Source organism: Mesoplodon densirostris, chromosome 17, assembly GCF_025265405.1.
Source record: "Mesoplodon densirostris isolate mMesDen1 chromosome 17, mMesDen1 primary haplotype, whole genome shotgun sequence".
NCBI lineage: Eukaryota > Metazoa > Chordata > Mammalia > Artiodactyla > Ziphiidae > Mesoplodon > Mesoplodon densirostris.
The window spans coordinates 46,468,668-46,540,756 of record NC_082677.1 but is presented as its reverse complement, the minus strand read 5'-3'; the positions used below and the strand labels follow the sequence as shown (position 1 = coordinate 46,540,756).

Below are 72,089 nucleotides of genomic sequence, written 5' to 3'. Positions count from 1 at the left end.
TTTTAAGATTATTGTTAACACCCCAGGGCACCTCCAGATAAAATAGCCAAAATGAAGAATAATTTAGAAACCACTTTAATACAGAAATAACTGAAGAATTGGGGCTGTATTTGGATTAGTCAAGAGAGCTATGATAGCTTTCATCAAATATTTGAGAGGCACTGGTATCAAGGAAGGATGATATTTCTTTTTGTATTGCTCCCAAGGACAGACCACAAACAAGTAAGGTACAGGGAGGCAGAACTTATCCCAGAGAGAGAGAAAGAAATTCCCATTAATAATAGTGGCCTAAAAATGCAATGAGCTGCCGTGTGTGTTTCCCGTCTTGGACATGTTCAAGCAAAGGTCAAAGGGTGTGTTACAGGGTGAAAAGTGGGACTCAGCATCCTCCAAGTCGCCTTCAAACTCGAAGATTTTGTGACTCCAGCTCAAAGATGGTCACTTCCTTCCAGGGTGGCAGAAAAGTCTTCCTGGAGTAATTGGGATGTCCAATCTAGCCTTGGGAGATGGTTAGGATTGTGATGGGTGAGCAAGAGGGGGAAAAGCATTTCACATAGAAAGACAATAGACCCAACTTGCTGGAGCTGACTGTTCCCATGAGGCTCCAAAGTCATCAGAACCAAGCTGACAAAAGCTTTCAACACCCGGGTAAGGGATTTGAGCAAAATCTTTTAGGCAGCAAGGAGCTATGGAATACGTTTGTGCAAGAAAATACAATTCAATTAAGAAAAGTGTCAAGGAAGGTTGTTGTGGCATTTACTTAGGACAGATTAGAAATGCGTGAGATTGAAAAAAGCAGAGGATTATTAGGAGGTATAAGAAAATAGGAACCTAAACTCAGGGAATGGGAATAAAATAAAAGGTTATCAAACTTTTAAAAAACATATAAACAGCAGAAGTCTTTTCTAGTAACATGTGAAACCTCAAAAAATAAAGTAGATAAAAAAGCACTGTATTATATAAATGTATTTTATAAGCTCAAATTTAAACATTTCCTTCAGTCACACAATGAGTATAATTATGCTCTCCTGAAAACATAAATGTGAAATGGAGAGTGTGGAGGAATAGCTCTGGAAAACCTTAAAATCCACGGAGATGGCAAAAGAAGGTTTAAGCCAAGATCTGCCCCAAAGAAAATGAACATAGATTACAAGTGAGTGCACCAGTGACCTCCAGCATGTCAAAGTTGGTATATGACATGTTCAAGTGTATTTTTCTTTTAATCTACTTTAATTGCTTTGAAAGCTGGACTAAAAAGTGAAATTTGAACGTAATGTTTGTGTAATCTGGGAAACAGTAAAGAACACAGTTTGAAAACCACTGGCCTAAAAAGACTACATATCATGAAAACCCATGAAATTTACTGAGAAGCTAGATTTTGTGATGGCATGGCTCTGACTAAGCCTCATTTTCAGACAAGCAGGTGTTCTCCTACAGCTTTTCTTATCTCCATCTCCTTCCTCCCATAGTTTCTGCCCTAGACTTCTGTACCCCAAAAAACAACAGCTCTCAATCCCAGTCACAAGGCTACCTCTCCTGCTCTGAGGACCACCACCCTTTGCACTTGGCCCCAAAGCCCTTTTGCAGCCATTAGGATGACATGATACTGATGAACACAAGTCCATCATCAGATCAGCCCTCTGTTGGTCTGCACAACTAGATATGTTGGGCCTGTGTTGACTGACACCTTAATTTTTGCTATCATTCTTAAAAACAATAAAAATATTGTTGGAATGGGAAAAATAGTTATAAAGGATTTAATTGGGAAAACTGATGAAATTTTAGAATATGGACTATGGACTAGATAATGGCATGTTTCAATATTAAATTTACTGATTTTGATAACTGTATTGTAATTATGTAAGTGAAAATACATGCTGAAGTATCCAGGGCAAAGAGGCATAATGTCTCCACTTTATTCTCAAATGATTCAGAAAAAACACATTATACATACATTCAGAATGTTACAGCAAACAACTGGCGAATCCGTGTAAAGGGGACACAGGATTTATATGTATTATTTTCCTTAAGTTTGAACTTATATGAAAATAAAACATTAAAAAATTATAAATAAATAAATAATAAATAAAAATAAAATAAAAGGTTAGTGTAAGGGAACCTTTGGGGACGGAAGAATCCACAGGACTCGGTGACTGGTTATGTTGGGAAAGAAGCCGAAGGAAAAATCAGATGAATGAATGAAAAGGTTTAAGTTCGTGGGGGAGGGATGATGAGAGAAGCAGTGCCTTTAAAACAACAGGGTCAGGGAGTGTAATAACGATCCCAACATGGGAAGCCAGTCTACGGAGAACTCTGGCCAAGCCGACACCTCCAAGTCGGGTATGTCTCACTTGCATCCAGTGGAATATTACCAGCTGGTATCTTGGAGGAAACTGGATTTCTTGATTTTCCAAATGAGCCAAGCTGTTGTGCTGGCAACCAACACACATGACAGGCAGTTAGCCAAGCATAAAGCAACAGGTTTAAAACATGGGAGGGTGTACATAAACTATCTCTAGCCTTTAGCTAAGGGGACATCACAGAAACAAATGAAAAAGAAATCTTCCCAAACCCCAGAGCCATCTATTTTTTATACTGCCGTCTTATATAAAAACATGTATAAAACTATTGTGAGATCTACTTTCTTTCTTATTGGGAAATAGGGCAAAGAGGGATACTCTGAAGCAAAAGCATTTTTGGAGGTAGTACTTGAGATAATATTGGGGGAAAAAACTCTTCAACATAACTTAGACTCAGTCTGTGTAGAAAAAGTAAATACAGATGCAGAGCTGGTGAATTTGAACAATGTAGAGAAACAGACTGGATCGTTCAGGCTGCTAAAGCTGCCTTTTTTTTTTCTCTCTCAACAGTGGTGGGTTTTATTTTGTTTCGTTTTGGTTTTGCTTGGGTTATCTGGACAATTACCTCAACTCTCTATTTCACTCTGGTTCTAAAGACATAGTCCTCTAAGTGTTCTATTTTTATCGTGTTCAAGTAAGGACTGAACACAATGAGCTCATTGAAATGAGCCTCACTAAAAGGATTAAGCCAGTTTAAAGGATATGTTTCCAGCACATCCTCTATTTTCCATGATGTAGAAAAATGAGCAATTCTGTGCCCTTGGTCTACCCTCTCCATTAATAATAGTTTCCTCCTCAGAGGCAAAGGCGAAGCAGAAAGCCACCTTTGGGCAAATACGCATGTTGATAAAGGCAAAAGGAAGCACAGCCATCTGGAAAGCACATCTAATTGCCCAAGTCGTGCGGCCCCGTCCAGAGCTCTGGCAGTTCCCTGGAAGGCTGAACAGGGTTTCCCTTGCATCGTGACTTCTCTAAGCAAATTTGAAATTCAGTGATTCCCTTCAGTTCTTGGGGCCAATTGGAAGACTGCAGCCAGGGGGTCTGGGTTGGAGTCACTTGCACCATAAGCTCTAGATACTAATAGGATCCAGTGGCTGGGGATAGCTGGAAGCTTTGGAAGGCAGTTTTTCTTTCTCAGCTCTCTTTTGGTCTGGTGATCTTGGCCTTGGTAACTCCATATAAAGACCACTCTCCTTTTAAGTGAGCTTAAGACAAACAGCATAGGCGCTTCTTGGAATATTATTTTGCAGACGTATCAGCACTTTTCTATTTACGTGAAGAGAAAAGGTGGTGAAAAGGGACTGAACAGCTTCTGGCTGCTGGTGAAGAAGAGAAGTAAGGTGCAGAATGGGGAGGTCCCTTCTCCAGGCCCTATTCCCTGGGCCTGAACTCCTCCAGCCAGCTCCACGGAGCTGACAAATTCACCTCAAAGAGCACATCCCATACATGTCTTACTACCAGAGTGTGACCTGGGACAGAGACTAAACACACGCAAATTATTTTAAGATCTTAGAATCACTGTTACCCAGAGGGGTGGGGACATTGAGGCACCCTAGACTTACTAGCCTCCCAGCTAAAGGACTTTGCCTCACAGATTCCATATCCAGTGGCCCCTGCAGAATGGCTTCAGGCTGGCAATGTGGTTGGCAAGGCCAACACAGAACTTGCTTTACAGCTGAGTTTTCATAGCAATCGCCCTGTTTTTATTTAGGTTGAATTTTAGAATCAATAAAACTAGCAAAAGTCTTTCTAAAGATGCTTTTAGTTCAAACGCATGTAGGGACTTCCCTGGTGGTCCAGTGGGTAAGACTCCATGCTCCCAATGCAGGGGGCTTGGGTTCGATCCCTGGTGGGGGAACTAGATCCTGCATGCATGCCGCAACTAAGAAACCTGCATGCTGCAACTATGAGCCTGCATGCCGCAACTGAAGGATCCCGTGAGCCACAAATAAGACCCAGTGCAGCCAAAATAAATAAATAAATAATTTAAATAATTTATTAATAAAATAAAATAAAATCCATGTGAGAACAGAAACAGACTCACAGACATAGAAAACAAACTTATGGTTACCAAAGGGAAGGGGGTAGGGAGGGATAAATTGGGAATTGGCTATTAACAGATACACGCTACTGTATATAAAATAGATAAACAAAAAGGATCTACTGTAGAACAAAGGAAACTATATTCAATATCTTGTAATAAGCTATAATGGAAAAAAAATCTGAAAAAGAATCTATGTATATATGTATAACTGAATCACTTTGCTGTACACCTGAATCGTTGTAAATCAACTATACTTCAATTTAAAATAATATTAAAAATAAAATAAGGGGCTTCCCTGGTGGCGCAGTGGTTGAGAGTCCGCCTGCTGATGCAGGGGACACGGGTTCGTGCCCCGGTCCGGGAGGATCCCGCATGCTGTGGAGCGGCTGGGCCCGTGAGCCATGGCCGCTGAGCCTGTGCGTTCGGAGCCTGTGCTCCGCAACGGGAGAGGCCACGACAGTGAGAGGCCCACGTACCGCAAAAAAATAAATAAATAAAATAAAATAAAATAAAATCTATGTACGATCAAGGATACATCGGTAGTCCGTATTAGTAATTACTATGACTGTTGTTATTGTTCTGATTACTATAGAGGGGGTGATTACGGAGCTGACTGAGGTACAGGTTAAGGCTTCCCAAGCCACAGGTTTAATCCCAAAAAGAGAACTTCAAGAAAAAACCCTTATGAGATGGTGCCCAGAATCCATTTAAAGGTTTATAAACCTCAGAGAAACAACTGGTCTGGGAAGGAACCAGCCTGTTTATGATGGCGACATACTTTACAAAAGCTCTCAGAGAGGGCTGACAGGGCAAGCAAAGAAAGAACTTTCTTAAGTAAATATCAAATCAATTAAAGGAACAGATCCATGGAAATCAATCATTTACAGAAACAGGTCTTACCTGTGGTTTCTAACACAAAATGCACTACATGCTACACCTCAAGTAACTCAAGAAAAATGGATTCCAAAGTGATTCAATCTCCATACACTGTGAGTAAGAGGCAACAGGCTAAAGCAAACCCTGCAAAACAAAGCTTTTAAAGATATAAAAATGCATAAACTTTTCTTATCAGAAAAGAGGTGAATGAATATTACGGTATTCTTCTAGCATGTTTGCTTTAGCATTTGTCATGTAGTTATTCTGTGCAAAGGTAAGGTCTGGTATGCAGTGTAATTATTTTCCCACCTCCTTCTGTCACAAGGTCGACTTAAAGGGCAATTTCTTTCCTTAGTTCTTTAAATGCTTCCAAAAAGATATCTTAAGGTCAAGAAATGCCAACAATGTGCAAATATATTTCAGGGGTAGTCGATTTCCCCCTAGTACCATTAGGGGAAATTTTATTGTAGTCAGTCTAAGGCAAGTTAATGGAAGATCATATTTCTATTTGCTCTGGAACACTTATTAGTAATCGGAACCAGAAGGAAGCAAAGCCTCACAGCTCTGGAGCCCTGCCCTCCGGGTCAGGCTGCCTTCATTCTCTAGTCTGGATTCCAGAGGGTGTCCAAATGACGTTTCATGTAATTTATCACACGTACCTATGTGTATTTCATGTAATTTATGGGAAACGTGTAGCTATATGTACATATTGTTATATGGTTTCTATTGAGGCCTCCTCTCAAGACTTGTAAGCTTTCCAGGTTGGCGAAGCCTTTTTTTTTTTTTTTTTTTCCTTTCAGCCGCGCCACACAGCATGCGAGATCTTACTTCCCCGACTAGGGATCTAACCCATGCCCCCTGCAGTGGAAGTGCAAGAGTCCTAACCACTGGACCGCCAGGGAATTCCTGGCGAAGGCTTGATTATAAGATTCAGATTAGTGATGCAACACTTCTGTGAGATTTGGTAGCTGAGGATCTTTGTGTTCTTTGCAAATCAGTCATAGTGAGATGGAGTTTGATGAAGTAACTGAAGTCTGGTAAACAGATTAATACTTCTTTATCCAAACAAATTGGGCAAATTCCCCCTGTACTATTTAGTCATGTACTGGTATATTTAACAAATATTTTATTGGTGTCTGTCATGAACCTAACATTATGCAGGGCACTGGCAGGACAAAAGTGAATAAAATAGGCTAGCTGGGCTTCCCTGGTGGCGCAGTGGTTGAGAGTCCGCCTGCCGATGCAGGGGACACGGGTTCATGCCCCGGTCCGGGAAGATCCCACAAGCCGCGGAGCGGCTGGGCCCGTGAGCCATGGCCGCTGAGCCTGCGCGTCCGGAGCCTGTGCTCCGCAACGAGAGAGGCCACAACAGTGAGAGGCCCACATACCGCAAAAAAAAAAAAAAAAAAAAAAAATTAATGTTAATATTTGCTAGACTTTTAATTAGAACAATATTTACAAGTTAAACTTAAATGTTTATGGAAGAACCAAGCATTTATCATTTAAATGTAGAGTACATAAATTTAATTTTAATATACTGAATATTAATTTTTATATACCTAAAGTAAACTCTGAATAATCTCTTCTCTGCATAAAACTGCCCTTAAAAAATGCTCTCATATTTATAGCTTGAATGCCAAGCTACTGAAAAAATTTCCACCAGGAGACAGTCCCTATGAGTCCTGGAAAAAAATTGTGACATATAGATTCAGTGGAACAAACCAACTTTTGCCTATGTATTAAATGAAGTGGTTTGTCCTGAGGACATCTATGGAGTTAAATGCCAATCTGAGATGTTATCTTAAAAAGGAAGGAAGGAAGGAAGGGAGGGAGGGGGGAGGGAGAAAGAGAAGGAGGGAGGGAGGGAGCGAGGGAGGGAGAGAAAGAAAGAAACCTTTCTTAACAAGGATCCCCTCAAGGTCATCCCAATTTCTCCTAAGCACAGGCATTAGCTCCTTCCTTAATGTTGTAAACATGTTTCGCTACATCACTTCTTGCATTGAAGTGTAAGTTTCTGTTGCACATCTATTTTCCCACCTCACCACGAGTTCCTACTAGATTAGGGATCATTTTCTATTCATCTTTGTATTCCAGGGATGCTGACACTCAGAGCATCTTAAACTTCAAGAAAAGCTGCCATAGCTGTCTCTCACGGACCTGGGATTAATTCTTAAGATTTTCTTCCCACCGGCCTCTTCAAAACCCAGACACCAACCCAATTGGCTTCATGCCTTAGCTTCCTAGATTCATCCAGCCCTATTTGGATCTCTGACCTGGTTTCAAATTGTTTATACTGGCCATGACCTGGCACTCACAGCCTTAGGGCACAGCTTCTGGCATTTTCCCACTGACTCCACCCACTCCAGGGCAGGACCAAGTCTGTGAAGGAAGAACATCAAACATTCAGAGCTTGGGAGAATGTCTGGAAATCACAGTGGCCCAATAAGTGTTTAAAGACTAAAGTCATTCAGTAATCATCTAACATTTCCTGAACACCTACATTGTTCAAGTTGCTTTGCTGAGGACAGGGATATTAAAAACTAGTAAGATATGGTACCTGCAGTCAAGAGGATGGTGAACAACAGAAGTGCTCTTATACAGTTTTATACAAAGTGCCATAGGATCACACAAGACAAGAGCACAACACAGACTGGAGAGAAAGGGTAATAAAGAAAAGATTTCTCATAGTGTGTGACCCTGTTAAATTTTGGTAGCTAGATCAGGGCTTTGTGATTACTTCAATGTGAGGAAGTGAAAGGGGTCTACAAGGATTTAGGGAATAGTGCTTGATGAATCCACTCATTGAGATCGGGAATACAGAAGGATGTGCTGACCTTTGTGCTGTCGATTAATGTCAGTTTGGGACATGTTGAGTTTGAGATGCATATGGATCTAAGTGGATATGTCCAATACGCAACTATATACCAGTGTCTACAGTTTAGAAGAACTCCAAGAACTGGAGCGGTAGATTTGGGAGTTATCAGCATGTATAGTTATAGCTATAACTAAAAGTGAATGGATTGTTTCAGGGATAATAGAACACTGAGAAGAAAGCAAGAGTGAGAGTCTGGGGCTGTCCACATGGAAGGGTTAGGCAGAGGAAGAGGAAATCATTAGAGAATCTAGAAGAGCAACCAGAGATTTAAAAAAAAAACAAAGAGAAAAACCAGGGGACCATAGTTGTGGTGGACATTGTTGGTTTCCTAACAAGTATCAACTGCCTGCTCTCCTTTACATAATTCCTCCCCCATGAAGTCTCTGGGCCTCTGGAGGCTGAATGTCTCTAGTTCCAAGGGTTGATCCAACCAGTCTAAAAATATCCCACCTGCTTTGCTGGGGACTGTAAGGGACAAGGAGCCCAGTGAGATTCAGGAAAAGTTTGATCAAGCGGGTGAAGGTGATCAAAAGATACAAATTTCCAACTATAAGATAAATAAGTCCTGGGGATGTAATGTACAGGATGGTGACTATAGTTAACAATACTGTACTGTATATTTGAAAGTTGCTAAGAGACTAGATGTGAAGTTTCTCATCACAAGAAAAAAACAATTATAACTAAGTGAGGTGATGGGTGTTAAGTAAACTTATTGTGGTAATCATTTTGCAATATATTCAAATATCAAATGACTGTGTTATACACATTAAACTTACACAATGTTATATGTCAATTCTATTTTAATAAAACTAGAAAAAATATATTAGAAACAGAGTTTAATGGGATTCCAGATGAATTCTTCATTATTCTCTTAGAAGAACTTTCTAAAGTAATGCCTTCTCTTCCTCCATATGGGTTTTGAAGCTCACACTTGCTGCAGCCCCTCTCCCTACCAATCTGAGAAGGAAATCAACTGAAGGAAGCCAACCAAGCCAGGAGATCATGGAGATATGGAGCTGGAGCCAACCCTTGCTCTCCCTCTAGACTTCCGTTCATGGGATTTATGAAGTTCCTTATTGCTTAAACCAATTTGGGTTGAGTTTTCTGTTCCTTTCTTCTGAAACAGAACTAATGGGTATGAAACCAAAGGAGGTGAGAACTTCAGCCCAGAAGTGATCAAGAGTATCGAGTGGTACCGAGAGACTGGTGATGAAGGGCCTAAAATGCATCCAAAGAATTTGGCAACCAGAATGTGTTGAAGGGAGCAGTTTCGGTGGTGGTAGCTGTGGTGGGGCAGAGCCCAGACTGCACTGGGGGGGAGACCAGAATGGAAGTGAGCACTCAGAGAGACCAAGCAGAGATTCTTCTGTAGTGAAGTTTGCCTGCAATGAGAAGTCATAATTATAGAGGAACGTAGTGTTGAGGCAAGTTTTGTTTGTTTAATTTGAGGATTGAGAGCTACTTAGTCAACGAGTCAACAGGTGGCTCTCCAAGTTTCTTGCCATACCATGTTCTCCCCCCCCCCCCCCAAGTTCAGCTGTAAAACTTCAGAAAAGTCAAAAGTAGCACCTCAGGGAATTATACTCAATATTTTGTAATAACCTATAAGGGAAAAGAATCTGGAAAAAAAAAAGAGTGTGTATATATATATATATATTTACACCAAAAGTAGCACCTCAGCATTTCACATTCCAAATTTTACATTAGAAATACAGGACCCAAAAATGCAGAATGAAGCTACTAAACAATTCATCAGAAGAAGAAAAAGGAGAGGGAAAGGGAGAGGGAGAGGGAGAAGGAGAAAGAGGAGGAGGAGGGGGAGGAAGAAGAAGACGAAGAAGGAGAAGGAGAAGGAGAAGAAGAAGAGGATGATGAAGAAGAAGAAGGAGAAGGAGAAGGAGAAGAAGAAGAAGAAGAAAGCATTTGAAGAAAAAAAAGACATGTACAAGAAAGTTCATGGCAACATTTTTTGTGACAGAAATATTGGGGAAAAACATAAATGATCTATTAATAGAGAAACGGTAAAACCAAAAAGAGATGCATTGAGTAGTATTCTATTAACTACTTACTTTGCAGCATTTGAAAAGAATGAGCTGGATTTCTATGTACTGATATGAAAAAATCAAAGTGAAAAATTATGGAACAATATGTGTGATAGGATCTCACATATGAAATTCAAAACAGATAGGATTGTTTATATTCATGCAGAGAAGAAAGGTCAAGAAGAATATACAACAAAGTCTCAACCGTGGTTACTTCTGGGAGGGAAGTGGGATATGGTATTGAGGGCAGGGAAGGGCATTTTAGGAAAGTGCAATTCATACATATTGTATACTTTTATGTAAGTTAAATTTTTACAAGGATAATTTTCTTTTGCATGTTCAATGAAAAAATAAGTACTTGCAGAAAAGTAAGGCAGTTGCAAAGCAGGAACTCAATTTTTACCCACCGGCATATTATTCTCCCTTAAACAGGAGAAAGGAAAGGCCACAAAACTGATCATTTTTAATGTCTTTATCTCACATTATTAATGCCGAACGGATACAGTTTTGTATGCTATTTTTTGGGGAGCATTTTAAAATTAATTAGTTGTTGGATGTGTGTAAAATCATTGGCATCAAGTTAAATTTATCTATAAGTAACTCCATACTCACCATCTGGTTAAATTTGGCATCATTTATTTTCAAATTGTAAGGCTACTCAAATAAAGCTGGCTGCTGTTTCATGAAGATCCCCATATGAGCACATTTGCATTTATGAAATATACATTCTGAGGCTGACTGGGGAGACCAAGAGGCTCATAGAGAAATGAAACACTGAGAATCCAATGCTTAGATAAAGAATTTGCATACCTTCTATGTAAACATACAACCATTTTATAAATATATTGTCAAAAAACCTTTCGATTTCTCTGAAACTATAGTTATGATTTCAAATCTAACAGATCTAAAAACACATATAATTTAGTCCAATAATGCCCTTTAGCCATAGGCTATCAATAGTTTACCAAATAATCGACCCTTGTACATTGATTAGTTATCTGTTCCTAGTTCCAAAGGGCAATGTTATATGTTTTTCACACAGTTAATTTAACAAGCTATCAGATGTCACCTTCTCACAGAGAGAAAACTCCCCTGGTACCTGAGGTGGACAATTCAAGATGTGCCCAAATGTGAATATAGGTCTAAATCATTTGGAGTCTGGAACAGAGTAACAGGTGCATCTAATCTGACCCTAAATATGGAGATATTCTTTTTGAGACATCAATGGTTTATTGGATAGGGGATCTTACATGTCTGAAGCAAGGTCCTGTAGTGACACCCCACCATGTATGGCAGACTGCAGGCAGGCAGTCTTCACTCAATTTGGTGATATTTTTTAATCACTGAGAAAAGCAAGAAAAATGGCAGGAGAGTGAAAACCTACATAAGAATAGTTTACCTGTGGTCAGGTCAGGCTTGTGAATAATATCTTAGTCAAAATAAGGCATAAAGCCCAGAAGATGTGAATCAAATAATTTTGGTACATAATGATCTACAATCTTTGTACAAAAGAACATAAAGAAAGACTTTCAGTGGAAAAATGTGTACCTAGTCAACAGTTAAACATGTATAAAGCATATGCCACATACAAAACTGGTCACACAGCAGTAAACAGAACAAATAAGACCTTTATCCTTTAGGAGTTTCCAAACTTTGAAAATTGACAAATAGTATCCAAGAAAATCAAGTCTCCTATCTTAATACTGGATAGCTTTCATTTTCAATTTTTAGTTACTTCTACAAAGAAATAAGTCAAATATTTGTTTTATTTTTATTAGAAACTAAATAGAAGAGTATATTTTTTTCATTTTAAACATCTTCCCCAATAAGTTTTTCATACACCCACAAAAATGTTTAGTAAGATATAAGCAAACAGCTTTCTGATCATAATACAGCATCATATTTAAAGGAAAATACAGAATATGCTTGTTCCATAAGATCAGACAGAACCAAGCTCAATTTTTTAAATACAAAATTCAGATGATAAGCCCATTCAGTCTATAAGAGTTCTTTATAAAGTGGTTCTAAGTTTTGCACTGTTGCTATTACAAACTGGATGGCATTTATATAATCTTTATTACTCTTGAAGTATATTTCTTATATTTATTCACTTATCATGCAAGTTTAAATTCTCAGTTTTTAATACCAGGGAATTCTCCTTCTCATAGCAATTACTGCAATACAAAATGGCATCCCTGATTATGAACCCTTTAAATTTTAGCTCCATAAAAACAGATTTTGTTGAAGAACTATAGGAAGAAAGGCAACGTCATATATTCTTTCTATAAGCTCTATATTTTGTGGATTTTGCTTTAAAATATTCTAATAATGCTGAATATTAACTATAGGTTGTAATTTGATATTCACAACTGTGTAACAATTGGCATAACAGTCAGAAACTGTCTCCAAAGAAACCAAGCAATGGTCCAAGAACAGGAACAAAAAAACATGGGCCAAAATTAATGCTAAGATACTTTCCTTGTAATACTTCCAAAGATTAGCATGAATAGGTGACCCAAGAAGAGCCAGATATGCAGGAAATTTGCCCCTTGTTTAAGGGATGAAAAATCTGAAGCCTACAAGGGCAAAGTAGTCTCCTGACCAGAGATACATAACTTGTTGGGAACATGAACAGGACCAGAGCTCAATTCTCCATATTTCCAGTGGCTGCCATACCAAGATGTAGGGAAGGGGTTAAAAAATAGAGAAGGGTTCAGTCACCACCACCACACACACACACACACTCACACCCTCCAAATCTCCCACAGTTCTTCTCCTTCATTGTCCAAAATGCAGTGCCTTTCCCACTACTTATATATCTGAAGGGACTATCGTTCATGTCTTCTCTTTCTAACATCTGCCTATGAGTATAGGCAGAATTTATCTAAATTTCTATTTGATGGTTTTTTTTTAATTATGAATCTAAGACCCGTTTTTTTGATGTAGAAGTAAAATGTAATATTAATTCTTTTTTTAAAATTTATTTTATTCAAGTATAGTGGATTTACAATGTTGTGTTAATTTCTGATGTACGGCAAAGTGATTCAGTTACACGTTCTTTTTCATATTCTTTTCCATTATGGTTTATCACAGGATATTGAATATAGTTCACTGTGTTAGACAGTAAGACCTTGTTGTTTATCCATTCTATACGTAAGAGTTTGCAACCGCTAACCCCAAACTCCCAATCCATCCCTTCCCCCTCTCCCCTTCCCCTTAGCAACCACAAGTCTGTTCTCTAAAAAAGTAACATTAATTCTTAAATGGAGCCCAGTGATTTAGGATTGATTGATTATCTGTATTCCATTTAAGTTCTACGTTAAAAAAAAAAAAGTAAAAGTAAGCAACGCTATAAAAACAATACAGTGACGTTAAAGAAAGCAGGGACCATAATCATAACAATCTTTCGGTCTTTTCTGAGTATTTTCCAATACAATTTTTAACTAATTTCTTCTCAGCATTTTTTTCCATGTGTTATAATTCCATAATGGGTTGGGTTCTAAGAAAAAAATAGAAAAGAAAACATGGTCCTTATAAAGTAGAATCACAATTTAAATTTTAAACACTGAAATGGAATGTCCTTTGAGTGTGATTTTTGCCCCCTCAAAGCAGGGCTCCTTTTGATGTCCTGGGAGAGTTCACCGCATGGAGATACAGGAGTGAGGAAGAAAAGAAGAAAAGATGGACAGTGACTGGAAGTTGGCATCAAATTTCAAATCTGGGTTGCTGAATTTTCCTTACAGCCCTAAAATCATATTCTGAAATGTAGGAGCCTGCTGATTCCGAGCCCACTTGAAAGAGAAAAGGCTAGGTCCCCAGGCTCCTGAGGGCTTTCATTGATAATCAGGAGAAAGATTTTAAGGCAATCAGACCAAGAAATTTTGAAATGTTAAATCATGTGATTTTTTTAAATCTGAGAAACTACTTTCTACATAAACAACACTCCAGGAAAACATTACAATTAGGAAGATAGAATACTGTGATGATCCAGTTTTGGGAACAATGAAAAGTGGCTTTTTGAAAATAAATTGTTTTGCTCTTCAAAAGCAGGGTTTTTTTTTTTTTTTAGCTGTGAATATACCTAATACTAAATACTAGTGTATTCTCCTCTGTCAATCAAAGACAAAAAGTAGAAACATATTTTTGGCCTTTTTCTTCTAATTTTTAAGCTTTTAGTAAATCATACCGTTTGCCCCAGGTTAATCTAAAAACTAATGTCATGGGAGAAGTTTGACATAGCAGGCCCAAGATCAAAGTCAGGTCCCATCTCAGGCTGGCCAGTCTTTCCTTCCTATGGTTCCTCTTTAGTGCCAGGAGAGAGCCTTGTAGGGAGGAGGGGAATTTTACTCCCAGATTGTGCCTCCCACGTAGAGCCCTGGGCCGTTGTAAGGTTGGCCTCATCTTCATTGCAGCTCTTTCCCTGCTCAGATGAGTGCATCTGCTGGAGCTAAAGGCTCATACAACCAAAGACTGAAGGTGGAAACATCACTTGCAAGTTGGAGTTAGGCTAGACCACTGAGACAGTGCTACCTGAAGGAAATGTGTAAAAAGAACACAGGCTGGGCATTCAGGCCACTACTGGATGCAATGCCAAGAGTTTCCAAAAACACTGAGAATTCAAAGGCATTCATTGGTGTCCCATATTGATAAGAAGCCATGATAGGGACTCTACACTAAGCTGTTGGGAAAGAAAGAGGAGAGAGTGTGTGATTAAATCACACTAAACCATTTGGGGCTGTCTTAAATGACAGGTTAGTAACAGGACAGGTATTTCTAGGTCCTAGCTGCACTGGGTAGTCATAGAGGGAAGTTATAGCAAACTAGGCCAGCAGAGTATTTCCATCCTGTCTAATTTAGCCCTTACAACCTTCCATCTTGTCTCCACCTTAGAAAAAGAAAAAAGAAAAAAAGAGGGACTTCCCTGGTGGTCCAGCGGTTAAGACTCCACACTCCCAATGCAGGGGACCAGGGTTCGATCCCTGGTCAAGGAACTAGATCCCACATGCCACACCTAAGAGCCTGTATGCTGCAACTAAAAAAACAAACAAAAAAAGATCCAGCGTGCTGCAACTAAGACCTGGCGCAGCCAAATAAATAAATATTAAAAAAAAAAAGAAAGAAAATAGAGAAAAAGAGACTGAAAGGAGAAACAAAGTAATGGAATCATACCAATCATTTTTCTGTCTTGAAGAAGGCAAAGTCAGCTTGTTTCTTTACATCCATTCTGGCACTTGTTCAATGTTTTAACATGTCATATTTCATAAAAATAAATATATAAATAATTTGAATACTAAAAGTCACCTGAGGAGTTACAGCATAACTGTACACCCTTCAGAATTGGTCTGGCACTCTGCACTAAGATTTTTTTATTCAAAAACCCCCTAATTCTATGCTTTTATCTTAATGGGTTTCATAGAGCCAAAGTAGCTAGAATTTTTTAACTATTTGATTTTCTTAAGGATCAGGAGATTCTGAAAAAAAATTTTTTTTTCTTTTGGGAGATTTTTTTAAGTCTCTGTCATAAATAACTTCTAAAGGGCTGCCAAATATATCATTAGGGGTGTGACTCAAAGGTCTTCTGTTATCTAACACAAACAGATGGAGAAGACTTGAACTTTTGGAATTGCAGAAGATGCTAGATTCTCTATATTGGAAGAGGGAAAGAGAGACATCAGTAACACCCCCGTAACAACCATGAACAGTAAGTGCGTCCTAAGGGTCAGTCACTGTCTTAAATGTTTTACGTACATTATCACATTTAATCTTTCCAATAACCTGTAGAACAGGTATTAATTTTCCTCCTCTGCAGGTGAGGAAACAGGAGCTTATAAAGGTTAAGCATTTTGTGCAAGTCAATCCTATTAGTAAGTGGAGTGAATTCAAGTCTGTGCGACTCCAAAGGCTATGTGTATGTGCTTGGCCACTATACTTCCTCATACCATCAGGTTCAGCAAAAGAAAAACACTCACTCAGGGATGCACCGTCAACGTGCAAGTTGCCACAGAGTCACGGAATCTCAGAGTGGTCACCCTTATTCCAAATTTCAATTCCCTCAACATGCCAAATATTATTTCTAGTAAATATCTAGTTTCAGCTCCCTGTTGGGAAGTTGAGCAGGGGAGAAAAAGAAAAAGGAGAAAAGAAATCTAGATAATCACAGAACATCTCTTTGTGATATCCCCTTTATTGGTACACTTATCTGGAAAGAGAGGGAAAAAAAAAAAAGTAGGGGCTTCCCTGGTGGTGCAGTGGTTGAGAGTCAGCCTGCCGATGCAGGGGACACGGGTTCGTGCCCCGGTCTGGGAGGATCCCACATGCCACGGAGCGGCTGGGCCCGTGAGTCATGGCCGCTGAGCTTGTGCGTCCGGAGTCTGTGCTCCGCAACGGGAGAGGCCACAACAGTGAGAGGCCCGCGTACCGGAAAAAAAAAAAAAAAAAAAGTAGAACTAAGCTGGAGTTCCATATGGTAATAAAACATCAGCTTTCTCTTCAGCTATAAACAAATCAGTTCTAAGACAAGTAGGAGCCTTGTATGAATGAAATGATGCCCTTATAGTTGCTCCCAGACGTGCAGAAAAAATAATGGTCCTTATGAGCCCCAGATCAGAGATAATATTGGAAATTCATAAATAAAATAATGATATTTATCTCATTTGCGTAGAGAGGCTTTAAGGTGATATGTCGAAATTTATGAGCCCAGGTTATTCAAACTTGGAAAGGCAAGCAAGTCAATCTCAGCTGGGAAAAAAGTCCCATAAATTGTGTACTGTGAACTGTATTTTTCAGGTGGGGACAACAGTCAGAAGCATAAAGTAAAAGATCAGTTAGGGAGGGTTTGTAGTTAAAGATAGTGGATTAAACACATAACGTTTATTCTCTCTCCTGAAACTCCCCAGAACTACAGTAGAGTTTTGTTAAGCACACCACTCCCAAGGGCAAAGAGAATGGGAGACATAATAGCAAAAAATAATAATAATAATAACTTTCAAAGTAGGAGTTGGAAAGAGGAAGAAAAAATAAGAGTAAAATAAAGTAAGGAGTCCAAGGAAGCAGAATCCTAAAATCAGCAGCTGAGGGAGCCTAGCATCCTCCCTTTGACCAAGCAACTGCCCCTCCCCTCCTTCCCCCTTCCCCAGCTGAGCGGGGAGCCCTTCCTGCTCTGGAGCGGGTGAAGCATGGGGCACGTGGGCCGGGCCACCACCGTGCTGAAAACCAGGGGATTAAGTGCAACGGAGGCAAGCATCACATACCAGGTGTTGTGACCTCCCAGGCCTTTTCTCCAAAATGACTCCCAGAATTAGCAGCCAGGATCATAAGCCTTCTTTCCACGTTAATCAAGATGCGTCCATGGAACACATTAACATTTAGAGACTAGACGCAGCATCTCAGCCCCACCCCAGACCTACTGAATCAGAATCTGCATTTCAACAACTCCTTGGGTGACCCGTATATGTTGAAGTCTGAGCGGAACTGCTCTGACAGGGGATTGGACTCTTTGCTTTGGAAAACTTGGAGAAAAAATCTAACGATACAGACATCAGGGATATTAAACAAACAACCCCAAAAAATATGCAAGCAGACCCTCTATGATGAAGCCCACAATCAAAAAGCTCACCCATATGTGCAGTGTTTCCAGTCAGCTTTTTAGTTTCCAATGTTAAACAGGATTGCCAAGGATGTGAGAAATATCTCTACTGTGAGAAAGAACATACAAATAATCAGAAGAAACAAAGACTGTACAGGAAAAAAAACAAAAACAAAAACAACCTATTATCAATATCCTCAAAGAAATAGGATAATATACTATATCGATGAAAGAAGAATAGAATAACATTTTTCAAAAAATAAACAGAACAAAGAGAGTCTATAGAAATCAAATATAACAGCAAAAAAAGAGAAAAACTCAAGAAGAGTTAGAAAATAAAGTTGAAAAAAGATCCCTCCAAAAAAAGTAAGTCAAAAGGCTAAAAGATGAAAAATAGAAATTTTTTCAATTGTGAAAGTAGGACATCAATACAGATTGTTCTACATCCAAATAATAGGCATTCCAGAAAGACAGAAAAAAAAAAACAAATAGAAAAAATATCAAACAGTAATTCAATAAAATTCCCGAATAAATGAGTTTCCAAATGGGAAAGACCAACTGAGTGCCTAACACACTATATAAAAACAGAGCTATAGCAAGAACATTAGGGGTGTTCCTCATGAAATTTCAGAAAACTGGTGTAAAGAAAAGATTCTAGAAGCTGTGAGAGAAAAAAATATATACAGTGAGGCAAGCGTCAAAATAGTTCCAGATTTGTCAACCTCCAAGATTAGAATTAGAAAGTAATTGAACAATGCCTTCAAAAGCCTGAGGGAAACTATTTCCAACTTAGAATATTCACTTAGCCAAAATATGAATTAAGTGTGAGGGCACTTAAAGATTTCCAGACATGTTTATCAAGTTTATCTCCTATGCACCCTTACTCACCCTTACTAGAAGAGGTGCTCCACAATAACAAGGGGGGAAACAAAGAAAGAGGAAGACATGGGATCTAAAAAACAGGGGAACCAACTCAAGAGAGAGGCAAAGCGTGTCCCAGAATACTGGTGAAGGAGAAGTTCAGGATGGCAGGTGTACACCGGAGATAAAGGACACAGTTCAGACTCGAGGTCAAAAGGCTTTTAAGAGAGGTGGATACAGGAGGATGAAATTGATAAAACACCTTCTGGGCTTGAATACAATCAGAAGGGAGTTTAGAAATGATTGAGGGGGAAAGAAACAGAAGGAAAGGCAAACTAAAGAATGGGAAAGTTAGGGACTTCCCTGGTGGTCCAGTGGTTGAGACTTTGCCTTCCAATGCAGGGGGTGTGGGTTCAGTCACTGGTGAGGGAACTAAGATCCCACATGCCTCACGGCCAAAAACTCAAAACGTAAAACAGAAGCAATATTGTAACAAATTCAATAAAGACTTTAAAAATGGTCCCCAGGGGCTTCCCTGGTGGTGCAGTGGTTGAGAGTCCGCCTGCTGATGCAGGGGACATAGGTTCGTGCCCCGGTCTGGGAGGATCCCACATGCCGCGGAGCGGCTGGGCCCATGAGCCATGGCCGCTGAGCCTGCACATGCGGAGCCTGTGCTCCCAACAGGAGAGGCCACAGTAGTGAGAGGCCCGCGTACCGCAAAAAAAAATAAAAATAAAAAAATAAAAATGGTCCACATCAAAAAAATCTTTTTAATAAAAATAAATTTTAAAAAAAGAACAGGACAGTTATATACTTCATTGAAATTTTTCAAAATGGTACAAGAAAGGAAAAACAATCATAGAATACCACATAGCTCATGTGTAAATAACAGTCACATAGTCCTAAAGTCATAATCTTACGAATAGTTACAAATCTTATAAATGCTGAAGACTAATTTAAACAAATTATGACATCTATATAGGGTGTATGAGGAGGTGGTATGCATATTTGAGAATAGTGGGTAAGGTTGCTAAATTCTCATCTTCCACAGCAGGAAGTGAATAAACAATACTGAAAAATCAAGATGTAGCACTATTAGCAAGTTGTTTAGTGATATGGATGCAAGCATCAAAAGTAACAGATAGGGCTTCCCTGGTGGCGCAGTGGCTAAGAGTCCGCCTGCCGATGCAGGGGACACGGGTTTGTGCCCCGGTCCGGGAAGATCCCACATGCCGCGGAGCGGCTGGGCCCATGAGCCATGGCCGCTGAGCCTGCGCGTCCGGAGCCTGTGCTCCACAACGGGAGAGGCCACAACAGTGAGAGGCCCGCGTAACGCAAAAAAAAAAAAAAAAAAAAAAAAAATGTAACAGATACAAGTTTGATAGAGGACGCTTCTAGAGAGTTGGAAAATGGAAGACAGAGGGCAGAGGAAAGTAGGTACAGCTAATTTTCATAATGACCCTTACAGGACTATTTCATTCTTTAAATTATACGTATTAATAACTGATAAAATTAAAATTAAAAATTTAAATTAGAGAATATTAGGATGAATCCTCATTTTCAACACAAAGAAGAGTAAATGAAAGTCTAATGGCCTAAGGGGGAGAAACATTATCATAAATTGGAAAGTGTCAGAAAGGGGAAATTTTTTTCTAATTAATTAATTAATTCTTTTGGCCGCATCATGCAGTTTGCAGGATCTTAGTTCCCCGACCAGGGACGGAACCCAGGCCCTGGCAGTAATAGTGCTGAGTCCTAACCACGGAACTGCCAGGGAATTCCCAAAAAATTTTTTTAATTTGAAGAATGCATACTTCAAAGGTGGTGGAGTAGTCTTCTCCTCAGATATCATCCAAAACCAACAAGAAGAGCAAGAGGCAATAAAAAAACTTCTCATCAGTGGTACTAGTTGCCCTGAACGGCGAAACATGAAGACAGAAAGTGGATGGAGAGGCAGTAACTAGTTTACCGAGTGGGGGAAGGTGAAATCTAAGAACATTCAGAGGGGGATATTGACCAGAACCCTGCTACTCTGGCCTTCAGGCTCACGTGCTGGAAGCATCAGGCACTAAAGATGGAGAAAGAGGGAGTTGCTGAAAAGAGAAGACTTGACTGAAAGTCTGCATGAAGAGCATTTGGACCCTAGACCCCTACCCTACCCTCTATAGTCAGGAAACTAGCCCTCCCCACCCTCAAAAGATGCAAAAGCTTTATTCTCTGTCACTGAACCAGGCTTGTGATGTCTGCTCTTTAGGCAGTAGGCATGGTGTAAGGCAGAATTGAGGTGCCGAATGGAAAATGGGCATTAAATAAAACTGCATACAAAGCCATGTGATACCAGTCCAGCTCCCAGAATATCTGCAAACCCCCATGAAGACCCCTACTCTCTTGGAAGTAAGCACTGGAGACCAGCAGGCATTGTGAGTACCCTTCATATGGACTTAGGGAGCTTGAACCATGGATATCGCAGGGGCCACTGTGATGCCCCAAGACTAGAGGCCCATGCCCAAAGTGTTTATACTGTGTACATTACCCACTGGTGTCCCCAACCCAAGAAAACATGACACACTGTACTTCTTGACAAAGAGGGTGTGAGGATCCTGAACCAGATTTCATTTTATTTAGAAAAAATAGATAGATGTATTATTTCTTGCAACCAACTATTGTGGTAGTCACATCTGTCTTTGTTCAAGCTATTCTGCACAGATGCCCTCCTACCTCACCTACCTAGTGAAATCCTCATCTAAGAGCAGCCAGGTTGCCTTCTTTCTCTAGTTTTCCCTTATTCTTTTCCATTTGGCAGAATTAATTACTCTTGCATTTGTATTCCCATAGCTCTTTATACCTACCTCCAAGACAGTACTTTGTTCTATAGTACCCTTGACATTGCCTTAGCGTATATATCTCTTCTAGATTATAAACTCCTTGATGGGAAAATCAATGTCTTATTCATTCTTGAAACACCAATAAGTCCCATTTCTTTGATCTACATCTAGTATAAGAATCCGCTATCGCTATCAAAGGACTACATACCATCATCTTCCAGGAGTTCCACAAAGTCTGAGGAGGTGCCTATGTGTTGGAAAAAACAGCACAGTATACTCTGTGTGTGAACATAACACTAAACATATTTATTATTTCTGTGCAATAAAAACTGTAAAACTTTCTTCAAGCTATTAAATAATAAGACTCTAGAAAGAAAATGCAGAGAAAATTGGGAGGAAGGGTGGCCTATGGAGAAGCTGAAAAACCTTATATGTACAGTAACCAACCACACTTGCTGAATTAAATATTGATTTTACAAGTATGAGAGTGAAACCAGATTCTCTTGGAATATTTGACATATATTGTTTCCTAAGTCTGTGAAATCTTAGTGGGAAATTGGACAGATAGATAGTGTGACCCATGAAGAAGAAAGCTGAGTAACTGTGTTTGGGAAATCTTGAGGAAGTTGAAAAGTAGACTGATGATTTGAGAAATCTAAGAAAACTGGAACTGAAAAGAGGTGTTTAAAATTATGTTTTTATCGAAAGTATCTATTGTAGAAAATTTGGAAAATATAAAAATGTATAAAGAAACTAAACTGTCTGTAATCACCACCCCTAAAAAAAGACTCTAGAAATATATCCACCCATCAGCTTCACTTCTGTACTCAAGGGGGAAAAAAATCACCACTCAATCAATTTAGTAAACACCTTAAGAAAACTTGAATAATAACCAGAATCCTGTCAGGATCATCTGGTTTCCACATCAGAGTGACAGTTCTAGAAAAATAAGAGGAAGATGGTCTTTTACAGGGCTTTTATCAATATCTTAGAAAGTATAGGTATCAATACATGCTGGCTGTCAAAGTTGGGTAGGAAGGCATGGAAGAAGTGATCTGTAGGCCTCTCCCTTGGGCCTACACTCTAGGCCTTGTTAGCAATAGAAACTGCGCTGGGTCTGTTTACCTCCTTTCAGATAAAAGAAATGAATGCGAACCCATGTCACTGGATACTGCCACAATCTACGGCATGGTTGTACCCTTTGGACAGTTCCCACTGAAGACGAGTTCACTGTTAAAAATTATAACACAAGAGAAAACCAGCTGCCATGAAAGAGATGCACCATGAAAGAAAGAATTACAACTACTATATATAAAACAGAGGGAGTTCCCTGGCAGTCCAGTGGTTAGGACTCAGCACTTACACTGCCGTGGCCTGGGTTCAATTCCTGGTCAGGGAAACTAAGATCCCTCAATCCTCATGTGGCCAAAAAATTAATTAATTTAATTTAATCAAATTAAATAAACAACAAGGACCTACTGTATATCACAGGGAACTATATTCAATATCTTATAATAACCTGTAATGGAAAAGAACCTGAAAAAGAATATATATATATTTAAATATATATATATATATTTAACTGAATCACTTTGCTTTACACTTGAAACATTGTAAATCAACTATACTTCAATTTAAAAAAAGAATTTACAGTACAGTGACTAGGAGCAATAGAACAATCTGAAAGGAACTTTAAATGTGTAAAGAGCTAAAGAAAAAATAGATTCCATAAGGTTGAGGACAGGACACGATGGGAAAAAAAATCCGTATTTGAAAATGAGCTGTAAGAAATACTAGAAAAGAAAATATAGTCACTGGGATAAATTCCAGTAATTAAAGGCTACTTAACTCAGGTACCTTTTTTGTGTGTAGGGCCCCATGCTGGGGTCAAAGTTCAGTTGACATAACTTGTGCTCAGCTTTAAAGAATCTTTTATAAAGTCTTCCAACCTGGACACTTCACTAGAATTCCTTCTCATACAGTCATTGAAAAAACTGTTGAATGCTACTACTACTTTATGACAGGCACGGAGCTTGGTGGGGAAGATAATAAAAATGAAGAGCAGGGCTTCCCTGGTGGCACAGTGGTTGAGAGTCCGCCTGCCGATGCAGGGGACGCGGGTTCGTGCCCCGGTCCGGGAAGATCCCACATGCCGTGGAGCGGCTAGGCCCGTGAGCCATGGCAGCTGGGCCTGCGTGTCCGGAGCCTGTGCTCCGCAACGGGAGAGGCCACAACAGTGAGAGGCCCGCGTACTGCAAAAAAAGAAGAGCAGTCTTTGCCCTTGAGGAATTTACCATCTCACCATTTCTGTGAGAGAGACACAAGAATAGCACGCAGTCTAATTATAAAAGCTGTAGTTGTAACAGCTACCACGTACCTAGCTTTACAAAGCGCCTACCGAATTGCATCCTCTAATCTTCACAACAAGCCAGTAAGATTAGTATTATCATATCATCCCCATTTTACAAGGAGAAAATGGGTTCTTAGGAAGTTATAGTAACTTTCCCAAAGTCAAACAGGTAGAAGATTTTAGGGTCAGGATTTCAACCCAAGTCCTCTGACCACAGCACCCACCTTCTTTTTTGGTATACTTGTATTTATGCAAAATGCTTTCAGAGCACAGAGGAAGGAGGAATGGTCTGGCCTCATTAAAAGTCTATCTTCCTCTCAATTTGATCTCATTTTGTCTCCATTCCATGATAAGACAATTACCATTCAAAGAACAATTTTTTGGCTAAGAAGTCAATGAATTGCAAGGTACGGTTCCAACTTGCAAGGAGTTCCTATTTCCGATGGAATGAGGGGAAAAAACTAAATAACGTATAAATATTTTAAAATATGTGAAGAATGTATATGTGTAATACAATTTTTTAAATGGTAGTTAAAAAGAGGAACAGTGAGGCCTCAAATAGTCTAATAAGAAAGCATGGAGGAAAGGAAAGGGGTTCAAGGACAACCAAGGCTTGAAGAAAAGTAAAGAAATCAAAGGAAAAAAGGAAGGAGGGCTTCCCTGGTGGCGCAGTGGTTGAGAGTCCGCCTGCCAATGCAGGGGACACGGGTTCGTGCCCCGGTCCAGGAAGATCCCACATGCCGTGGAGCGGCTGGGCCCGTGAGCCATGGCCGCTGAGCCTGCGCGTCCGGAGCCTGTGCTCCGCAACAACGGGAGAGGCCACAACAGTGAGAGGCCCGCGTACTGCAAAAAAAAAAAAAAAAAAAAAAAGGAAGGAGAGTTGACTCAAAGAGTTGGAAAATTTAGTCCATGAGTTCCCATTAAGAGTGGCGAATTTTGGGCTTCCCTGGTGGCACAGTGGTTGAGAGTCCGCCTGCCGATGCAGGAGGCGGGTTCGTGCCCCGGTCCGGGAGGATCCCACATGCCGCGGAGCGGCTGGGCCCCGTGAGCTATGGCCACAGGGTCTGCGCGTCCGGAGCCTGTGCTCTGCAACGGGAGAGGCCACAAAAAGTGAGAGGCCCGCGTACCGCCAAAAAAAAAAAAAAAAAAAAAAAAAAGAGTGGCGAATTTTCAATCCTGGCTCTTCTATTTACCAACTATTTGAAAGGTATTACTGACCTCTGGACCTCAAGTGTCAATTTCATTATCTTTCAAATAGGGATAAAAATACCTGATTCACAGGATTTTGTAGGAAGTAAATGAGATCATTTAAGTGACTTGCTTGGTGCCCTGCACATCTCAAGGAGTCAACAAATGTCAGAAACAGTTCTAAAATAAAAATTTTTAAGAAACAACAAATGTCAGAGGTACGTCTATTATTCCATGTAAAGCTGAGAAAATTGAGGGAAATGTAATTATAGCCTTCTAGAATATGAAAGGTTTTGAAAGAAAAGATGATAACTGTTTTCCATGTTCACAGAAGAGATCACCCCTGCACCCCACCCCCGAAAAAAGAGGATTTAAACTGATTTTGGCCGCACCTGATGGTGGCAGTATTGGAAATTGGAATCCATTTCAGAGAGTTGGAAGCTGGTGGGAGCTAGTGGGGCAGGAGGGGGAGGTCATAAAAAGAGGAAAGATTTGTTATCTCTTTGGACCTATTTTGAAACCGGGGAAAGACTCCTTCTCGGACTAAGATGATAGGATTCTGTAAATATACAAGCTGGTATTTGCCAATAAAAACTTCCTCCTGTGTGGCCCTTTTTATCCAGTAATGATTTCCTGCTCTACTTTGGCTGCCAAATGTATCAAAATGTAATCAGTATATTCCTAAGTCAAATTGCAAGCTTTAGAAATAATGGCTAACGCTCTGATCATTTGCAATAGAATTTTAAAGGCAGCTAATGTTTAAGGTTTCTTGGGGTTTCAAACTCAGCTGTAGTTTTGTTTTAACCTTTTCCCCTTTCAACACCTCAGAAATGATCAGCAAGATTCCTCTTTGCCAAGAACCATCTTTTCTCATTAGAGTTATTCTTAGTTTCATCTGGAGTCAAAGTCAAATTTTGTAATCCTCAGCTTCCAAGACAGCAACCAAATCCTCTCCTGCCTGCAACTGAACATCTTTTCCCACCAGGAAAACCTATTTACCTCTCTTCAACCCCACACCAAGAGTGCCAGCTGCCCAGAGACTGCAAAGTGGAGACAGGTTAGATTGGCAGAGTGTGACCTGGTGAGGCAAGGGAAGTCACAGCATCAGGCACAGTGGGCATTGACCTCCCAATGCTCGGTTGCCCTTGTAACTAATTTGCCTGTGATCTAAACCTTCCCTCTTTGAATTCCCAGGTCCCTAAACCTAGTCTGGCATCCTGATGTCGGCCTCTGGGTCTGCCCCTCTTCTTACTTCCTGCTTTCCTTAACCCCGATCCTAACGTGTGGCTCTCTCTGTTGGCGACTGCAATCACCAACACTCACATCTTGACGGCTCCCTAGCCTTCCAGATCCTGGAGCTTGCCGTGGCTATGAAGGAAGATTCCAAGCCAGCGTTTTCCAAGTGTTTTCTGCACTGTGCCAGGGTGGGGACATGCTCCTTAGACTAAATTCTCCCACAGATTCACAAGGTGCTGTAAGTAGCACAATAGAGGTTCTAAGATGACCTGCAGGAATAAAGAGGGGTGGGGGAAATGACCTCTTTTAACTTTGTTTAACCCAGCATTTTCCTATCTAGACTGGACAGCTATTCTTTCATCAAAATGCCTACCTCTCGGGCTTCCCTGGTGGTGCGGTGGTTGGGAGCCCACCTGCCGATGCAGGGGACGCGGGTTCGTGTCCCGGTCCGGAAGGATCCCGTGTGCCGCGGGGCGGCTGGGCCCGTGCGCCATGGCCACTGGGCCTGAGCGTCTGGGGACTGTGCTCCGCAACGGGAGAGGCCACAGCAGTGAGAGGCCCGCGTACCGCAAAAAAAAAAAAAAAGCCTACCTCTCCCATTTTAATCTCCGAAGGCTAAATAGCGATTTAGGATTCATACTGGGTTCAAACCTTGGCTCCAGCACATTCTAAGTCTGTGACTCTGGGCAAGTTCCCTATCAGGAAATCAGTGCTAACATGAGTTAATATTAGTATCACCTTGGGTTTTTGTGAGAATGAGATGCGTTCCCAGCACATGCTAAGCTCTCATTAAAAGCTCTATTTTTAATTAATTCTTTCTAAGTAATGCCCACCCCAATACTATATTTGATTCCAGCTAGGCTCCCAGCTTTAAGTCTCTTTCCTGCTCCAGTGATTCCTGAAGGCTGTTGCCAAAGAATTATTCTAAAGTACTGCTTTTATCAGTTCCCTGTGTTCTGAAGTCTTTTTTTTTTTTTTTTTAGGTGAATTAAATTACGTCCTCTGCTTGCCTTTGAAAGTTCCCCGTACCCTGGGAGCTTCCCTCCCCGCTGCTTGCCACCCAAGCCCTGGGTTCCCTGGGAAAAGTGAAGAGTGTCCTCCATCTGCCCTGTCTCCTAACACAGGCACCTGCTGTCCATACACACATTACATACACTGCTTCTGTGATACTGGTTCTTGGGAAAACATGCTCCTTTAAATTCACCTCTTGGTAAATCTTCCCTGAACTGCACTGGTCCATATTGATGGCTCCCTTCTCTCTACTTCCTGTGGTCTGCTCCACACAATTTAGCCTTTAATTATATGCTGTCTTTCATGGTCCACTAATTGTTTGCTGCTTCTTAGTTTCATCTTCTCAAACAGGTTGTAAACAACTTGAGGGCAGGGACCACATAGTACACTTTTCTTCTTAATAACCGCAGACATGCGCAAGCATTAGGACCTCATTCATCTGTGCCAACTAACCGAAGTTAGCCTAGCCAGACTGCCAAGGAGGGATCACAGGATTCGACCATAATTGGCACACACAATCTGAAAGACCTTCAGGTAACCCACACTTGCTACATTTATATTTTCGTTGAACGGAATTTACCTGATGTCTAAATATTCCCATGCTTTACCAAATTCTCAAAGTATAGATGTAGGAGCTGAGATTCCAAATTCCAAATCCCCTGTGACTTGTTTATAAATAGTGACAAGGGATGAGGAGTCAGACTCCGCTCTCTTTGAGAGCTGCTTTTCTGTCTTGGGAAGTTTATGCAAATAACGCAGGAGTTGGTGGAAGACTTAATTACTCTCTAGTGAAAACCCAGACGTCTTGTTACCATCTGTTTCTTCAAGGAGAGGCAGCTACCACACAGTAACCCTCTGTAAAGTTACAATCCCAGAGGTAAAGTACTTTGAGATCCTCGGATGAAAGGAAGCCTGCAGGTCCAAGACACTATTATTATTGTCATAATGGTGCTTTGTATTTTATCAAAGGAGCTCAGAGTGGCTTGCAAACATTAACTAATTAATCCAAGAAAAAAAAAAACCTGTGAAAGAGGTAGAAGGGAAATATTATTATCCCCATTATGCAGCCAGAGAGACTGAGACACGTCTAAATTCGTTGACTTACCCAAAGTCACATGGAGAGTAGAACCCAGGTCTCCTGACATCCAGTTTGAACAGCCCACGCTGCTTCTCATGATGTATTAAAAATTTTTTAAAGTACGATTTATGATATAAAAATAAACCTTGGAAAAGTAAATGACATCTAACCTTTCAATAACCATCATGTAATAAAACAGCAGATGTGGGAAAAACATCTTGAAGGAAAGATGTGTGGGTAGAACACTTTAATAAATACAGGGCTTTAATCAAAACTTTCCAAAGGGAGCAAATGACTCTTTACGGAATCTGATATTTAATCATTGCTGTTCTAATGGTTTAAAACAAAGAGGTATAATCCACCAAGTTTTAAACAGAAACTAGTCTAACAAGTTCTATACTTTATTTTGAACTCTATTTCCTTATTTTTTCAGTGTTCTCAAGAAGGTTTTCAACATTTATCAATGTGATGCAAATGTCACATGGAAGATATAAATACTACTCTTCAGATACCTCACATTCTTCCTGATTCAAAGTCATAGTTTAATATTAATGTGATTCAGGAAATTGACAAGGAACAGTGTCTCCAAGGAAACGCGTGGAAGAGGGAGAGGGAGATTTGAACCTGTGATTTGCTTAATAATGAGACACCCTGCTGTTTTGCCACTCTCCACATTACCCGTGAATATGCCAATAGATAAAATGCTCACAGTGTCCTAGACCAGAGACCCCCATCAGAGAGCCAGCAAATCCTGACCAGATGACAACAGGCCAGTTTCCACTTCAGAAACTCCATGTCACCAATCTTCATATTCCTTTGGTAATTTTTTATTTCAAAATTGCCCTTCATATAATTGTATGTAGCATTGTATTTCCTAGTATCTGCCCCCCATAAAATTGGTATAAAACGGTACAGTAATCCAACTAATTCTATATCCACCATTAGAAATTTAGGTCACTTTTTCGAAGTTGAGGCATCACACAACAGAATTTTCTAGCAACATCATTCATCCTCCATTCAAGAAGAAATATTCAGCCTTTTATTTTGACTCACCCATTATGCTCATACTTAGATCTTTCTCTGGTGCTTACCAGCAGAGTGCCTGTGTCCTCAGGAAGAGATATTATAAGGAGACAAAATGACAGCCAGTATGATTGAGAAGCTGTTCACCAAAGAAAGACTAGATTAAAGATGAATACCTACAAACTTGAACCTCATTACTACCTATCAGGATAGCCAAGAGCAATTGACCTGACTCCATTATGCTTATGTTTCCATTTAAAGAAGAATCAAAACAATACTTTACCAACAGCAAAAAAATGTTAGGCATTTGTGATCCTCACTTATTTTAAGTGCCTGAAAGTCTCTACAAAATGAAGCCTTTATGCGATGGCTAAACAAAACAGAAAGAATAATCCTTTTTTTGAAAAAAGAAAAATAATTCAGATGATTAGTATCAACAGATACTTCACCACCGCTTGACAATTCATCACTTGACAATTTTCCTCATATCACACCTTCTCCAGCCAAACACTAGAAAAACAATTTATTTCCGAATGTTTTCAGCCTACCAACATCTCATACATTTAAATCTATAAAAGGGACTGACAGCATCTACTGCTTAAAAGAATTAAATTTTTTTAAATAATAACATTCCACTTTGAAAATAAAATTGTTGTTACCATGGGCTTATCTGTGCTAATTCCCACTCCTCCCTGATTAAAAAAAAAAAAAAAGTAACCTATCAGGATTCAAGCATTTCTTCAAACCAAGCAACCTGTTGAACAACTTCTTAATGTGCCTATCAATCATCTGGTGATAAGACGAGTTTGCATTCATAATAGCTAGTTGCTAAAATAAATATGAGTTACTATACCTAATTCAATCAACAATGGGACCTCAGAGGTCAGCAAAGAAATAATCAAACAATAAGTATGAATAGGTTGTAATTTTTCTGATTAACAAATGTTCTCCTTGTCATATGATGTTAAGAGCTGCTCAAAGCACTCAGGTAAATTTAGAATGTATGTATTTACTTTGGAGAGGTCTGTGTGCACTCTCCCAGTGAGAAACCCATGAGCCTATAAGTTTTGCAAACATCAAGTTTTGCTTTCAGAAAACATTTCTCTGTATGGAATTTATGTTTAACAGGTTCCAGGGCCACAATTCACAGAATCTAACAGAGATCAAATAAAATGTGAATGCTGCTTTACCTTAAATACATTCGTACTCAACCCATCCAAGATTATCTTATAAAGCAGTTGATGTACTTTGGGAGAGAATAGATACGTGTATATGTATGGCTGAGTCTCTTTGCTGTGAACCTGAAACTATCACAACATTGATAATCAGCTATACCCCAATATAAAATAAAAAGTTAAAAAGAAAAAAGTAGTCGATGTAATAAAACTCGATAATTCCATCTTCTTTTCCTAATTAGAATTATATTTTCCATGCAGGGAAAGGGAGAGATTTGGGTCCTGAGCCAGCCATTCCTGCAGCCGCCCTCCCAAATAACCAATGTCAGTTAGAGAGTGAAAGGGTCACAGTGAAAAGCTCATCATCCATTGTTCTTCTCACAACTTATAATATGACCAAAATGTCAGATCTAGGTTTCTATTGCTTCTGATTCCTCATCTCCACTCCTTCCTTCTCAACCATTTTGAGGGGGATGGCAGCAGTAGCAAATAGAGTTCAGGTGCAAAATTAAACAGTTAGGCTAAAAATCTTTTTTTTTTTTTTTTTTTTTTTTTTTGCAGTATGCGGGCCTCTCACTGTTGTGGCCTCTCCCATTGTGGAGCACAGGCTCCGGACGCGCAGGCTCAGCAGCCATGGCTCACGGGCGCAGCCGCTCAGCGGCATGTGGGATCTTCCCGGACCGGGGCACGAACCCGCGTCCCCTGCATCGGCAGGTAGACTCTCAACCTCTGCGCCACCAGGGAAGCCCAAGGCTAAAAATCTTGGAAGGGGGGGAGCACAATGGCTTTTTAATAAAAGCAAAACATTGGGGAGGCAGACGAGAATGCAAATGAAAAGTATCATCAGATGAGAATAACTTCTTCCTCTAGTTTAGACACGACTCCATTGCTACCCCCCAAATCTAAAGTTTTTAAACAGCTGATTTTTTTTTCATAATAATAGATTTTGAGGACTGAATAAGGAGAAAAAAATCAATGGGATGAATGGATTGGACAAGTGATTGATTTCATATATTGGTGCTTGAGGCATCATTATTGGTTCCTGTAGAGAAATCCAGAGGCACAGAGAACCTCATCTCTCAGCGTCACCAGCTCATTTCAAGCATCTAAGAGTGGTGGGAATTAGGGTCTTAGAAACAGAGAGAACTGAAAAATCTGTCACGTGGCATTTATAAAGGAAGCAACTGACACAAAAAGACCGTTAAATGTCTAGCTATGAAAGCATAAATGTCATTAGACAGAGTCTTCTCTGGAAACTAGATTTTAATAGGTTTTTGATTGTCACTTTTCTTTTATTTCTTCATTACTCACACCTTGGAGGGACTCGCTTTCAAAAGGATTTGCTTAAACTTCCCCCTCAAAATCCAATTTGCAAATACACCTGCAATTGAATTTTCAATATGTACCGTCACAGGTACTCTCCTTTGCATGCAAAACAGTCCCAGCTCACAAGTCTGCCCATGGCAACCAGGCCACACTGCAGAGTCCAGGTAACTGATTCCTGCAACGCAGAAAGGGGTAGAAAAATTGAGGCCATTATTCAGCTCCTCAGGCTGAAAGTCCACTTGGAGTGAATACTGAATTCTAGACTGACCTTCCAATAATCTAAGTATTGGAACTGAGCTCTGAATAAGCAGATTGAATTTAGATCTCAATTTTATTAGAAGAAATCTGTCCAGAAAGTGCAGGTACTTTCCTGATCCTTAGAAAAAAAATTTATGGTTTAAATGACTATAGACTATGGAACCCACATTTTGTTTATTCTATTTCACAACAGATCAAAATTATGAACTCTGAGTCTATGCATATCTACTCAAGGTTTTCATCAATAAAAAAATATTTTCTGAATGCCTAGTGGGTGCTTGTCTTGCAGCAGGAGCAGAAAGAAATAAAAAGGAAACACTGACTTCCGTGGAGAGGCCTGAAATTATAAGATATCTATTAATAACTCAATCTGCATTACACAGATTCAACCTAGTTGTTAAAAATGAAAAGCTACATAAAACAATTTAGGATTCCATTGCAGGAAGAACTTTATATAATCTAACACCATTGTTTCAATTTTCTTTGAAACAGTTTATTATTTAAATCGTGTTTGAAGTTGGCATTAACTGACTAAACTATAGTAATATAGTAATTTTAAGCATCGGCTATCATTCAGGGTAACTTTACTACTGACTATATCAATTTGATTATCAATTTTCAATTAAGCTAACTATTGTAACATTAGATTATTGTAATATCTTCCCTGGTATCCTTTTTTTTTTTTTTTTTTTCCCGTCACGCGGGCGTCTCACTGTTGTGGCCTCTCCCGTTGCGGAGCACAGGCTCCGGACGCACAGGCTCAGCAGCCATGGCTCACGGGCCCAGCTGCTCCGCGGCATGTGGGATCTTCCCAGACCGGGGCACGAACCCATGTCCCCTGCATCGGCAGGTGGACTCTCAACCACTGCGCCACCAGGGAAGCCCAATCCCTGGTATCCTTGAAATCTCCTGCAGCACTTCTGATTCATGTGGTTCTTTATTAAAAGGTTAGGATACATTTCCCCCTTTACTACTCAGTAAAATAATACACTTTGAATGGTTATCTTCCACGATACAGGTTTAAACTATACTGCCTGATATTTTCTTATTGCAGCCATTTCTATGTTTGAATATTTTTTTTCTTTCTCAGGCTCCAATTTAATTCCCTTTCCTTTTCCTGCAGCTCCCTGCCTTCATATCAATCTGGGGCACCTTCAATCTGCTTCTTCATTTTTTGCTTCTAGCCAACACATCCCTAACATCTTAAAATCTACGTCCACACAGTTGCCATTTTATATCACACCAATAAATTACCTTTGGTCCATAGCACCCAACAAAAGCTTTGTAATTATAGGAAGGGGGTAGATGAGGAGAAGTATATTCATTTGTCACATCATCCCTAGAGAAAAATATTTATGTTTTTAAAGAAACACAAAAGAAAGTTGGTGGTTTTAAAAAGAGCAGGGGGGCTTCCCTGGTGGCGCAGTGGTTGAGAGTCCGCCTGCCGATGCAGGGGACACGGGTTCGTGCCCCGGTCCGGGAAGATCCCGCATGCTGCGGAGCGGCTAGGCCCGTGAGCCATGGCTGCTGAGCCTGCGCGTCCGGAGTCTGTGCTCCACAACGGGAGAGGCCACAACAGTCAGAGGCCAATGTACCGCAAAAAAAAAAAAAAAAAAAAAAAAAAAAGAGCAGGGGACTTCCCTGGTGGCACAGTGGTTAAGAATCCACCTGCCAATGCAGGAGACATGGGTTCGAGCCCTGGTCCGGGAAGATCCCACATGCCGCAGAGCAACTAAGCCCGTGCTCCACAACTACTGAGCTTGTGTGCCACAACTACTGAAGCCCGTGTGCCTAGAGCCTGTGCTCCACAGCAAGAGAAGCCACCGCAATGAGAAGCCCACGCACTGCAGCGAAGAGTAGCCCCCATTCACCACAACTAGAGAAAACCTGTGCACAGCAACGAAGACCCAACCAGCCATAAATAAATAAATAAAATTTAAAAAATAAGAATTAAAAAAAAATTTTTAATAAAAAAGAGCAGGAATGGGCTTCCCTGGTGACACAGCGGTTAAGAATCCGCCTGCCAATGCAGGGGACACGGGTTTGAGCCCTGCTCCAGGAAGATCCCACATGCCGCAGAGCAACTAAGCCCGTGTGCCACAACGACTGAGCCTGTGCCCTAGAGCCCGCGAGCTACAACTACTGAGCCCACACGCCACAACTACTGAACCCTACATGCCTAGAGTCCGTGCTCCGCAACAAGAGAAGCCACTGCAATAAGTCCGTCGACACAACTAGAGAAAGCCCACTCGTAGCAACAAAGACCCAACACAGCCAAAAATAAATAAATAAAGTTAAAAAAAAAAAAAAAGAGTAGGAAAGAGGAATGTGGGCTGTAGTATTTTAGCAGATTCTTACATCACTTCTTGTATCTGCCTCCATTGTTGGACTTATCACGCTCCATTGTGATATGTATCTGTCTATCCCACTAGAATGAGAGCCCTTTGAGGGCAGGAGCTCTGGCTAGTGTCATATCAGCTTCCAAGTAGATAACTAATAAACGTTTGGGGAGTGAGTAAATAAATCCCTTTCTGTTGGAAGACACTGAACCACTGCTCCTACCCAACTGTTCCACCCACTCCGCTCCTATACAATCCTATCTCCCTTCATCTTCCTGTAGGCAACCATCCATGTCTCTCCCCAGTCAGCCTTGGCTAGCAATGCTGGGGGCAGGAAGCCTCCGGTAAAGCCTGACTAGGGTTGATCACCAGAATTATGCACATCACTAATCTTGATGTCATTGCCTGTCCTTTGGATACCTAAGGCAGCCTTCAAAATGTACGTGTCCCACTCAATGACCTTTAAGATTCCTAGCAATTCTAGGATTGCGAGATAAAAGAATTCAGCTCTGTTAATCTTCTTGGAAATTCCTGCTTGTAATAGATGTAGTAGCAAGTCCTAGGGCCTCCAGATTCCGTCTACCTGTTAACCTTGAAAAGCATGAAAGAAAACATAGACTATAAACATAAAATTAAAAATGCTTAGATTAAAAAAAAAAAAAAAAAAAAGCATAGATAACCCTAAAGAGCATAGTCAGACCTAGACTGTGAGTCTTTCTTTCCCTCCCCCTGTCGCCACCATATCCTTTTCCCTGGCCCTTTTGCTTACCTGGGAAGAGATTTACACCAAGGGTTTTGACTACCCGTCTGAATGTCAGAATCGCCTGGACACTTCAGATTCAGATTCCTGGGCTTCCTGTGGTCCTCAGCCCCCAGCCACCTCAAATTCTGAGTCAGTGACATTGGAATTGCATCAGGAATGTAGATGTTTAATTAGCTTCCCTGATCATGACATTCAGCCAGATATAGGAACCAGGGAACCAGGGCTAGATTCACTAAAAAAACCCAAGACTTTACCTCCTCTAAGGACCCACAGCCGGCCAGTGAGCATGTTTCGAGAGCCTCTTTTAACTCCTGGCCACTGAATCAAAGTGGTTTTCAGTAGAGCAGTCAGAAGCTAGTGGAAGAAGATAGGGGGTTGAACTCTGCTGGGAAAAGCTAATGAGGTTTCTTGGTTTAAAGAATATAAATACAATTTGGATTTGGTGAGACAAAGAGGCCTACAGAGGCTGGGGAAACGACACTATCAAAGTATAAGCATCAGAAAGAGGTTTTTCTGTCTGAATGGAGAGGACCAGAGAAGGTTTAAGAACATGACAGCAATAACAGCAGAGCCATCAACTTGAACATGACAACACTGGAAGGCGCTTTTTTTTTTTTTTTTCCCCAACAAATGGGTATTGAGCACCCATTTGCCAAGTTCTGTTCAAGGTGCCAGGGGTTCAAGGATCTCCATGTGCAGTCCCTGCCCTGAAGGAGCACAACAAAGTGAGAACCTCTGATATCAGCCACAAGGAATTAACACTCATCCACTGCAATCTCATTTTGCAGAAGAACATGGTAATGGAGCAGATAAGAATTTCTTACTTAGGCTCTGGGATTTTGAGAAAAAGTTTACTCAATGAAAAGTTCACTTCATTTCCCAGTAACATTTTCTTTGGTCAAAGAGGTAAAGTGAAATATTTTCTAATATTACCCTAATTCCCACACATCTATAAGAGCCTCCTGGTCTCCCTGACTCTGGCCTTTCCTATAGCTTTACATACTAACCCATGATTAATCACCCTTGTTCAAAAATGGTCCCTGGTTCCCTGTGCAGAACAAAATAAAATGAATAAAAGAACGGAATCACTTAAACTTATCATCTAGATCCCCAAAGCTATAACCTCAATCTTCCTTGCTAACATAGTCCCGGTATTCATTCATGCATTCATTCATTCATTTATTCAAGGAGTGAGTATTCATTGTACTCTTGCTATTTATTGAGGCTTGAGAATGCAAAAGAGAAAGTAAGACAGCTTTTGCCTTCAAAAAGGTAAAAAATGGAAAAATATCTGAGTAACATAATCATCATAATAAAATAATCAGGGCTTCCCTGCTGGCGCAGTCGTTGAGAGTCCGCCTGCTGATTCAGGGGACATGGGTTCGTGCCCCGGTCCGGGAGGATCCCACATGTCGCGGAGCGGCTGGGCCTGTGAACCATGACCACTGAGGCTGCGCATCTGGAGCCTGTGCTGTGCAACGGCAGAGGCCACAACAGTGAGAGGACCACGTACCACAATCAATCAATCAATCAATCAATCAATCAATCAATAAAATAAGCATTGGATGATCACACACCAAATGTAGTGGGTGCTTAAAAAGATGAGTCAAGTTTCGGGGGAGGGGATGGAGGCGAATCTGGAAAGGCTTCAAGGAAGGCATTTTTTTAAAGAGCTGAAACCAGGGCTCCCCTGGTGGTGCAGTGGTTGAGAGTCCACCTGCCGATGCAGGGGACATGGGTTCGTGCCCCGGTCCGGGAAGATCCGACATGCCGCGGAGCGGCTGGGCCCGTGAGCCATGGCCGCTGAGCCTGCGCGTCCGGAGCCTGTGCTCCGCAACGTACCACAAAAAAAAAAAAAAAAAAAGAGCTGAAACCAAAGAATGAAAGTAGAATTTTCCAGGAGGATAAGAAAGGAAAAAGCAAAACAGCACGTGTGAAGACCAGGGCAGTGTCAAGGAATGTGGCAGTTCCTCCCAACTTTTAGTTGGAGGTTCAGTACTACAGGCCATACTGCAAGATGGGGAAACGTAAGGGGGTGTGACCAGGCAGTAGGTAGGAGACACATCATCTTGGCTCTAAAGTTTAGATATTTCTTCTGTTGGTGATGGGGAGACATTGGAGAATTTCATGCAGGGGAACAACATGATCAGATTTAGAAAGATCATCCGTCTCCCAGTAATGTGGACAAGATATAGGGGACCACGTGCAAAGAAGGATGAGACAGAGGCAGGGTTAGAAGGAGAACAAAGGGGCAATAGTTCAAGCTGGAGCTGATGAGGGTTTTCCACATAATTCTAGTCAAACCAAACACCCTCTTGTTCCTCATTTAAAAACCACAATTTCCTGTTGTATGGTTTTGTTCTTATATCCAGGAATGCTGCCATCCCCCAACCCTGCCAACTCCACACGTGCCAATTCGGCCCAAATTATTTCTCTCCTACAGGTTTTCCCTAAAATCCCAAAGGGAAATCTCTCTTCTTGTTTGAATGCCTATAACAATCAGTATCTCTCTCTTAAGGCACATAGCACTTTTTCCCTGCGGTATATTTCTTGATACATATGCAGTGTCTCTTCTGTGACCACAAGCTCACAGAGAAAGAAGCAGAACTTAGGCCTCAGACAGGTCTGGTGTAAAGCTCACGTCCATGACTACATAGCTGATTTATAGGGCTTTAGTTACCCCAAGGAGTTTCAGTTTCCTCATCTATAAAATGGAACAAGTAAGACCTCTTTTGCAAGATATTTTTGAAGAGTAAATGAAATAATCAATATAAGGCACCAGCATAGAAGTTGACCCTCAGAAGGCCCTCAATAACTGGTAGTTATTAAAACGATGAATAGATGAATCATTTACTTGATGCTGTATCCATGACTGATTTATCTTCAACTCTGCGGCAACACCGTGCACAGCGCTTAGTGTGAAGCCAGAATTCAGCCTGTATTTGATGAATAAATAACAATAGCTAATATTTTAAGCCCTTACTAAGGGCTAGGCATTGTTCTAAGGGCTTTATGTGAGTTATCTCCTTGCTTCCTCACCATAACCTTATAAGGCAAATACTGTTATTATCTCTATTTTACACCTGGAAAGGTGTTGCTTCACTTCTTTCAGAGCTCAGCAGCTAACAAAAGGAGAGAATGACTCACGATTCACAAAGAGGTTTTTTTTCTGGGAAAGCTCATCCATTGGTGAGGTAGATATGGCCAATGTCATGTAATTTGAACCTCTAGAGAGATTTCATGTTCCACAAATAATATGACATCATTACTTGAAATTCACTTGAAGAATTTTCCATTGAGTTACCAGTGTTGAATGGATTAGAAATATAGTCCTTCTGAATTCTGAACAGTTTCGCCTTTCAGTTAGGTGGCTCTTATGGGATAAATTGTATCCCCTCCAAAATTCATATATTGAATTCCTAACTCAGTACCTCAGAATGGGACTGTACTTGGAGATAGGGTCTTGAAAGATGTAATCAAGGTTAACTGAAGTCATTAGGGTGACCCCAAATTCAACATGACTGGTGTCCTTATAAGATTAGGAAAAACACATACACAGAGGGGAGATTTTGTGACTAGAGTAGGCACTGACTGAGAGAAAAAGCATATATCTGAGAAAGGACTTGCATTAGACTATCTTAAGACCTCAGCAGGGACTTCCCTGGTGGCACAGTGGATAAGACTCCACGCTCCCAATGCAGGGGGCCTGTTCGATCCCTGGGCAGGGAACTAGATCCTACATGCATGCCGCAACTAAGAGTTCATATGCCACAACAAAGGAGCCCGCCTGCTGCAACTAAGCCCTGATGCAACCTAGTTAATTAATTAATTAATTAATTTTAAAAAGACCTCAACACAATAATAAGAAAAAAATAATTTTTTTCTTCCAGTTTTATTGAGATACAACTGACATACACCACTGGAACCAACCAAGTATCTTTCAACAGGTGAGTGGATAAACAGACCATGCTCTATCCACACAATGGGATACTACTTGACAATAAAAGGAATGAAATGTTCATACACACAACAGGAATGAATCTCAAAATAATTATGTAAAAAAATAATAATAATTATGTAATATATATATTCAAAATAATTCAAAGAAGCTAGACAAAAATGAGTACATACAGTATGGTTTCATTTATATAAAACTCTTAAAAATGCAAAGTAGGGACTTCCCTGGCAGCACAGTGGTTAAGAATCCACCTGCCAATGCAGGCGACACGGGTTCGAGCCCTGGTCCATGAAGATCCCACATGCTGCGGAGCAACTAAGTCCGTGCACCACAACTACTGAGCCTGTGCTCTAGAGCCTGCGAGCCACAACAACTGAAGCCGCAAACCACAACTACTGAAGCCCATGTGCCTAGAGCCTGTGCTCCACAACAAGAGAAACCACCACAATGAGAAGCCTGCGCACCGCAAGAAAGAGCAGCCCCCTCTCGCCGCAACTAGAGAAAGCCCACACGCAGCAACGAAGACCCAACGCAGCCAAAAATATAAATAAATAAATTTATGTTTTACAAAATGCAAAGTAGATAATACTGACAGAAAGCAGATCCGTGTTTGCCTGGGAGAGGGGAGGGGGCAGGAGTGGCAGAGGAAAGAATGTTAATGGGCGTGAAAAGACTTTAGGGTGATGAATATGTTCACTATCTTGATTGTGGAGATGGTTTCACAGGTGTGTGTGTATATATATATATATATATATATATATATATATATATAGTAGGTATATATACGTCAACACATCAAATTGTATGCTTTAAATATGTGCAGTTCACTGTATATCAATTGCACCTCAATAAAGCTGCTTAAAAGAATCAATCAGGCTTCCCTGGTGGCGCAGTGGTGGAGAGTCCGCCTGCCAATGCAGGAGACGCGGGATCGTGCCCCGGTCCGGGAAGATCCCACATGCCGCGGAGCGGCTGGGCCCGTGAGCCATGGCCGCTGAGCCTGCGCGTCCGGAGCCTGTGCTCCGCAACAAGAGAGGCCGCAACAGTGAGAGGCCCGCGTACCGCAAAAAAAAAAAAAAAAAAAAAAATCAATCATAATAAAAGCAAGAGCTACGTGGGCCACTTCATTCGTTGGCTCATTCAGAGAGCAGTCTGGGATCATTCTTTTTTTTTTCTTTTTTTTGGTTTTTAGTTTTTATTTCATGACCATAAACTTAACTTTGCAATTCAGCTAAACTTGGAGGGGAATAAGGAAAATATGGAACCCCAAGAAGTACAATGAGAGAACAAAGATTATAGGATATTTCAAGCAGATGGGGATGAAGGGGTGCTCTCCTGAGCTACAGAAGAATGGTCAGGTGGTTAAGATAAAACACAAGTCAAATTTATTGTTAGATTTGTCCACAGTCAGCAATGGTGATCTTCTTGCTGGTCTTGCCATTCCTGGACCCAAAGCGCTCCATGGCTTCCACAATACTCATGCCCTCTTTCACCTTGCCAAAGACCACATGCTTGGCATCCAACCACTCAGTCTTGGCAGTGCAGATGAAAAACTGGGAACCGTTTGTGTTGGGGCCAGCACTTGCCATGGACAAGATGCCAGGACCCGTATGCTTCAGGAGGAAATTCTCATAATCAAATTTCTCCCCACAGATGGACTTGCCACCAGTGCCATTATGGCGTGGGAAGTCACCACCCTGGCACATAAATCCCGGAATTATTCTGTGAAAGCAGGAACCTGTATAACTAAAGCCTTTCTCCCCAGTGCTCAGAGCACGAAAGTTTTCTGCTGTCTTTGGAACTTTGTCTGCAAACAGCTCGAAGGAGACGTGGCCCAAGGGCTCGCCGTCAATGGCAATGTCAAAGAACACGGTAGGGTTGACCATGGTTGGGCAGCGCAGGAGGTTCCGGGGTGACGGCATCTGCAAAGCTGGGATCATTCTTAAAGGAGCTTGCGGTAGAGGAGAGATAGAAAGATAGGTTTTTTGAACACACCTTTTTTCAGGAATGGTAAGGAAAGCCCAAGGAATGACACTCCCGTGACCATCCACCAAGACATCCTGAGGACCCTGCTGGGCCTGCCCGTGTGTGGAAAGTGAAGGAGAGTTGAAGGTTGTTGGCTCAACTCTCAAAGAGCAAATTAAAATTATTATTTAACCTTTCCACCCCTGACTGTTTACGAAGGGAAGTATTTACTTAATGTTCTTGGGAAGGTCTAAAGTAATGTAATCAAAGTATAGTCCATGTAACTGCCACTGGCCTGTGATAATATCAATAAAAAATACTGAGAATAAACACTCTGAAATTTATACAACCATTTCACAGAGTAATTTGATATCTATCACATCTAATATTAAAAGGTTTGTGGGAATTCCCTGGCGATCCTGTGGTTAGGACGCCTGTGCTTTCACTGCCGGGGGCATGGGTTCAATCTCTGGTTGGGGAACTAAGATCCTGTGACCAAATAAATAAATAAATAAATAAAATTAAAAGTTTGGGCTGGTACTTGGTATACATTTATTCTATTTTTCTATTAAATATTTTCTTGAAAATTGTTTCTGAAATTAATGTTTCATTTCTCTTATTTTTATCATATTTTTAAAAAATGTCAGTCCATAATAGATTGGAAATTTTATTATTTATTTACTTGTTTGCTTGTTTGTTTGTTTGTTTGTTTGTTTTTAGCCACACAGCTCAGCTTGTGGGATCTTAGTTCCCTGACTAGGCACTGAACCCAGGTCCCAGCAGTGAAAGCGCCAAGTCGTAACCGCTGGACTGCCAGGGAATTCCCAAGATTGGAAATTTTTAAAACTGTCCTTCATCACACATAATTTGAAAAGCATTGGTTTCAAGTCGGTCTCCTCTTTGCTGCTTCTACAGAGTCTGACTCCCAGAATGTACTCATGGAGAGAAAAAAGTTAAAAACACTTTTGTGGGACTATGTTAATTGTCATGAAAAATATTTAATGACATGGAAAAATTATCATGACATAGGTAGAAAACATAGCAGACTACAGATGAAAATGAACAGTGTAACCCTTAAGTTTGCAAAATGGATTTATGAATGGCCGGTAGTTACCTCTGACTGGTGTCTAGCTTGGATACCAGGTTATATATGAAGAATAAATGGTGGAACCATAGGAATCTTTATTTTCTTCTTTTAGCTTAACTATATTTCTACAATCAAGTCATATTTTGTAATGTAAATTTTAACGAATAGTATTACCTTTATTCTTTGGAAGGTTATAGGCTTATTTTAAGGAAGAATTAAGACCGTGTTTTGTTTTTTTGCTTGTATTGTTCCATTTAGTTTAGATTTTAAGATAATAATTAACTTTTCTATAAAGGAAAGAAATAATCCTTGTTTAAATATCAAGTTTAGGGCTTTCCTGGTGGCGCAGTGGTTGGGGGTCCACCTGCGGATGCGGGGGATGCGGGTTCGTGCCCCAGTCCGGGAGGATCCCGCGTGCCATGGAGTGGCTGGGCCCGTGAGCTGTGGTCGCTGAGCCTGCACGTCTGGAGCCTGTGCTCTGCAGCGGGAGAGGCCACAACAGTGAGAGGCCTGCATACCACAAAAAAAAATAATAATAAATAATAATAATAAAAAAATAAAAATCAAGTTTAAGTTGTTTTAATTCCATGGAATATTTTCATATTTTTTACAAATAAAATACCTGAAAAATTTGCATGTGAACTTCCACTTCTGGATCATAGTGTTCACTGTACACAGGCAAATTCTAAATAAGTAAGTAGTATTGAATAATGAAAACAATAGAGAGAGGGTCTAGACTTATGTGTGACAATGCTATCAGCCAAATTTCCATAACAACTAACATTTTACTGTGGGCTGTGTGCATGTGATTTGAACATAATATTTATGTCTAAAATAAAACTCTTCAATTGTTTCTTTCCACAAAAAAAAAAAAAAAAAAAAGAAAAGAAAAGAAAAGAAAAGGGGGGGGGGAAGAAAACATCTAATTTTAATGTAACACTAAATCCAAAGGCAGTACAGCTGTTTGGTTTTGGTTGTTTAACTCAGCTGTTTTATTCTGAGAAAAGCACAGCTGCCTTTTGATGTCGTCTGCTATTCAAGACTGTTCTTTGGGGGGGGGTGAAATGTATGAGGAGAGCTCAGAGACCACTGGTGGGTTCAGCTTCAAGGAGAGCTCAGAGACCACTGGTGGGTTCAGCTTCCGCTCTTGCTACATTGCCATTTCTTGGTGTTGCTCTTCACATTTCAACATTGGCTAATGCAAGTTCCTTCCCTTGTACACTGCCTTTCCCTCCAGAATTCTGCAGTACTGTTGGTGGAAGGGTAAATATTCTTTTTTTTTTTTTTGAGAACCCATTCAGATCTTAAATATTTGACATATCTGGATGATATTCATTTTTGAGGTACAAAGATAGCGTTGTGGTTATGTTTTTTTAAAAGAATCATCTTGAAGTGACGCATACTGAAATATTTACAAATGAAATGATACAATGTCTGAGATTTGCTTCAAAATAATCAAGGGGAGGGAAGGCAGGGGAAAAGGTAGATTAAGGGTGGCTGTGAGTTCATAAAGGGGTAGTGGGCGTTCATTCTACCGTTCTAATTTTATATTTGTTTGCAAATCTCCATAATAAAAAGGCTTTAAATAGGGTAAATTAAAACAACATAAATACTTACATTTATGTTATTTTTTCCTCTATTTAAATTAAATGACCCCTGGGCTTTCCTGGTGGTGCAGTGGTTAAGAATCCACCTACCAATGCAGGGGACACGGTTCGAGCCCTGGTCCGGGAAGATCCCACATGCCGCGGAGCAACTAAGCCCGTGTGCCACAACTACTGAGCCTGAGCTCTAGAGCCCACGAACCACAACTGCTGAGCCCACGTGCCACAACTACTGAAGCCCACACGCCTAGGTGCTGTGCTTCACAACAAGAGAAGCCATCGCAATGAGAAGCCCGCGCACCACAATGAAGAGTGGCCCCCGCGCAGCAATGAAGACCCAATGCAGCCAAAAATAAATTAATTAACTAATTAAAAAATTAATAAATAAAATAAATTAAATGACCCCTCAGTTCCACATCTGGAGATCTATCCTACAGAAACTCATCCACAGGCACACATTTATGTAGAAAGATGTTCTCTTTAACATTGTTTAGAATAACACATATTGGAAACCATATTCACATTCCACAATGGGGGAATGGTTAAAATGCACTGTAATTCATTCCACTGTCTATTTTGATAACCAACAGCCCCCCATTTAGAGTTAGTTACTATAGGATAATGTTAATAAAAGTCAGAAGATATTGCTTATAAGGACCCTGAGAGACATTCCAAGGAGGAAATCTCACACTGGATGGAAGGAAGTCTGGCAGTTCACGAGTGATTTGCCACTCAGCACGATGCCAAGCCCCTAAAAGGGGAGTGAATTATCTCCTTGGCGATCTCCTGGAGAACTATGCCAGCAATCCTGATGACTCAGAGCAGGACAGGGCTGACAAACCCAGGGCAATGTCACCACTTCCTGCCTCAGGAAGTCTCTGGGTGGGGGAGGAGAGGCCTGTGTCAGGTAGACAAGATCAAAGGCCTGGGAACATCCCCACTTTCCTTTCTTCTTGTCTTCCCTTTAGGTATAATCTCAAGGAATGTACTTGTCATTCTGCTTCGACAGTGGCTGGTATTATTTGGCTTGGATAGTTTTCTCAAGTCAGTGGACAAAACACTCCCTAAAGGTCCATCCAAGCTCTGGGGTCTGTTCCTATACATGGCAGTTCTGATCCTCCAGTACTCCTCCTCAAGACACAGTCAGAATCTGCGCTTCTCTCTAAGCAGATTAATCCACTTGCTTTATCTTATCAGGACTCACCTACTACTCTTGACAGGCCCAGGCATGAACCCTGGAGCAACTCCTGCCCCAAAGGGAGACTGGGAAGCCCTCTAGATGAACTGAAGTTACCTCAAGTCCAGTTTCCCTAATTCCTTGACTCTAATGGGCTGCCCTAGACTTAAGGTGAGTCTCGTGACTCTTGAAATGTGTTTGTTATGTCAGAGTCAAGGAGTTGAAGTCAGAACACCCAGCTCTGTCTCTTACCAGCTATGTTTCCATGAGGAAAAATAAACCACTTACTCTTCCTGAGCATTATTTTCCTCATCTGTAAGATTGGTGTAATCATAAGCCCATTATAGGATTATAGTAAGGTAGGTAATGTGTGTAAAAAAAGACCCAGGACAGTACCCTGGCACACAGTACGCGTTGGTTATATCTGATACACTGCCTGGTTTTCATCACACTCTTCGACTGTGACCACCAGACTTATAAGATTAGGCCTGATCACCTGACACCAGGTTCATCTGGACCAGCCCTTTCCAAAAATTGACCCCTCCCTGTTTCAACAATACTCCGTTTTCCTGGTCACTGTTTTATCGTGTTCTCTTTAACTCTCTGTTGCCAATAATCATGGCGTGGTAGCCACACCTCATAAAGTACTTACAGAGATGTGGTTATGGAAAACAAACAGTTGCTTTTTCAAAAAAGGAAGTTGCTTATTCAAAAAATATCACTTTCCTCTTGGTTAGTTCTCTGTCCAGGGAGACCTGAGACAAAGATGCTGGCTGCCCAAGTGGACACCAAGGGGGGAACGTGGCGGGGCGTGGTGGTGGGATGAATTGGGAGATTGGGATTGACATGTATATACTAATATGTATAAAACAGATAACTAATAAGAGCCTGCTGTATAAAAAATAAATAAAATTCAAAAAAAAAGAAATTAATGTACTGAAGCAGCCTAAATGTCCATTGACAGATGAATGTATAAATATGATGTGGTATATATATATGTATATCTATATCTATATCTATAGATATAGATATACATACACACACACAATGGACTATTACTCAGTCATATAAAAGAATGAAGTAACGCCTTTTGCAGCAACATGGATGGACCTAGAGATTATCACACTAAATGAAGTAAGCCAGACAAATATCATATGATATCACTTATATGTAGAATCTAAAAAAATGATACAAATGAACTTATGTACAAAACTCACAGACATATAAAACAAACTTATGGTTACCAAAGGGGGAAAGGGGGGGAGGGATAAATTAGTAATTTGGGATTAACAGATACACACCACTATATATATAATAGATAAACAACAAGGACCTACTGTATGGCACAGGGAACTATATTCAATATCTTGTAATGACCTAAAATGGAAAAGAATCTGAAAAAGAATATATATAGGTAGATCTATACATATATCTATCTATATCTATATCTATATATATATATATAACTGAATCACTTTGCTATATACCTGAAACATTGTAAATCAACTATAGTTTGGGAATTCCCTGGCAATCCAGTGGTTAGGACTCAGTGCTTTCACTGCTGGGGCCCAGGTTCAATCCCTGGTCAGGGAACTAAGATCCTGCAAGCTGCGCAGAGTGGCAAAAAACAAAACAAAACAAAACATAATTCAAGTAAAAAAAAATAAGAAATTAATGTACTCAGCAAGGCAAGTTCATTTAAGTCCCAAATATTTCAGACGTAGCCTTGAATCTTATTATGTATTAATAGAAGTTTTCAAGACAGTTGTGACTGTAACACAGAACAATAGCTTTTTATTAATTTCTGGTGAGAATTCATGACCACTTTTACTCAGATTTAAATCACCCTAATTTTCTTGGTCTAACATACCTAAGATTTCTTCCATCTTTATGAGGTATTTTTACAGATTCTTTTATTTAGTCAACATGCATTTATTGAGCATTGACTTTGTCCCAGTCCCAGTGTGGAAAATTCAGAAATGGAAAAAATGATTTTTCCCTGCGCCATGTTTTTCAAGATAACAGTATCTTCTTGTACATCTCTGTACTTTACAAACAATACACCCCAGTATTAGTACCTCAATGCAAGTTACTTTCAACCATTTTGTATAATAAAGAACCTCCAAATATTATTATACCTACCTCCTTCTAAACCTACACTTCTTCAGTTTTCTTTTGTCTTTTATGCAGACCTTCATGTGAGAAACTGAGCCTCCTCTCATCAAACTACCAAAGGTGGGCTCGGTGCCAGGGGAGGGACAGAGTCAACCACTCAGAATTCTCCAGCAGTTTCCAAAGGAACAATGGGGAACACGTTTCACGCTTTCTTATGTGCTTACTGTCCTCCTTACCTCCCCTTCCTCCTTCTGGTCCTGTTAATTTTTATCAAATTAAAAGCTAAATTGTTTAAAAGTTAAATAATTCTACAAGGCTTTTTTAATGAAAAACCAATAATCCCACCTTCCCTCTTTCTGCCATTACCCCATTCCTAGAGACACCCACATTCAACTATTTTAGCCCAGTCCTCAATGCTCTCCACCCTATTTCTACATAACACGTTTGCTTTGCCATCTCTTCAGTTGCACAACTTTTTCTTTTACATGAAATCAACAAGTGTGTGTGTATGTGTGTGTGTGTGTAAATTTCTGTTTGTTTGGCTTTCTATACTCAGATCTCTAATTAAACCCCCCAAATCTTGGCCAGATATCTAAATCAGGGGTCAGCAAACTTTTTCTATAAAAGAGATAGACGGTATATATTTTAGGTTTTCTGGTTCACATACAGTTTGCTACATTTTTTTGATCCAACCCTTTAAAAATGTAAATAACCCTTTGTAGGGACTTCCCTGGTGGTCCAGTGCATGAGACTCTGCGCTCCCAATGAAGGGGGCCCAGGTTTGATCCCTGGTCAGAGAACTAGATCCTGCATGCATGCTGCAACTAAGAGTCCACATGCTGCAACTAAGAAGTCTGCATGATGCAACTAAGACCCGGCACAGCCAAAATAAATAATAATTAAAAAAAAAAAAAAAGAAAGAAAGAAAACCTCTGTAGCTTACAGGCAGGAAAAAAATTAGGCCTTAGGTTGGATTTGGACTTCAGGCTGTGGTTTGTCAACCTCTGGCCTAAATCGCCTTGAAAGACTTTCAGATGTATCCAATATTCCATCAATTTCATATCTTGGAGAAGAATCTCCCAGAGATTTTTAATTGGTTCCAGTCCGGCCTGGTTACCTGTTCTCTCACCTTATCCAGAGGATCCCCTTCACTTCTCATCTGCACAGGGTCCCATGCACAGATAATTTTCAGTATTCCATACCTTTCTCTTTCTTTGTTTACTCCCTCATTTTGGTGAAGTGTAGACTTCAGCAGCTTTCTGAAAGGTAAAAAAGGAAAAAACTTGAGAACTTGCATGTCCAAAAAATATCTTATTCTTCCCTTGTACTTGACAGATAGTATGGCTGGTTATAAAATTCTAGATTAAAAATCATTTTTCTTCAGAATTCAAAAGGCATTTCTCCACTATCTTCTAGATTCCAATGTCACCGATGAAAAGTCTGAAGCATTTCAGCTTCCTTTATATATGACTTATTTTCTCTCTGGAAGTTTTAGGAACTTATTTTTGGTCCCAGGGTTTGAAAGTTCATACAGATGTATATCTATTCACACTGGTGTGCTAGGACATCAAAGCCTTTTACTATTGAAATTCATGTCTTTTGATTTGAAGGAATTTTCCTGAATTATTTTCTTTCTTTCTTTTTTTTTTTTTTTTTTTTGCAGTATGCGGGCCTCTGACCGTTGTGGCCTCTCCCGTTGCGGAGCACAGGCTCCGGATGCACAGGCTCAACGGTCATGGCTCACAGGCCCAGCCGCTCTGCAGCATGTGGGATCTTCCCGGGCCGGGGCACGAACCCGTGTCTCCTGCATCGGCAGGCAGACTCTCAACCACTGTGCCACCAGGGAAGCCCCTGAATTATTTTCTTAATGTCTCTCCCTACCCCCAGTTTTTCTAGTCTCTCTTTCTGGGACTTATTGTTAGATGATAGAACTCTACTTATCTTCTTTTAGACTGGAACTCTATCTTTTTTGCATTTTTCTGTTTACTTTTGATTCTTTCATTTCTGCTCTCATATTTCGAATTTTAATGTTTTGCTCTGCATGTTCAGAGCATCCTGTTTGTTTCATAGTTGTGATATCTTTCTTACATCTCTGAGGCTATTAATAATAGTTTTGTTTTGTTTTTATATTTTACCTATCTCACATAGTTTTTTCTTCTCCAGGTTGCTCTTCTTTGTTTTCTCTCTTTCATGTTAAATCGTTTCCACAGATATCTGGTAAATCTTGATTGTTTAGTAATATTTAATAGTGAGGGACCAAAAACTGGAAGCTCTGAGTATATGTGTGAGGTTAACCATCTGTGGGTTTCTCTGTGAGTGATCTGGCTGGGCCATATTATTGGAGAACTTGGGATTTTCAGTACATTTAGATCTTTCCTCTTGGGCTGGTCCATTCTGAAGAATTTTCCAGCCTCCTGCCTGGAGGATAAAGGCTTGGTTCCAGTATTCTGGGAACCAAGTAAAGAAGAGAAGAGGAACTGGTTCAACAACCAACATGCACATTTATTTAATTCTCCTATTTTCTGTTTGGCACTCCTCCCCACAACTGGGCCTGTAGTCTACTAATGTAGAGACCCTCTGTCTTTACCCTCTCCAGGGAATAAGCAGATAAACCTCCATTCTTCTGCTGGGGAGGGGACTAGCTGGTTATGCCCTATTCAGGGTATTGATGATGGAGTGGGTGGCGGCTTGGGGGCAGTTGTGGGATTGGCGGGGGAGGGGGGAGGGGGGGTGGACTAGGTAATTAACAACTTCTTAGACAAACTGTTAACAATTGTATTTTGGCTCTACTTTTAGAAGTCCTTGAGTCTACAAATTCCTGAGATCTTTTGGGATTTTCCTGGGGATTAGAATTAGGTTTGTTCCTAGTTTTCTCCACGACTACTTTCAGATTTAGCTTTTTCAGTTCTGCTCAGCTTGTTGTCCTTCTGTCTAGCTTTTCCCGGTTCCCACAAGCTTGTTGGTACTTCTATTTTCCTTTTCGCCTCATAGCTTTATGCTTTGAAGGAAAAAGGCTCTTCATTTTAGTAGGGCTTTAGGAGGCTGCAAAATTAGAGGCATGTAATCTACCACTTTTTCCCTAGACGTCTGTATGAGCTTCTTAGTTTCCCATTCAATTCCTTTCATATATATCATCATTCAAGTGTCTTTGGTTGCCAAATAGCATTAAGCTTTTACATTCATGTTCAAGAATATTACCATTTCTATATCCCCAGATGCTTTCATGGGGGTGGGAAGCACTGAGAGTGATAGTTGAAATAAAGATTGCTGGTTTACAAAGAAAAAGGGAAATTCTGAGTTTTCATGTAGCAAACTCTTCTAATCACACATAGCTCTCATGTGATTTATTATGCTTTTTTTTCTTAATAGTCATTGTTAAATAAGTATTAAATAATTGCCAGGTTTTGTCACCGATAACTCTGGTATGAGTAAAAAAAAGGGGTGGTGGTGGTGGTGGTCTCCTATTGATTAGTTTAAGACTGCAGTAAAGAATCTAACCAAAGATGGAATTTGGTTAACTTCAAAGTAGAGACCCGATTTAGTGATGGGGAATAAAGCCCTGTTTTGTTATGTTATGGCCCATGAGTTAATCCAAAGAGCTCTGGTGGGCTTAGTTGCAGATAGGAAAAGGAATCTAGCTAGATTTTAAAGAACATTTTTATGTAGGCAGGCCAAGTCATGCTTATCTAAGGATTCTCTAATTGGATGCCATGAAGTGATGCACTTAACACAAGCTGCAACGTAAGAATGAAACAACAAAAAGAAGCAAAACAGAAAATGAGATAACTTGGGCAAGGAGTGGAAGGGAGAATAAAAACTAACTGAAGATAGTTAAAACTCAGAGCATTACTAACTTGATGTCCAATCACATCATTGTGTTCTGGCTAATTGGAAGCTGATGTCATCAATTTTTGTCTAGACGGGGTAGCTTTTTTACCAAAAGACTGGTCAGACTATGTTTGAATGCAGGTATTTATTCAAGGGATATGCTAATGATCAGTAAATAAATTGCTTGCAGCTTTGAAAGTGTGTCCAGCACGATTGTCTAAAATAATTTTCCCTTTGAAAGTTCACTCACAATGTTTGAAAATTCACAAGGTATTATCTGCTTGCTCACCTTATAATCACAGTTTCAGTCACACACCTTATCAAGAATCCAGCACCAATGCTGTATCAACAGGGCAACGTGAAGAGGAAATTTGGTGAACATCAGATGGATTCAACCCCTGCAGGGCTTAAGGCAATTCACGCAGCACCGTAAAGTTATTTTTGACATCTGCTTTATCAATCAAAAAGAGCAGGAATACAAAGGCAATCTGAGAAGTGGTGTTTCTTCCAAGGAGCTGACAATCTGAGGAGGAAAAACATATATGATAGAAGTTGGAAAATATTCAAACGCTGAAGTGTCATAATGTCTCCAAATGCAAAAGAAGTTCCACCGAGGATCTGAACTGAGCTGTGGCAGACAAGGATGTGAACAGGTAGCTGGCAAGAGAGGAGAAAGGGCAGCCTACAAAAGGGAGAAAAGGAGAATGAAGAAAGGGAGACAGACTAGAAACAGCTGTGCTCTGTAATCTGGAGTAAAATGGTATTGAAGTGTTAGGGAGCTGAATACAATTAAGTGCCAGGAACCAAAGCAAGAGTGAAGGTTTCTATGCACAAGAAAACTTAATTCTTACAATTATCAGCTGAATACTGACCCACCTCTTATTTGTCATTAGACATAGAGTTGTCTTTGCTTCAGAAACCTGGTAGCCTCCCTTTCTATCTCAATGTCTAGAAATAAATTTAAGCCAAAGAAATTATGTTTTTCACCCATGAAAAAATGAGGTTCTGGCTCGGGAACGGATGTGTGGTATTCTTGAGCCAGCTGTTACTTGAATGACAGGGAAGAAAGAATGAGGGGTCCAATAATGAGAGAGGCTGAATAAACTTACGATGCCAAATTACTAACTGCAATTTCACTTTATTTTCCCATCAGGGATTTTCCCACTTATTGAAATATATAATAGTGATACTGATTCTTTTCCTTCACTCTAAACTTTAAACTTTCACTCTAACTTCTGCTCTAAACTTTATTTATTTTAACATCTTTATTGGAGTATAATTGCTAGGGGCAGGACAGGAAAAAAGATGCTCTAAACTTTAGATTTAGAAGCTTTAGATTTATCAAACTACTACAAAGATAATACAGAGTTCCCGTATACCCCACCCCCAGTTTCCTCTATTCCATACTTTATTCAGATTGCCTCAGTTTTCCCCTAACGTCCTTTCTCTGTTCCAGAATCCCATTTCGTTTACATTACATTTGGTCATGTCTCCTTAGGCTTCTCTTGGCTGTGACAGCTTCTCACATTTTTATTGTTTCTCATAACCTGGAGTTTTGACTACTGGTTGGATATTTTGTATAATGTCCCTCAATTGGGATGTCCAATGTCTTTCTCACCATTAGACTGGGCTTATGTGTTTTTAGGAGGAAGACCACAAGGCAAAGTTCCACTTTCATAACATCAAACCAAGAGTATATACTATGAACATGACTTATGCTGTTGACAAGGACCTTGATCACCTGCTGAGGGTGTCTGGCAGGCTTCTCTAAGTGTAAAGTGATCCTACCTCCCCTCCTGGCCATACTGTACTCTTTGGAATAAAGTCGCTTTGTGCAACCTGAACTTAAAGCGAGCGGGGACTTATGTTCTACCTCTGAGGGTGGAGGATCTACAAAAACTGTTTGGAATTCTTCTGCAGAACTCTTTCCTGTATTTTCAATCATTTATATTAGCATGGACTCACGGGTATTTTATACTTTGGGTTACAATCCAATCCTATTTTATACTGTTGCTCTGACATTCCAGCATCATTGTAGGAATTTTTTTTAAACATTTTTTTAGGCAGTGCCGGGTCTTACTTGCAGCATGCCTACTCTTAGTTGCATGGGGGATCTCGTCTCGTTCCCTGACCAGGGATCAAACTCAGGCCCCCTGCATTGGGAGCACAGAGTCTTACCCACTGGACCACCAGAGAAGTCCTGGAATTATTAATTCTTACTTCTCAATGCTGTAAGATGCTCCAGGCATCCTTGTATGCTTCCTACCCTAGTCCCAGAATCAGCCATTTCTCCGAGGAGCAACTCTTGGCTCTTTTTATTGGAGATGGCATTAGAAACCAAGGTGTACTGTTGCTAGTGGTTAAAATCATCTCAGTGTTTTTTTGTTTTTTGTTTTGGCCATGCCCCTCGGTTTGCGGGATCTTAGTTTCCCAACCAGGGATCGAACCCAGGCCCCAACCCGGGCCCCTGCGTTGGAAGGGTGGAGTCCTAACCACTGGACCACCTGGAAATTCCCTCTCTCTTTTAAAAAGGAAAAAAAAGTTAAAACCCCAATTCTTGTTTTGTTTTACCTCTGACAAAACTAGGATATATACAAATTAGCTCCACAGTGTCTTCAACTAGTGATCTTGAAAAGGTAAAGTCAATACGTGTCTGTGTAATGATCAGGGGCGGGGGGTCTAAAGAAATCAGCATTCATGAAGTATGGCTCCCTTTAGACCTCCGATATTGTAAAAACAAATTCCTCTCTTTTGTCTTAAACAAAAGTAGATACTGGTTCAAAGTGAGAATTATTTTTTTATTAACTGCCCACATAAAGCAGACCCTTTTATACAGCTATGAGAAAGGAATTTGTTCACTGTTTTTGCTATGCTAGGGGAAGAAGGAAGGCACAACGTGAATCTTTTAGGCACTTTTTATTTTCCAAAAAAATTTGTCATTTATATATATAAACATCTCATTCTCTCAAAAAATTCTACAACTATACAGCTGTTTGCTCCATTATTTGCATAGGAAATGACCACAATACAAAAATAAGAGGGAAAAAGAAGCAAAACAGCAACCAACTTACGCTTTTCATGTAGGTATGTTTCCACGTATAAACATTTTGAAGCCTCTTACAAAATATTTACACCGTTTGTCATCTATTTACACGTTTTTAAGAGCAACTTTTCTAACAAACAAAACTATAATTTATCAAGTTATGAAAATTTTCTAAAAAATTTACTATATTACCACAAAATAAATAAAGATAAACAATATTTTAAAAACAAAATTAAATTTTCATTTCAATTAAGACCGCTTTTGGCATTTTGCTTATTCATTCTGCCCTTTGGTTGACAGCATCAGTGTCACGTTACTATTTTATATTGCATATGTGTAGCACTTACTTCCTTAAGTTTTCAACATGTCATTTATAATTAAAGGCAGACACTGAGTCAGTATTAACAATAGATTAACTAAACTGCACTGTAATTTAGGTAAAATTACTGTGTCTCACTGTATATTACATGCAAAGTCGACATAAACTGGCATTTAACCAACTGTACTGCACGAGCAAACATCTCGATATATGAAACCTGCATCATAAATTCCATGTTTCCATATATGAAAACTACATCATAAACTCAACATTGCCATGTGAAAACTACGTAAGTCCGTCTTTTTAAAAAATGATACTCTTCAGCTTATTGTAAGAGGTTTAATTTTTGAATATTGTTAACTGTCTTTTAGCTCTTGAGTTCACCATTCATACAAAATGTCGCTCATATTGAAAATAAACAATCTGATCTTAATCAGTGCATGAAATCTGCTTTTGAAGTTCATTTGAATGATTATTATTTCTTCCCCCTAGAGAAATGAATTTGGTAAGGTTTTAAAAGGTATCTTACCACAGGTTCTAACTGTCAATGTATTCATGGTTATTTTCAAAAGAATTATTTATGATTTTTCCCCAAAAGAATCTTAGAAAACGTGTAATAAACCTATAAAGCTGATTTGCATATTTACAAAATTTCGAAGAGCAAATATAGGCAACTCATATTTAAAAAAAAAACAAAAAAAAACACATTTGTTCAATGGCTATTTGGAATTGCCAGGTATGCTGCGCACCTCTAGAGAATTACCTAGTATTGAAAAAAACTCCTCTCATGTCAAGTAAAATCTTGACACACAATCCAGCCGACTTCCTGTGCCTGCCAACTGACTTGTTTACTAAACACTGTCACATTAAACGGTGGTGCTTTGGGAAGAACACTGCAAACACACCCTGCACCCCCGATCCGCACTGAGATGAGGCTGCCTGTCTGAGATGATTGGCATCTGCCTGGGTGAAGCCAGGTTACAGCAAGCATTCCAGATTCTGAAAAGGACCAAACACTTTGGTATTAACACAATGTATTCCCTGTTTTCTCAAATATACAAAATATACATTTCCAGTCTTTTGTTTTCGTTTGCATCTTTATATAGTTAAGTTTGTAGTTTAGAATTTTGCCAAGCGAGCGGAGGAGCGGCGGCAGGCGATACGCGGGCGGCGGCGGCGGCGGCGGCGGCTCAGTTCTGGTGCCTCTTCATGTGCAGGGCCAGGTGGTCCGAGCGGGAGAAGCTGCGGTTGCACACGCCGCACTGGAAGGGCTTGGCCCCCGTGTGCTTGCGGTAGTGCCGGGTCAGCTCGTCCGAGCGCGCGAACCTCCAGTCGCAGCCTTCCCAGGTGCACTTGTACGGCTTCTCACCTGCGCCAAGGGACCAAGAGGAGGAGGTGAAGGGGTGACTCGGAACACGGACACGGGCAGTACTGCCTGCTAAGGCGTTTCTCTCAAACTCATGCTCCGAGGAGGGAAGTGTGCGAATTCCCTGATGAACTAAAAACCCCTCGAGTCATCTAGCGCAGAGAGTCACTGTTTTGCGGAGGAGCACTTAATTACAGACAGAAAAAGTATTCTGTTCGCCAACACTATAAACTTAATGGACCACAACTGAGATCCTTTACTTCAACAAAGTGGTCCTAAAAGTTTCTGAATTAGCCACACTGAAACATCCAGCACGTAAGCCAGTTTGCTTGAACACATGGCTTTCCAAAATGGACTACTGGGCACTGGCTCTTTGAAATTCACTCCAGTATGCATACATACACACCTTCCCATTTTTCAGACTGAAGCAAAACAAAGCTAGAAAAAGAGTAAAGTTGAATGGTGCTGAAGCTTTATGCATTTGCTATTTCATAATTCCTCAGCCAGATCAGAAAGTCTGGTACTGGTAACTTCACTTTGGTGAAGGGTCCTGAAACAGCCATAATAGTTCTAACATTTGCTGATAAATGCATTTAATTTTCCTCTGCAATGCAGTGCGCCAAAAAGCAAAATTCACTCCATCAACGACGTGCCAAATGCGTATTATATGCCAGGCACCGTCCTGAATGCTTAGGATAAAACAAAAATGCCTGACCTCGTGGAGCTTGTATGTGTAACATAGAAAAGCCTCTAATTCAATCTTCCTGTTCTTTCACAGCTCTCTTCACGTAAATAGTGAATTGATATCTGAGCCGCTGCCCTACCCCCTGCAATCTGTATTATTCTTAATGTTGTCTAAAGTTTGCTGGTTGCTAATCTTTCCAAACTACTCAATATTGGCAGCCCTAAAGGATTCTGCCTACAGTGGCGCCCGAAGAAACTCCCGGATGGTCCGTCAAAGCCTTTGCTATCCTTCACTCCAGACCAGCTTCTGACTTCATGCAATTGCCCTGCATCACCGCATACTTTTGATATACAAATAAAATTAATGCCACCTTTGGAAAAAAAAAAAAACTACTTGCTATTTATAAGGCAGTCGTAACTCCCAGTTTTAGAATTAATCCTATTTAATTAAGATCATGTATTCCTCTAAATAAATCCCCAAACCTAAAAACTTCTCACTGAGCATTCACTAGTAGTTCCTATATTTTTGCTTTATTTTGTTTTAATTTTCCATGAGTTTGTGAAGTCAATCTGCATATTAAAGTACTGCTGGCTTATTGCTGAGTTTTATGTGGATAGCATTTTAAAACGCTGAATAGCCAAACTCCTAAATTCCTTAAAACGTTTTCCTCTGCAAGGGAAGAGGTGCTTTGAACGCTGGTTACTTAGTACCACGATGAAATCCAAGTACCTTTCTGCCTGATTTAGCAGGATCATATTCAGGAAGTTGTAAGATTACTCAACTGAGTCCAAATTTTAAAAGACATCGTTCACATAAACGGAGATTTCCACAGCTTGTGGTTAACATGTTTTGCTGTCCTGATAACCACTCTTGACTCCTGAACAAAATCCCATTAAGGACAAAGATGGAAGGGCCAGAGCAGCCCTCTGAATTCTGCACCAGTTACTTCCCAGAAGATTTCTTTCAACGCCTGTGGTGTGCACCCCTTAGCCACCCTTCTTCGCCTCTCCTCTCCTCGGCCTCTGAGCCAAGACACAGATATTTTGTGTGTTTTTAAGTCCCTTTTAGGTTCCTACCGCTCCATTTAAAAAAATGCACACCTCAATACCTGAAGTGTTTTTTTCCCCTCAGAGTAAATTCAAAGAATTTAAGCTAATATACTTAAACCTTTTGAGTAACAAGAAATAAACCACTTTTCTTTCACTTATATTCACATGTAATCTGTTTAGTACATAGAAACGTCTTAAGGCCAGTTGGAAATGTAGCTATCACTCTTGTCGATGTAAATCAAACAGAAAAAATTCACCTTTTGCACACAAGTGTTTGTTTTTGTTCCCCGTGAAAAATAAATCACAAAAACAAACATGTTGGTTTAATACTTTACTGTCATTTAATGGGAAGAGAAAGTTATTTCTGATGTCTGAGGCAAGGAAAAAAATTCCTAAAGTGCCCCAATTTTAAAAGAAGTCATTCTAGTCTTTTGAATTGAATAATTAAATGGCAAGAGAACTGAATTTTCAGAGTTTATTTAAGAAACAAGGGACACTAGACTCTTTTTGTTCACTATTTTTACTGGCTAGGAAGCAATAAACTGCATCAGTAGTTTTAAAAGTTTACTTTACTGATTGGTTGAAAAACGGTAGCCAAGAAAATTCCTAAAACATTTGGGGTTTTGCTCTCAATTTATATGTATCTATAGATTATTCAGCCAAGAATACTACCACTGTCTGGACGTTAGTTATGGGGCCAGGGCTTCACCATAAAAGCAAGGACAACTATTCCCCACTTGAGGCAGTTTCTACGGGATTTGTTCAAGTGTCAACAAGGCTCAAGTAAAACATTGTAGAGGAAACTGGTACCCAATTTCTGGCCAAATAGCAGATTCAGGCCTTTCTTCCTCAGCCAGAAACACTATGCATAGTACTTCTGGGAAACCAAACTAACTTCCTTTAAGTTATTTCAACAAGATAGAGCTTTCAAAAGTTTAATTGGATTTTTACAGAATCTCTTTCCAATACCACCAATTTAAAATATTTAGTTAAGCTCTTTCAACATCAACTGTATTTTCAAGTTCTCATGCTGTTAATGTGAAACTTTCCAAAGGCAAAAAGAAAAAAAAAAGTGACAAATTTGTACAGCATGTAAAACGAGCTTCAGTCATCTCAAATAAAGTATGTACTTTCTCATTCTCTTTTAAAATTACTAGGACTATTTTACTAGAAATCCCTGATCTTTTAAAAAATTAAGGTTACACATACATATGGGTCCATACTGATTAAGTCAATTAGTGTTAAGCAAAAACATCACCAGTAGAAGAAGGGAGCAGGCAGAAGCAGACACTGAGCACACACTCCCAACTCCGGTACTTGTGTCTCATTTATCCTCACAACACCTCCAGGAGCTAGAAGCAAAATGATGAGCTCCTCGCTCAGGAGCCCGGCCGCCACTTTTCCTCAGTGTCCTGCCTGCATCCTCCATGAGCAAACACTAATACACGCTCTATATGAATGATTTCAGGAACACAAAGATATTGTGCACCTCTATTTAAAGATTCTGAAGCCACTTGTGAAGGTCAGTTAATGACTAGCTTAACGGACCGAGAGCAGGCCTGAAATCCCAGATGGTCTGAAGCCCAGGACACACCCCGACCGAGCCATCCCTCGCTGGGCGGAGACCTGCTTTTCAGGACCTGTGGAGTCCTGAGAGCTGTTCTATGCTGGGACTGACAATCCCCAAATATCACCTAATGATGGCTCTCTTTTACCCCAGGCTAAAGGAACTTCAGTGGGTTAGCAGAACATGTCTGTAAAGTATTTGAAAAGTCTTTAGAGATGTTTTTTCTTCTGTTGAATAGATTAAGACATGACTTTTGAATCCACCACAATAGAATGGGAAAAGTTTCTCTGCTCTGCTGAACATACCCAATAGACTCACAACAAGGCCTTTCCCTAGAATGTTCTACACAGGTTCTTCTAACAAAAGAAAAATATCACAGATGGCAATATTTATCTTACAGTAGTTATTTTAGGTAACTTCTTTGTTACAGCAAATTTGCGTACCTGGTTTCCTTCCTGATGGCTAAAAAATAAATCCAATCAATTATATTTGATATAGAGGCCCCAAATCATCAAAATTAAAGTCACTGTTTAGTAAAGGAGAGTATAACCTGTACTGATGAGTGTAACCTGTACCAAGCGACTTGCAAAACACAATGAATAAGACTTGGTCTCTGGCCTCAAGGAGCTTAACATCCATATTCTATTCTGACTGTTAAAGTGGAATAAAATTATTTCAATAGTCAATACTTAAGCTTAATTCTTAGAATTTCAGTCCTTGATGCTCAAAATGAGCTCTTATTTCAGGTGGAAAATATTTTCATGCAATTCAAGAATAATTAGATCTTTTCCCATCATTAGCAACTTAAGGAATTTAGAGCTGAAACAGTATACATTCTAATAAAAGGATTAAAAAAAGAAGCTTTAATCCAAGATTAAATAAACTCATAGGGAAATGTTAGGTATCTTAAAAAACAGATAAAGCAAGAGACCGATTTGGGCTCATTAATTCATATTTCTATATATCTATGTCAGTAATTTTCCATTAAAAATCTTTTTATTAAAGGTCATTGCAGAACATCTCCTACACCTGGCAACAGAAGGGTAGGCAGTTCATTTCAAAGATCTGTATTACCAGTATTTGCAAAATGCACCTAATGTTTACTAGATATAGTATCCCTGTCAATAATGTACTCACTTTAAGGAGGCTAATTAAAAGGATATATTAAGACATTCCCTTCTTTCTCCCTGTGTGTGTATCTTTAAAATCGGACTCACATGATTCCTTCTAGAAAACCTCTGAGAAGTCCAAGAGAAATCATTCCACTTCTCTATATCCCCATCATCACTTAAATGTGATTTAAATGACTGATTTACACTGGCACAGATACTGCTGAATGAAGGCTTCAAATAGCTGTATTTTGCCTCCTTTAACTAGCCGTGAAAGTTCCTCAAAGGCAGAGACTGTCTTCTATTGCCTCACTTCTCATGCACCTCTGGTTAATCACGTTTGGCCCAAGGCTGACCAACTTGGGAATTTTCATTCAGGAAAAGGAGGGAAGGTGTAAGAGACAGGAAAGCATCTATGTGAGGCCACCATATTGTGTCTTTTTTTTTCTACAAACCCACCTGCAGCAGGGCTTTGCCTGGCTCTGTTTTGCTGAGGACCACTGAGTGTAATCTGACTAAAGGTACATTTAGGCGAGAGCCTCTTCAGAAGGACATGTTCAGAATCAGTTGATTATCCATCCTGAAGTTGTCCAAGGATAAATCAACTATGTAAACGAGCTTTCTTTTCCAGAATTGGATAGGATTTGATGAAAACCAAGCAGTTGTGGAGCCCCTAGTGCTGGCCAAAGGCAGCCAGGGAACTGCCACACCTGAAGCGGACAGGGGTGGGCGTGATATCCTGGGTGACAGGATATCTCTACCCCAGCAGCACCAATCCCTAGGCACCTAAGCTCCTCTCTGCTACTTCTCCTAAGGGTTCTGGACAAAAACATCCTCTATCATTGATAGTGTTAATGAAATACTAATTCCTGTGCCTCCTGACAAAAAGACAACATTCGGATTCACCTTCTTGTAATAAGAGCCCAAACCGAATTTTTTTTTTAAAAAAAGCAAAGTCTTGGTGAAATATTTTACCTTCTCCTTCTTAACCAAGCTAGAAAAATTCTGTTTTCATTTTTCTAGCACTGAATGAGTACTAGATACCCTTTCCTTTAATTTGCACTTCACGTGGTTACCTTGACCTGCAGATTCTTCCCAACTCTTAAAGGTTTATATTTATAAAGTAGTCAAAAGTATTTTCTTTTGCCCCGATGTTTTTTAATGAAAGCTACCTATGGTGTACTTCTACAACAGTAACTCACCCTTAATCAGAGTTGTTAAAGATCCTTGAATATAAATAATACAGGCTGACAGAAGAGGAATGCTGCTACAGAGACACTTACTGAAGTAGGACATTACTTTGTTTCTAATCTTTCACCTGAAAAGATGTAGCTCCATCAAGTCAACAACTATTACATTCTATAGAACTAAAAATATCTGCCAAAGTAAAAACCTTTGGTGATTAAACCATTACTTTTAAAAAAAACTACAGTCTCACTACCTTCACAGCTAACTGTTTCTGTCTCAACTTCAGCAATTCTACTTAATCCATCTATGAACCACCTTCTCCCACCAATTTATAAAAACAAAAGGAAGAAGAGATTCTCTTTGGATCCTCCACAAGATCAGTCAAAAATGTTGACTTAATCAAATTATACTTCTTAACCTTCCATAAGCTTTATCATCTCAAAACAATGTTTAATCAATTTTCTATGTAAATGTTTTTCAGATGAAAGAACAAGTCCCAGAAGCAAAGTTTAATCTTCCCAGTGAGTCATTAAAAAGAAATTGTTTCTAAGCTTTCACGCTCATAAATACCTTTCCAGGGGTCTGAACCAGAGAATCTCTTTAAGCCACTATTTTTTTTTTACATTAACTTGAAATTGTCAATATAGAAAATAAATTTCAAAGCTGCAAACAAAAATAATTTAAGAATGTTTAACTAGTAACATATAACACAGGCTAAATGTGATACTTTTTCCTGCATAGTTTTCAAATATAGACTCAAAAAAAATTACTGAGTACTAAATAATCTCATCCTGCAAAACTTCTTCACCTCTACAGATAACACAGGTTACACATTTAACCAATATTGATCTCTAGATCCAAACTGCATGATCTCCACTAAGGCCATATATACAATCATATACTGATTTTAGCTCTAAATCATTTTCTAAGGAAATGAAGTCCTTCCTATATTTTTTAAGTGTTTTACCACTTCCCACAGTTCCACAAAAGGAGTAACTCATGCTCAGAACATTATGAATGTTTTCTATTTGTGGGGAAGTGCTACAGATCAAAATACCTTTATTATCAACATGGTCAGTATTTTAAAATAAAAATCCATACCTAATATATTTAATGGATAATAAGTGTAGAGCAAGGAACTAGACAGGAATTTATACCTAAGGATTTTTTAGTACCCAAACTGAAACTAAAATCAGTGCTTAGCAATAAATCTCTAGCAGAGATTCTGTATTTTAAAGTATACATGGTAACATCTTAATATAAATGTCATTAGAAAAGAAAGTGTTCTACAGAGCAAGTAAGGCAGAACGTAGGAATTTAGTCCCCTTACAAGTAGGCTTGGGCTCAAAATCTTTCCAAGGCTTACTGTGAAAGTCTTTCTTAAACAAGGAATCCCAAATACAGCTCACTGTGAGATTCTAACAGGATAGTGCTTCGCCCACAGTCCATTTTGTGTTGTTAGGTTATTTATGCTTCCATTTCATTTTGTGGGGTGTTTCCAATGGTCCTTTTCTTGTCAACCCATGGCAAGGCGTTCTGGGGTCATTTAGTCCATACGTAGCAGCCCGTGCAGAGTCTGGGTCTGAGGGATACTGGAGCCCAGTGCGTGTGCTGCTCAGACTCTGCACAAATGCTCGTTTTCTGCCCGGCTCCGGACAGCTGACAAATGACCTTAAAATGTTACCATACCCTCTTTTCCCAACTGCTTTAGTATATACTCTAGGGTTCAGTGCACAGCCATACATGTGACTAAAACTACTCAGATTTCAAACATTTGTATTCAGAGTTCACTATTTACTTTTTCAGCACTCTTTCTTTGGAAAGTAAGTACTTTTTTTTACTAATGTGTAAACACAATTTTCAAAGAAATTTCCACGCTCAATGTAAAAGCAGCATTTTAACTTATGGTACTCTTAGGCATACCAAGAAACCAGTATCAGATGATGAGAAATGTTTTCAATTTCTTGCAAATTTTTCTTTGTTATATATAGTCTTAACTTCTTCCTATATTTTGGCCCCAAGCCTGTGCTCAGAAGTTTTTAAAATCTTCACTACGAAATTAAAGACAGTAAGATGTATGAGCAGAAACAACTATACTGCTGGTTGCAGTAGAATATTCTTTTTGATTTATGAATCAGTTTAACAGTCACCTTGATTTGTAAGGGCCGAATGGTATGTGAATCTCTTTTTTAAAAAGGTGCTTGGGAGCAGCTTTCAAATGATGGCAATGGGTAAAGCCCCTTGTACACGTCACGAGGCTTACACAAATTTCAGTAGAATGTTCGAATTTAAACGCTGTTAAGAGTGCAAATAATTTTATTTGGAAATATACACTTCTTGACACTGTTGCCTAGAAGCAGCCGTAATTATTTCTAACCAGAGGCATGACATGTATATACACACACTACAAATAACACACAAACACCCCTACACACGTTTAAGGGTACCCTTATAGGCTTATAAGTATGGTATCACATGTATATAAAGACATAGTATGTTTTTAAGTGAAATAGTTTTTTTCCTAGAATAGAGGAAACATCCGTTTCAGGTATTTTGTCTACCCATATATAGAACTTTTTATTATTTGCATATTCTTTCTGAATAAAGAAATCAAAGTGTATGAACTTAGAAAAACTTGAATGCTGTGAGACTTCTGGTTCAAGAAACTGATTATTTTCTACTCTTCTTTCATCCCCAATTTTTTTTAAAGGGTCTTGTTTTGGAAGGACTATTTCCTTATGTTCAATTTTTAAGTCAAGAAGCATTTGCAACCTAAAAATCCAGAATATGCAATTAAATAGAACTCAGGCATAGGCTGTTTTAATTGCTCAAATCATTTTTAAAACATAAGGTAACTTGACATTTTAAAGCAATCACAATTATATTCCAAAGAAATCCTAGGGTCCTTCACATTCTGCCTGCAAAATGGCAATCATTTCAAAAGTCATTTTTTATTTTTGGTATCAAAAACAAGATCGACCTTCCCATATAAATTGTTTTTAAAGTCCCCTAACAAATTGTCAGGGGAGGTGGGTAGGGGGTGGGTGGGAGACAGAAAGAAAACAAAAATCTATTACATGAGAGCAGTTACTTAGAAATACCTGGGCCTTTAAAGGAAGAAGAAAAAAAAAGACTTCGCTGGCTTTCAGATACATTCATTAAAAAACAACAGGCAGGGTGGGGAGGATGCAATGAGAGAGCACAGGTAATTTTCAAAGGCATTGTCTAGAAACTAGAAATGAGGAGAAAACAACCTCAATGCTCTATGATTACCCAAGAACGGGTTTAGCCAGATGAACAAGTCTGCTACAAACCCTCCCCAAGGCATCTGAAAGGCTATCAAACAAAACTTTATTAAACTGGATTACAGGGTCTCACTCATCAGATGTCGATGGCCACACATTTATGATCTGGTGAAAAAGTCCATGCATGGGACCCAAACTAGGCCTACATCTTTTTAGTTGTTTTTTCTTTTTTTAAGTACAAGCATTGTTAAGACAACCCACTATTAAATTTCTCTGCCAGCAGGTCAAGTTCCAGAATCCTAGGTATAAGCATTCAGAGCACTAAACCCTGACAGGGGTTGCAAGGCCATTTAGATATGCTCTGACTACATCCCTGCAATAAGCAGTTGATTACATCGTTATATAGTATCGCCCTCCTCTTTTATTAGGAGACTTTAACCTCAGGAGAAACGTGTTCTCTCCTTTCTATCTCCTGTTTCAAGGACTTTCAAAGGAAAATAAAACAATCGTTCAAAAGTTTTGAAGTTATTTCCTCTTCTCCTTAATCAAAATTCAAGTAAAAACACATTTTCAACGTTTCCTTAATATGTAACACATAAAGGATCGTTTAGCATTTCTATAGGGAATGTTTTCATGGCCTTGACATATGTATTCTGAAAACTTCAGATTGAGTTTATGTGCTTAATGGCTGTTCGTTTAACTATAAATATAACTTCTACTTTGGGCTGCTGAGGTAGGATCTTTCCTTTTACATAATCAATTTGTCTCTATCTAAAAACTTGGGGCTGAATTAACCCATTGGTTTCACTGATAAATACATGAGATGTCTTTTCTTTCAAAGCAATTGCTCAGAAAGCCCAGGAATCTACCACACTGTCGCCAACACTATTCAGATTTGAAGAAGTAGTGTTTATCACTGCGATATCAAGCAATACTTCCTAACGTGCATACAAAATGTCTGCAGCCATATTCCTCTTAGAGCTCTATCTCAGCACTGACCTTTGTTCAAAGGCTTTTACTTTTTAATGCAGCAGTTAAGAGATAACTGTTTCATTTATCAAAACTCAATTTCCATAGTAACATCCAGCCTGGGGAGATTCAAGTCCTCACACTAATTCAACAACTCATTCAAGGGAACTGTTGAATACTTTGGTTTCCATAGCAATGATGGAATAAAACATTTTGCTAGGTCATTGCTTTTATTAGCAAACTTATTCTCTGAAGTTTAGGTTAAAGCTGCATTTACTGAGAGAAAAAAAAAAACACGTCAGTTTGTATTGGTTCCTCCCTTTAGGGCTATCCTTTTAAGAAAATCACGGAACAGTAACCACCTATATATTTGCAAATACTTTGGGTACTTGGAGGCTTTTACAGCTTGCCACCTAGTTTCGTCCTCAAATGAGTTCTGATGTAAAGTTTTAAAATGAAAAAGCATTTTTAAATGATTGTATAGATCTGACAAGATATGTATTCATAAAATTATAGGGGCTAAACATGTTAAACACGGATGAGATATAAGCTAGAATAAGGATAAAGTCTCTCTGATGTATAAACTACGGGCTGGGGTAGGATGTAGAGTAACTTTTAAACCACAACCCCAGTTTTGCCTGATTTTAATACTCTGCAGTTTCGACCCTACCTTTCACCAAGCATGGAAAACGTGCTAAACGCAGATATTTTAGGTTAAGGTGAAACTAAAGATAATGTATTCAGCAGTTATGCTTTACATGCTAAACAGAAAAGGTTTTAGTGTTTGACACAGTTTTATAGAAGCCAACTGATTTGCTGCGGAGGGAGAAAATGAGTTACATTTTCTCCTTCAAGATAGGAATAGCAGTGCCATTAAAGTTTTAAAATCCATTAGTAAACATCGTTGTTTATGTTTGCGAGCAATTAATTCTATGTGAGATGACAGGGCAAGGCCTTAGTGAGGGAACGTCAGCCTTCCTGGAACCCAACTTTTTCACTGAACTGAATTTTGAGCCAAGCCAGTGCTGAAAAGGTAGGCCATTAAAAAATAAAAGTGGACAGAAGAAAGAAGAGATCAAACCACGTGTTGGCTTTTAAAGGATGAATACCACTTAATACTGTTTACACAACTCACAGAATTAACAAGAAAATTAACATACCAGTATGAGTCCTCAGATGAGCTTTTAAATGAGAAGATTTTGTATAAACTTTTGTGCAGCCTAAAATAAAGGAGAAGAACAGCGTGTCATTCTGGAGATCCTTTTGCAATCTTTACATTTGATGACTCGGTGTTTAAAATCTGGCTTTAAAGAAGAAATCTCTCACGCAAGGAGGTATTTGAAACTTCCAATTTTAAGAGATGTCTTAAAGCATACTCCCCTACTACCTGATTAAAGGTATAATGCGATTTGCTTTATGTATCACTTCAGCAGAAAGAGAGCAGGCAATCAAGCCAAGCTACACATGGGAAATCTGTGCTTATACCGGTAGGTGCTTTATACTAGTAACACATACTTTAGTGATTTAGAAGTTTTTAATTGCTCTAGAGCTGACAGTGTTAAACCATTATCCAAGATGACTGCAATTTTCTGTACTCCCACATTTCTTGTTTTTTCATTTAGTATGTCATGCCATATCATGTATAATAAATTATACCCTGTATTAATCATAAACTAGCTTATGCCAGCAACTTGTAGATATATTCATAACCGTCATCAATTTATATTTTGGGCCACGTATCTCATTCAAGAATGAGCATATGTTCACATGCTATCAGCATCAAACCTGAAGTCTATTCTGTAGATAGTTCTGTCTTGTAGCAACCTACTCTTCAGTCCCACCCCGTATTTTCCCCTACCTTACTTAAGTAATAATCCCTTTTCAGGGTACTTAATGTAGAATTAAGAACTCCAATTTAGATTGCTACGGTAAACAAAGAAAATGTAGCAAGACTCTAAGGTATATAATATTAAAGAGAAAAAAGTCCAAACTAACCTTTTTTTCCCAAATATTCCAGATATTTTAACACATCACATAAACACTAGGTAACTAAACGGTTACAAACTTGGGTGAGGCACAGAGACCGGGATGCGACAAGAACAGAGTAGGGGAATTTTTTTTTTTTATTGTCAAGCACTACTCTCCCGTGTAAAAAGGCACACACAAACACACACTACATACACATACCGATGCTTCAACCAGGTAGGATCACATACCCGGATAATCGCAGTAGTGGATGCGTCGTTTCTCCAAATCGGGGTTACTCCTTCTATTGTATCTGACAGGCTGGATGTTTTGCGAAGCAACTGGCAGGGTGGCAGGTAAATTTGGATTATGAATTGCCAGTTTAGAAGCAATGGTAGCAGCATAGGACGGAGGTGGGGTTAAATTCTGGAGCATCTCTGCTTGTCTATCTGGACTTCCAGGCTCTGAGCTTGGTGGTGACGGGGGGAAGTAAGTGGCCTGCTGGGAAAGAAACTGACTTGGCATGGGGTATGTGCAAGGGGGCATGCTCTGGAATTGCTTCATGGCAGTCTGCGGGACGGCAGAGGTGTGAGTGTTAAGACCCGCCATGGCGGCCGACACTGAAACATTAAGAGTGTCCATCACTGCTGTCTGGTTTGTAGAACTGGGCATATCTAGATCCGGTGTATTCAGGAGCTGGTACAGGTGGCCCTGCTGGGGAGGGACAGAAAGATGAAGGTCTGGTGTAGGAAGTTCTTGTTTGATGAAAATATTGTTCACCTCTGGAGCTGCGGTCTGGTGGGAGCTGAATATACTGGTGAACTCAGGGAGGGCCTGGGTCGGGGCCGGAGGAGGGGCTGTCGTTTCACTCTGGTGGCTGAAAATGGTAACAGGTTCTGTCTTGATGTGTGTTACGCACGGTCTCTGGGATTTGTAGAGGCCAGTTCTCAGGTGAGTGATGTCGGGGAGGAAGACGTTCATGTTGATACTGTAAGGTAACCCTTCACTGTCAGTGAAGAACTGGTCTACGACTGAGGCACTGTCTCGTCTATACTTTTTGTGCTCTGGAATTATAGAAACTGGAGGAAGCTGAGGTGTCAGATACTTCTCCATTTCACATCTTGTCTAAAAAAGAAGAGATACAAACATGTATAATCCACCCAATTCATCATCTCAGGAAGGACAAACTGTGCTTACTAAAAATTCCCCCCAGCAATCCTTATGAAAAGTACTAAGGCAAACTCCTAAGTGTTGCTTATAAACATATCAGGTTTGTCAATTGTGTAACAAAATGGTTCACCAAAAACTTACGAAACTGTGTTTAACAAGTATTTGGTAAAATAGCCCCCAATCAACCCCAGATAAAAAGTGAAAGAGACAAACCAAGAAGAAAAAGGAAGCAAACAGAAAAAATATTCCTTTCTGATGCAATAATAAAGTATACTTTATCATCACTCACTTACAAGCAGGGTTCCCTGCCCCATTACATTTAAGTTTGCAACTGAAATACAGTATTGTAATATGGCCAAACTACCTTGATTCCGTTCATGTCATACAGGTAAATTCAGTGTTTAAAACAGAAAGGAAAAAAAAAACCCAGCAAACCTTAACCATAATATTGCAAAGTTTCTCTCTCTCCTTTTTTTTTTTTTTTTGCTTGGGTAGATATTGCTAAAATATTTAATATAAAACATATTCCTTGGCTATTTCAGTGCCTTTTCCATTTTATAGTTCAGTGGAAACTTAAATACAATGTCTTGAGCAAAACATACTATCCACTGAAAGAACAAACCAACTTCACCCTTCACCATTTGATCTAAATGTTGATTTTAATCAGCAGATTCTGTAATTGGTTAATATGATAATGAAATGTTCCTACTCATATGCCTATCTAAAACAGATCTTTAATTACCTAGGGGAAAACCATTCCCTTGGTAGAGTGGTGCTAAGGGGCCCGTGGGTGGGGAGAGGCTGCCTGTCGCCAGCACAGTCATCAGCCAAAGATTTATCGTGTGCTCCTCAGTGGGCCAATGCTACATTCCCCCTCACTCTGTAAAAAGCTCAGTCATCCTTATCCTCTTGTGTCTTCTAAGCAGCAAACTGACAAATAACCAAATCATTTTAAAATGGTGATTTTTTTTTTTTTTTTTTTTTTTTTAGGACACAACCCAGCTTGTAACTGGTCTCCTCCGTCTTTTCCAGCTATCGTCTTTCCTGGTATAACATAAACTTCTACAATTTTTTACACTGAAAGGAAATTTCAACAGAAAAAAAAAACACAAACACACACAAAACACCCCAAACTAGATGCTCATAGAACGATCAACCGCGGCATCCTAACCAGAGAATAATAGTCATTTTTGGCTACTACTTAATTTCAAGTGTTTCAAATCAGACCCCGAATCATTCGGTGTGGATATAGACCGTGTCTCCCGCACAGACACGATTTAAAAATAAAAATTAACGCTCTGGTCTTGTAAGTCACTTCTCTGACAAATGCCACTGCCCTTTCACAGCACTGCGACACTCGCAGACCCCCCGGAGCAGAAGCTGGGTAGCAAATACACAGTGTACCAAGGGGCTATTAAATGAGGCGTCTTGAAATAAACCGAACTAAACCCTTTCGTGCACTTCTCTCCCATGGTGGTTAGTGGTTTCTGATTTTAGCTCTTCCAGCTGTTTGCATGTGGGTATGTTTCCAATTTTTTTTTTTTTTTTCCTTGGGACAGGCTAAAAGTCCCGGGAAGTTTTTTCTGGGCTATATGACTCCCTGCGTGGGCGAAAGAAACAGGCGGTTGCTCTAATTCTGCTGCCGGGCAAGTGTAAAAGCCAACTGCCAGTTTTCATCGAGGCTCCAGGAGGAAATTTACATGCACATGTAGAAACCAACAACCCCCGGTCTTTCTTTGTCTTTCTTTTTAAGGAAAAATAAGCGCTCCAACACCACCTTAGCTTTTCCAACTTCCGTTTCTCAAAGGCAGCCCTACGATAGCGTCTAAAGCAGGTTGCACCAAGGGATATGAAACTAGCACCCCGAGGGGCCTCCCTCCAGCACCCCGATCTGCGTTTCCACTGAACCCGGGACGGCGTGGGACGGGGGTAGGTAGGGGGGGAGTCCAAGGCCGGGGCAGCGGCAGGAGGCGGGATTAAGAGGACACGCGGAATCGAAGCGAAGTAGGGCGTGAGGTACGAGGTTTCATCCCCCGAGTGGAAGAAAAACAACTAAGGTGCGCGTGAGCACCAGTTCCCTCCTTAACCTTTCCCGGACAGAGCTGCCAAGGCACATTTCCTTTGGACCCTCCCTTTCAGGTACCCCCACCTTCTCCCGGCGAAAAGCGAGTGCCCGGCCAGGAGGGCAGGGCGGGGCTGCCCCCCAGACCCGGGCCGCGGTGCGCCCCGACGCGCGCCCCAGCCTGGAGCGGCCCCTGTCGCCCGCGCGTCGCAGCGGCGAGACACGCCCGAGTCCCGGGAGGGAGGCGGAGGGAGGGAGCAGCTCTTCCTACCTGGACCAGCTCCTCGGCTGGCAGTCTCGGGCCGGCGGCGGGCGGCGGCGCCGGCTGCGGCGGCGCGGGCTGCGCCTGCGGGTGGTGATGCGAATGCTTCAGCTCGTCGCCAGGGAAGAGCGCCGCGTCGCGGGCCGGGTTCGCGGCGCCCAGCACGGGCTTGAGCTGAGCGAACACGGGCTCGTCCTGCGGGGCCGGCGGCTGGGGCATGGGTCCCAGGCGGGCGCTCATGGTCAGCACCCGCGTAGCCATGGGAACTCGGGGGTCGGCTCCGGGCACGGAGTGCGGGTTGAGCGAGCTTCCCACGTCGCCCACGCTGGCTCGGGCCGGCGAGCTCGGCGCGGGGCGGCGGGCGGAGGAGGGGAGGCTCCGGGCGGACCCCTCAGCTCACAGCAGGCGCGGTTTTTGAAGGCGCGCACGAAAACCCAAACTCTTCCGCTCCGCCTCGCGTGAACGCCGATGTCCTCCGGGCGACCACTTTCTCTCGCCCCGCCCCACCACGCTCCCTCGTTCCCCCGGAGCCCGCTCCCGCCACCGCCGGTGTCCCCGAGCGAGCTGCTAGTGCGCGTACCTGCCCCGCGACTACTGACACTTGACGCCCGCCTCTATTTTACCCAACTCTGGAGGGGCGGGGCCCAGCGGCGAGACTGGCAGCTCTTCGACGAATCCCGAGGCCCCGAGGCCGGCCGGGCCGGAGCGACTAGCCTATGAGAAAGGAGAAGCTTGCCCAGAGCTCCGCCTCCGCCGGGCGGACCGCACCCCTCTCGGGCCACGAGCTTCGCGCGCAGGGCGGCCGCGCAGTTTGTACACAACTTCTCTGACAGATTGGGCTGGCGGAGCTGGGGGCGGAGGAAGGAAAGAAGCGGGTGGAATCTGGGAAAGAGAGGGAATTCGGGTGGAGACGTGGAGGGAGATCTCTACGGACTGTTCTCTGCCAGGATTAGAGAGAAAAAAGAGTTTTACAGGTCTTAGGTGTTGTGCAAGGACCTGAAACTCACAGGCTGAAACCTAGAAGGCAGCTAGGTGCGGGCGCTAGGGTTTTGGAGAGTTTTGTTTAATGAGCGTGTGTTTTTAAATATACAAAATGTACTTTCTTTAGCGCAGAACTAGGGGCGGTGTGATAAATTTAAAA

General features: G+C 40.4%; 2 protein-coding genes across 2 annotated transcripts; both read right to left on the bottom strand.

Moving 5' to 3' along the window:
- Nucleotides 1-40,535: 40,535 nt before the first annotated feature.
- Nucleotides 40,536-41,113, bottom strand: LOC132477373 (peptidyl-prolyl cis-trans isomerase A-like). The gene has a single exon (XM_060079734.1). It carries the CDS (start codon nt 41,111-41,113, stop codon nt 40,565-40,567), a length of 549 nt encoding a protein of 182 aa, XP_059935717.1. The 3' UTR covers nt 40,536-40,564.
- A 12,734-nt stretch (nt 41,114-53,847) lies between these two features.
- On the bottom strand, nt 53,848-71,520 carry KLF5 (KLF transcription factor 5). Its single transcript, XM_060080199.1, has 4 exons — nt 70,958-71,520; nt 67,706-68,579; nt 66,650-66,709; nt 53,848-55,680 (listed from the first exon to the last, which is right to left on the bottom strand). The coding sequence occupies exons 1-4, from the start codon at nt 71,207-71,209 to the stop codon at nt 55,502-55,504; spliced, it is 1,365 nt and encodes a 454-aa protein (XP_059936182.1). The 5' UTR covers nt 71,210-71,520; the 3' UTR covers nt 53,848-55,501.
- Nucleotides 71,521-72,089: the final 569 nt, after the last annotated feature.

Bases quoted from the DNA above. Each gene is read 5' to 3' on its own strand.
- LOC132477373 (XM_060079734.1), bottom strand. From the start codon at position 41,113: ATGATCCCAGCTTTGCAGATGCCGTCACCCCGGAACCTCCTGCGCTGC.
- KLF5 (XM_060080199.1), bottom strand. From the start codon at position 71,209: ATGGCTACGCGGGTGCTGACCATGAGCGCCCGCCTGGGACCCATGCCC. The intron at 68,580-70,957 runs GTAGGAAGAGCT...CTTCTTTTTTAG, and splicing joins CAGCCGAGGAGCTGGTCCAG to ACAAGATGTGAAATGGAGAA. The intron at 66,710-67,705 runs GTATGTGATCCT...CCTTTATTTTAG, and splicing joins CCACTACTGCGATTATCCGG to GCTGCACAAAAGTTTATACA.